Genomic DNA, 72,089 nt, shown 5'->3' on the forward strand with positions numbered 1-72,089 from the left:
ATTCTAAGACAAATTTCTTTCTGCTCCTTCAGGATAAACACTTGTTATATAAGAAGGCTATATAAAAATAGTTTTCTGATCACAGTCTTCTCTCCAGATGCTACGTAGTTCATGAAACCAAAATAGTAGCAACCACTATTGACATAAAACAAATAACACACACAACAAAATTTTAATTAACCCAAGAAATATTTATTGAACTCATATTACAATACAAACCAGGCACCACCCTAGGCACTGAAAAGTGTGCCATATGCCCTAAGAGCCTGCCTTCTATGTAGATGATTATGGATTGATTGATGACAGAGGATTTTATAAGCAGCTTTCACTGTAAAACGCAACTTCATTACTTCAACTTCCCCTAAACATATTAGAGAGGGATGTTTGACAGGATGTAAACATAGCCAACCACTAGCTCTGTGAGATGCTCCAAAGGGGGGAAAAAACAAATGTTTCATGGAACAAATTGTGTCCTGGAATGTTACAGGGTCTCAAAATTCCCATATTGACAATATCTGTTTAATTTTTTCTAATCCAATGCTTACTAAATATGAGCACAGAATCCTATTTTTCTCCACAAATTCCTGTTAATATTAATTCTAAGGAATACATTTTGGGAATTGGAGAGTTATGCTAAGGAATTTTACAAGGCATAAATAAGCAAAAACTCTGGATAACCTATGAAAGCTTTTTTCAAAGTAGCATTTGCAGCTCTTTAGAGGACATGAGTACATTCTCAGTGGTCCATAAATTTACTGGAGAATTTTTAAATGATGTGATTTTAATTACATGATAACCTTCAAATATTAATACAAGCATGTTGCGAATCATGTTGATAAACACGTTCTAGCAGAGCACTGCTACATGATTTCTCTTAAGATTGGATTCTAATTGTCTTACATTGATTAAAAAACAACAGAGATGGATTTAAATTATCATTTGCTCTAAATGAAGGCCAAATAATGGTAGAGTAGACTGTACAAATAAAGGTTTAATAAAGAGAAGTAGTGAAAGAATTGGGCCATCACGTGATAAACAGTAATAAGAGCGTGTTTTATCTCAAAATAATTCATTCTGTAGCAACTACTTCAGTCTTTATTGAAATGCTTCAGTTTCAAAAAACACCTTTCACATTACTATAATTTGAAGCTTACTTATTTTATGCTTTTGTTCATATTTATTTTGCAAATGTTTTGGTTTATAGAAGTAGGAGTTAAGTCTAAGGATCTTCTACCTAGTTTTATGTTTAGAACATTATAATTTTTGTAGGTTTGAGTAATATTATCAAAATGATTGAAGTCAAAACTAGGGTTACATACAAATTATTTATGTGTGAAAACACTGTTGTAGGATATTTCTGTTACAGTTCCGAATGCATCATATAGCATTCTTAACTATTTAGCCAATATTTAAAATTGGTTTGCATTCCATGGTTATGCATCATCTGTTAAATTTGCTGTGTGCCCAGGGAAGGTCTGGAAAGTATTAAAATCTCATCATAGATAATCATGAGTTGACTGTGTTTAATATCACTGCAGATAAAAATAGCTTTATTGAACTATTCAAATACAGCAAGGTCAGGTTTTGTGGATTTTTTTCCTCTCGATCTCTATTGTCTTTTAAAAAAAATTCCATACACAGCATACACACTATGCAAGGCATGCCTTCAACTACCACCTGGAGGTCAAGGATTCCAGATCTCTATTTCTATCCGTTTGCTCACTTGAATTCCAGATGCACATTTCCAGTACTCTATTCGACATTTTTACCTAAATGCTCAACAAGTATTTCAAACTCGTTCAACCCCAGATTCAATTCCTGTGTTCTTGTTCTAGATCAGTGGTGTTCACTTCCACTCTGTCCATCAAACTCAAAACTCTGAAGTCATCTTCCACTTCTTTCTTTTCCTCACCCTCATGTCAGCGGTCGGCAAGTCCTGCCAATTCTCTTTGAACCCTCACCATTGCCTTAGTTCAGGCTTGTACCACCTCTCAGATGATGATTGCAATAGCTGCCTACGTAGATCCCCTGATGCACCAGTTACCTTCAGTGCCAATCTAGCTTAAAATAGGAAGAACATATCTGATCTCAATGACAGTCCTCAGTTGACTTGCTTCCGCCTACATGAGCTGGCCTAGCTTCATTTACTGAGACTTCTGCCTTAAAAGGCTGTGAATTCAATGAAGGCAAGGGCTCTGTCTTGTTCATTTTTATTTCTCAGTGTTTTACAAAGTTTTTAGCATGCAACTGGTGCTACATGTCGTTGAATGTTGACAGGGCACTAGTGAGTGGCTAAAAGCACAGGTTGTAGAATCAGACAGATCTAGATTTAATTTCTCTCCTCTGCCACTTAGTTGCCAAGTGACCCTGGGCAAATTAACTTTAAGACAGTGATTCTCAACTCTGGCTTCATATTAGGATTACACAAGGGATTTATTAAAAGGTCCCAGGCCCCCTGTCAGTCCAATCAAATCAGAATATATGGAGGGTGATGCTCAGGCACTAGAAATTGTAATAGATCCACGGGTGATCTTAAAATGCAGCCAGGGTGAGAATCGCTGCTCTTAGCCTTAATTTCTCATCTACTATATAGTAACTGTTTTGAAGGGGTTTTGAGCATGTGAAATGAAATGGAATTTAGCATAGTGCCTGGCACATAGTAAGTCATGAAATTAACACACAACCTCAATATGTAACCTCCTTCTCAATGGCTACCCAGTATCTGCTTTGCCTTCCTTTCAGTTCCTGGAATGTACCAAGATTTTGCAGCTTTAGTGCCTTCACACTTGCTCTTCACCCTGCTCTTAGAAGATCTCTATCTTCAAGTCACACCTGAAGTCATACCCAGTCCCCTTTCACAGTATGGAGATGTTCATCATCTTTGTAGCACTTGTCTCAATTTGAAATTATACACTAATTTAACTATTTACTGTGTGTTTCCCCAGCTGTACTGCAAACTTCACAAGGCAGAAAAGGTTTTTTCCTCCTGAGGTCCAGGGCCAAGTGCCTGGGATGTGCATGACGTTCAGGTGATAGTTGTTGAGGGATGAATGGATTAACAAATGATCCATCCTGTAATCTCAAAAAGGCAAAAATCCTTGACTTTTTGTGTCCCACAACTATATGTATTCCTACATCAAAACACCACCAAAACTAGTACTAGAGTCTCTAGTGTTTTGGGTTCTAGGTACTGACTAGGAAAACTCCAGATGCTTTTAATTTGGGAAAGGCTTCCAAGTCCAAGGTTCTTAGAGGCTTAGTCATCAACCCTTGGACAATCATTAATGTTAGTCTAACAATATCTCACTTCAACAAGGCAAATAAACTTTTGTGGGTGTTTGTGTTAGCTAAGTAAAAAGGTTTTTGTTTTCTAGTTTACCTTTTGTCCCACTCAGTTGGGAAACCAAACAATATGTAAGGTTAACGGAAAAAACTTTTCTGAAGTCACAGAATTAGCAAATCATTGATACTTTTGCCTATGAAGAGAATCTTAGAAATAATCTAGACCAATCCTTCATTTTACAAATGGAAACAAAAAAGCCTAGAGAAATCAATTTATTGGACATGATTATGCACTTACTGTCACAGCGCCAGGTTTCAATCCTTCACCAGTGTTCTCTCAGCCATATTACACTAGCTTCAAAGTAACCCAGTTATTCTGATTTCTCAGCATTCTTCATCAATTTATACTCTGGCATCAAGTAATTTGTGATTTTCATGTTTCCATGATAATAACAAATATCTAGTCCAAATTCATGAGTGTGACATTCAGATCTCATGTCTCAATACATCTGTCTACGCTCCAGGCTCCACCATCTATTTCATGTTTTTCCATCTCTGAGCTCCCAGAGAATGCACAGCTTCATCACATCTGCCTCCTTATCATGCATGAAAACTGTTGCCAAACTTAATCAGAAGACAGTGGCTCTCTGTATTTCTCCTGAGGACTTTGTATTCTGCCTCATACTGAAGTAGGAATGACTGTGTTGGATGGAAGAACCTTAGGAACTGGGGGCCACACAGTTCTTGCTTTTTAGGTCTTGTCCCTCCTTGCAATCAGTAAATACTTAAACTAAAACAAAGGTCTCTCCAGGCTAAAATCTTCCATAAGGATTTCATTGAAGGCAATTTTTAAGTGTTTGAAAAAGCTGGGTTAGAGGAGGCAAGACCTGGATGAACAGGACTCATGTTGCTTTAAAGAGAGCAATGATGTCAGGACATTTTGAAGTTATTGTCTCTTTTCTGGGTTCTTTTCTGGGTGCTCTTCTCCTTTCTTTTTAAAATTCCTCCTCCATTCAGTATAATCCACCCACATCCCTTTTTTTCCTGGTAGTGTGAAAATCTACAGGAAACAAATTTAAAACCTTTAGGAAACATTAGAGAAAACAAGAAAGGCCATACAAATACTTGCTTTGATGCATTTTGTTGCAAATTTAATATCTCCTTCAATTTTCATTAATAAATGTACCAGTAAAACCGACGACTGCCCGGTCAGCAAACAGCGGATCTACCAGCCTTTCACCACTCGACAGCCCACGCCTACAGCCGGCCGCTACCCTCGCGGAGACCGGAAGTTCTTTTGCCCCGGCTCGCGGGCCCACTACCTGGCGCCGGTGGGAACCGGAAGTTGTTCTGCCCCGATCGTCCGAGCGTGTCCGCGTCGGCCGCACAGGCGCAGTGGAGCTCGGGAGGAGTTGTGGGAGGGGAGGAGGAAGCGGCGGAGGGGCGTGGGGGCCGGTCCCAGAAGATGGCGGAGGCGGGGGTGAGTTGGGATTCCCCGGGGAAGCGCGGTGGACTTGGTGCTGAGGGAAGGGGCCTGAGGAAGGTGGTGGCCCTCGGGAAGAGGAACCGCTTGCGTTTTTGCAGCCTGGGAACCCTGCTGGCAAGTACGAGGAGCCAGGACCACAGATGGGGCCTGAAGGGCGAGGGGCTCTGCTTAACCTGGAGAAGGGTCGGCGAGATCCGGAAGGGGACACCTGGGTCGGGGAGAGGGTCTAGGAGAGGCCGAGGCTCCCCGGACAGTGGAAGAGTGTCCGAGCGGAAAGAAGGCTGGAGGACGGCGGGAAGGGCGACCCCGGAGATCTGATGGGGTGGAGGTCGGCGGGCTGTCAAGCATAGAGCTGTCAGGACTCGGCAGGCTCGTAGCCAGGGAGACCAGACTCAGGCTTGGGAGGGGGAAGGATCCGAAAAGGTAGGTATTGTAGAATGCTTAGAATCCGCCAAAAGGTATGTTGATATTGGGTTGAGGAGTGGGGCTTCGGCATTTTGGATTGGAATTGGAAACCTCTGGAGTAGGTGTATGGTAAAGACAAAGATAACTCTTTTCAGGACCTAGAAGTCGGTTGGTGATAGTTTCTGGGATTTTAGGGTTGGTCAGTGGGGATTGGCAATCTGGTAGAGGAAAGCAGTGTGGATAAAACTTAAGTGATAGTGATCCATGTCCAGTTAGCATTGGCAGAAAGTTAGTGAAGTATGGCGTTAGCTAGGTAGTCTAGGGAAATATACCAGGGAGAGCTGACTATTTTGTAGGATTATTGAGAAAATGCTTCAAGAAGGAATGAATAGTCTTGACAGCTGGGGCACCGAGACTGGCCGGGATCACTATTGCAATGGAGCTGAGGATTGTGGGGGGTGGGGGTGGGGGGGAGGAGACAAGCTCCTGTCTTGGGTGCAGGAGGAATGAAGGCAGTCTGGCAGAGGCTAGGTTGTATCTTCCAACTTTGGGGTTTGGCCCTGATAGGGAACCATTGAGTGAAAAATGAATGAAGGGATGCCCCCACTAATAGGGGCCCCCCAGAGAATAGCCCCGTACTCTTCCTGTTTCCTCCTTTTATTCTTTCTCTGGACATTACGTTGAGTAGTGTGTTTTGTTATAGTTCTCAGTACATACCTGATATAAAGTGACGAAACTGTGAATCATGTACATTTATTTGGTAAAGAGGTTGATTCTTTTTAAACTGACAACTGTTGCTTTTACGTGTGGTGGACTGAAAACGAAAGGATAAAATGCAATTTAGAAATCTGATGACAGAGCTTGTTTTCATTGTTATCAGGAAGTTATTCTCAAACGATGGAGTAACCTTTTTAGGGACTGAGATTTGTCATTTAAAAGCAATAATGGGATGCAAATGTTGCTTGCTCAATGGTTTCTGTGTTTGGGTTTTAATGTTGACAGGAGAGATGAGTTGCAGGGTCTTCAAGGCAAACATGTTTTTCTTCCTAGAAGTTTTTAGCGTCCATAGCCTATGATTCACATTTGTGTGCTTTTATTTAAGGAGAGTTTCATTGACTTAAGTGTGTTTTTCCTAACTGTAATGCTTATTCTATTTTGAGAATGCCATTCTAATTACAAGAGCATAGGATAAAAAAGATGTGAGGTAGTAATTTAATTTTATTATTTAGTAGCCTTTCTGATCTAAGCACCTGAAGAGACAGGTAGTCTGAGGGAGTAAACATACTTCTGTGACTGCTCTTCCTTTGAAGAGAAATGATCTTGTACGGTTTTGGGGGTGTTGCAATTGTTAAAATACAATTGGTACTTAATCAGTTCTTAAGGAGATTTTGTTTGTATGCTTGTTTTCAAATGCCTGTTGCCTGGAAGTTGTTTCAGTGGCAAATGTAAACTTTGATTTTCATCCACAAAGCTGAGAATCACTTATTTTATTTACATAAAGGTAATAATAATCCATTGACAGGAAGTCATAGACTGGGAATAATGTTTTTCCAGTTTTGATGATTTGTTATTATCTATCCAAACTATTTGAACTATTTTTCTTTTTGTTCAGTAACGTACTTTATAGAAATTGTAGGTCAGGGCTCAAGGTAGAATTTTTCATGTTCTGTGGAAGTTTCTTCTTTGTCAGTTTTTGAAAAAAAAAAGTATTATTTTGGTATTAACAGTAGTTTATCGACATGGCTTTAAAAACTGTTTCTTTTGTGGCATTTAAATTGTTTCTCTATGGTATTTGTAGAAAAGGCAGTTGTGAAATGGGAAATACTCTGGACATGGAGTCAGAGTGCTTGGGCTAGTCCTGGTACTACCTGGCAACAGTTTTATAATCTCAGAAAGTTACTTAACCTATTTTATTTTTGTAAAATAAAAAGATTAAGGATTAAAAACACCTGCCTACTTACTAGGATTATTTTTGAGGATCTATTGAGATATTGTCTTTTAAATGGTATCTTTATACCAGAGACTTCTTCCCTGATCAGAAAATTATTTCTTGGGTAATCTAAATTTTTCAAATATAGGTTTTTTAAAAAATTTTGAGAATCGAATTTATTGCTGTTGTAACAGTAACATTTAAAGGTATAGATACGCTCTAGGAAGATATTATCAATACATAATCAGAAAACCAAACTTGAAAACAAACAAATTAGGGATACTTATTCCAAGAGCTTTCACTTTAAAATAACCTCCCCTAGTGTGTGACTATTATAAACAACATGCTTTATTTAGGAACTTAGTTGTTGCATAGTAGGCGGTGAATGGTCTTGTAGAATTTTTTACCCCTTTGATGAGTCTGGCCATTTCTAGGAGTTCACTCTACATGTTTGTCATAGCAAGACCCAGTAGTATACATTCTTGATCTTGTCACTTCACTTAACCACTTTGGGTCTCATTTGCTTTGCCAGGAAACAGATCACTGGTTCTTAACTTCTTTTGGATCATGAACTTTTTGAGTACTTGATATAAAAATGCCCAACTCCCTAACCGGAAAAATGCACATATCCACAACTTTTTTGGTTTTGTTTTACATCAGACTCACATAGCCCCTGGAAGAGATGAACTCCCATTCCCTTCCATTTCTTACATTTTAGGATACTGTGATTCTAAAGCATTTTAACTTTTATTTTTGTCTCCAGTAATTATATAGTATTGTATTATTATGTAGTCACAAAATTAGCTTTTTGGACTTAAAAAATAGCTTAAAAAGTCTTATTCAGGTAAACATGAAACAAGTGTTGTGTTATTTTTAAAGACAACTTTTGGGGTGAGGTAAGAAACTATAAACAAGCACTTTCAGAAAGGTTGAGTAAACAGCTGTGGCAGAATTACATAAATAAACATTGTAGAAAGTCTCTAGCAGCCTGGAAATAGAATGCGGAAAGAGTCTAGCAATCAGTGTCTCTCAGTGGGAGAACATTGCCTCTCTGTGGGAATTTGGAAACATGTAAGGCCATGTTTGGTTATCTCAGAGTGGGGAGGGGGTGTGCACTGGCATTTAGTGGGCACGAGCCAGGGCTGCTAAATGTTTTTCAATGCTTAGGGCAGTTCCAAACAACAAGAAATTGCCCTGCCCAAAATGCCAGTGCCCTTTGACAAACACTGGTGAGTGATGTGAGATGGGACCTACCACACCAGAATAGCTTTTTAAAACTGAAGCTGTTTTGTTCTTTTAAAAATATTATTCAACATAAAATTCCCTTTTGGAAAAATTCACAGACAGAAACAATTTACTAGATATACTAGAGCAATTTGGGTTACTTAAAATGTGTATTTACTCTTTGTCCTCTAGTAGCTGTTTTAATAGCAGAAAGCGGGGGGTATTGTTGTGTCTGCTGAAGTTTGGGAAATGAGGAGTCAACTCTTGGTCTAATACTGTATGTAAGTTGGCCAAATGATTTTTTTCTTTAATACATATTTTTACTCCTGGATCTAGTACTTTTAAAGAAAATTTATTTGTTTGTGCATTTATTCTTATGGTCTTTCTGGTTGGACATTAATTTACATTAGTACCTTGAGAATATTTACAGTTAAGATTGTTTTCCAGTGTCTGTCCATCTTTTCAGTAACCAAATCCCCTTCTATAGGGGATGCCAAAAAAGAAGTCTAAGGAGTTGGGCTGGAATGGGACTCAAGTTTTAGAGGAAAGAGGATGGGTTTTGGCATCAGTCAGATGTAAGGTACAATTCCAGTTCTAATACTGCATGTCATGTGACCATAGGCAAGTTGTTAAGTCTCTTTGACTTTATATCTTCATTTGTAAAATGTGGATGATAATACCTACCTTTAGCATTATTTTGAAGATTAGAGTTACTATATGCCTGGCATGGAGTAGGCCCTCCATAAATGGGTGCTGTATCATGATGATAATGATGATGATGAATTCGGTAGATACTGAACACTGTAGAACACATGACATGCTGACGTGCTGGATACCACAGCAAGGAATAGTCTGCAAGACCAGGTCAAGGGGAGATGTTTTCTATGTTTTCTAGGATTTTCAGTAGGTGTTTAGAATATATTTTCCTATGAATCAGCTATAATATGTACTGTTTTCTCAAGGCTGCTAAGCTATAGAGCTCAGTGATGTTGTACAGTAAGTAGGTTTGTGAGCTTGAGGATAAAATTCCCCCCTTGGGTGTTGGGCACAGAGCTTTGAGTGTGGTAGAGGCACAGTAAAAAAAAGTCTATTGTTTCTGTTTATAACGTGGAACTGATAGGCTGTGAAAGTTACTAGTGCTTACAGATGTTCTCATTTTCATACTGATTATTTCTAAACTCAACACCCCCACCCCTCCCTCCAGTTTACACATGGGTTTTGTTCCCAAAATTCATTTATAAGGTAGTTTGAAACTTGGAAGCTTCGAGGACATATATTTTAAAGATGATTAAGTGCTAGGTTAGGTTCACCTTCCAAAAGTCCTGCTTAGGAGAGACCTTCAAGATGGCGGAGGAGTAAGACGTGGACCACGATCACCCTCCTCCCCACAAATATATCAGAAATACATCTACATGTGGAACAACTCCTACAGAACACCTACTGAACGCTGGCAGAAGACCTCAGACTTCCTAAAAGGCAAGAAACTCCCCATGGACCTGGGTAGGGCAAAAGAAAAAAGAAAATATAGAGACAAAAGAATAGGGACAGGACCTGCACCTCTGGGAGGGAGCTGTGAAGGAGGAAATGTTTCCACACACTAGGAAGCCCCTTCACTGGCGGAGATGGGCGGTGGGCGACGGGGGAGAGCTTTGGAGCCACCGAGGAGAGCGCAGCAACAGGGGTGCGGAGGGCAAAGTGGAGAGATTCCCGCACAGAGGATCGGTGCCGACCAGCACTCACCAGCCCGAGAGGCTTGTCTGCTCAACCGCCGGGGCGGGCGGGGGCTGGGAGCTGAGGCTCCGGTTTCGGGTTTCGGAGGTCAGATCCCAGGGAGAGGACTGGGGTTGGCTGCGTGAACACAGCCTGAAGGGGGCTAGTGTGCACAGCTAGCCAGGAGGGAGTCCGGGAAAAGGTCTGGACCTGCCTAAGAGGCAAGAGACCGTTGTTTCAGGGTGCGCGAGGAGAGGGGATTCAGAGCACTGCCTAAATGAGCTCCAGAGATGGGCGTGAGCCGTGGCTGTCAGCGCAGACCCCAGAGACAGGCATGAAATGCTAAGGCTGCTGCTGCAGCCACCAAGAAGCCTGTGTGCAAGCACAGGTCACTATCCACACCTCCCCTCCTGGGAACTTGTGCAGCCCGCCACTGCCAGGGTCCCGTGATCCAGGGACAGCTTCCCCGGGAGAACACACAGCACAGCTCAGGCTGTTGCAATGTCATGCTGGCCTCTGCCGCCGCAGGCTCGGCCCACATTCCATACGCCTCTCTGCCCCACCAGCCTGAGTGAGCCAGAGCCCCCTAATCAGCTGCTATTTCAACCCCGTCCTTTCTGAGCAAAGAACAGATTCCCTGAGGAGACCTACATGCAGAGGAGGGGCCAAATCCAAAGCTGAACCCCAGGAGCTGTGCGAACAAAGAAGAGAAAGGGAAATTTCTCCGTGCAACCTCAGGAGCAGTGGATTTAATCTCCACAGTCAACTTGATGTACCCTGCATCTGTGGAGTACCTGAATAGACAACGAATCATCCCAAAATTGAGGTGGTGGATTTTGGGATCAGCTGTAGGCTTGGGGTTTGTTTTCTGCATCTGACTTGTTTCTGGTTTTATGTTTATCTTGTTTAGTATTTAGAGTTTATTGTCATTGGTAGATTTGTTTATTGATTTGGTTGCTCTGTTCCATTTTTTTTTTTTTTTACATAGAGATATATGTATATTTTTTTCCTGTTTCTCTTTTTGTGAGTGTGTATGTGTATGCTTCTGTGTGTGATTTTGTCTGTATAGCTTTGCTTTTACCATTTGTCCTAGAGTTCTGTCTGTCTGCTTTTTTTTTGGATAGTTTTGAGCGCTTGTTATCATTGGTGGATCTTTTTGGTTTGGTTGCTCTCTTCTTCCTTTCTTTTTTTTTTCTTACTTTTAAATTTTTTTTATTTTTAATAATTTAAAAAATAATTTTATTTTTATAACTTTATTTTATTTTAGTATTATTTTTTCTTTCTTTTTATTTTTCTCCCTTTTCTTCTGAGCCATGTGGCTGACAGGGTCTTGGTGCTCCGGCCAGGTGTCAGGCCTGTGCCTCTGAGGTGGGAGAGCCGAGTTCAGGACATTGGTCTATCAGAGACCTCCCAGCTCTACATAATATCAAACAGAGAAAGCTCTCCCAGAGATCTCCATCTCAATCCTAAGACCCAGCTCCACTCAACGACTAACAAGCTATAGTGCTGGACACCCTATGCCAAGAAACTAGCAAGACAGGAACACAACCCCACCCATTAGCAGAGAGGCTGCCTAAAATCATTGTAAGGTCACAGACACCCCAAAACACACTACTGGATGCGGTCCTGCCCACCAGAAAGACAAGATCCAGATCGCCTCATCCACCAGGCCACAGATACCAATCCCCTCCACCCGGAAGCCTACACAACCCACTGAACTAACCTTACCCACTGGGGGCAGACACCAAAAACAACAGGAACTATGAACCTGCAGCCTATGAAAAGGAGACCCCAAACACACTAAGTTAAGCAAAATGAGAAGACAGAGGAATATGCAGCAGATGAAGGAGCAAGGTAAAAACCCACCAGACCAAACAAATGAAGAGGAAATAGGAAGTCTAACTGAAAAGGAATTCACAGTAATGATAGTAAAGATGATCCAAAATCTTGGAAATAGAATGGAGAAGATACAAGAAACATTTAACAAGGACCTAGAAGAACTAAAGAACAAACAATGATGAACAACACAATAAATGAAATTAAATATTCTCTAGAGGGAAACAATAGCAGAATAACTGAGGTAGAAGAACAGAGAAGTGACCTGGAAGAAAAAATAGTGCAAATAACTACTGCAGAGCAGAATAAAGAAAAAAGAATGAAAAGAATTGAAGACAGTCTCAGAGACCTCTGGGACACTAAACGTACCAACATTTGAATTATAGGGTTCCCTCGCGCTTCTGCCCACCAGAAAGACAAGATCCAACCTCATCCACCAGAATACAGGCATCAGTCCCCTCCACCCGGAAGCCTACACAACCCACTGAACCAACCTTAGCCACTGGGGGCAGACATCAAAAACAACAGGAACTATGAATCTGCAGCCTATGAAAAGGAGACCCCAAACACAGTAAGTTAAGCAAAATAAGAAGACAGAGAAACACGCAGCAGATGAAGGAGCAAGGTAAAAACCCACCAGACCAAAAAAATGAGGAGGAAATAAGCATTGTATACCAGAAAAAGAATTCAGAGTAATGATAGTAAAGATGATCCAAAATCTTGGAAATAGAATGGAGAAAATACAGGAAACTTTTAACAAGGACCTAGAAGAACTAAAGAGCAAACAAACGCTGATGAGCAACACAATAAATGAAATTTAAAATTCTCTAGAAGGAATCAGTAGCAGAATAACTGAGGCTGAAGAACGGATAAGTGACCTGGAAGATAAAGTAGTGGAAATAACTACCACAGAGCAGAATAAAGAAAAAAGAATGAAAAGGATGGAGGACAGTCTCAGAGATCTCTGGGACAACATTAAATGCACCAACATTCGAGTTATAGGGGTCCCAGAAGAAGAAGAGAAAAAGAGAGGGGCTGAAAAAATATTTGAAGAGATTATAGTTTAAAACTTCCCTAATATGGGAAAGAAATAGTCAAGTCCAGAAAGCTCAGAGAGTCCCATACAGGATAAATCCAAGGGGAAACACACCAAGACACATATTAATCAAACTATCAACAATTAAATACAAAGAAAAAATATTAAAAGCAGCAAGGGAAAAGCAACAAGTAACATACAAGGGAATCCCCATAAGGTTAACAACTGATCTTTCAGCAGAATCTCTGCAAGCCACGAGGGAGTGGCAGCACATATTTAAAGTGATGAAAGGGAAAAACCTACAACCAAGATTGCTCTGCCCAGCAAGGATCTCATTCAGATTCGACAGAGAAATTAAAATCTTTACAGGCAAGCAAAAACTAAGAAAATTGAGCAACACCAAACCAGCTTTACAACAAATGCTAAAGGAACTTCTCTAGGCAGGAAACACAAGGGAAGGAAAAGACCTACAATAACAAACTCAAACAATTAAGAATATGGTAAAGGAAAATACATATTGATAACCACCTTAAATGTAAATGGATTAAATGCTCCAACCAAAAGACATAGACTAGCTGAATGGATCCAAAAACAAGACCTGTATATATGTTGTCTACAAGAGACCCACTTCAGACCTAGGGACACATACAGACTGAAAGTGAGGGGATGGAAAAAGATATTCCATGCAAATGGAAATCAAAAGAAAGCTGCAGTAGCAATTCTCATATGAGACAAAATAGACTTTAAAACAAAGACTATTACAAGAGACACAGAAGGACAGTACATAGTGATCAAGGCATCAATACAAGAAGAAGATATAACAATTGTAAATATTTATGCACCCAACATAGGAGCACCTCAATACGCAAGGCAAATGCTAACAGACATAAAAAGGGGAAATTGACAGTAACACAATCATAGTAGGGGACTTTAACACCCCAATTTCACCAGTGGACAGATCACCCAAAATGAAAATCAACAAGGAAACACAAGCTTTAAGTGATATATTAAACAAGATGGACTTAATTGATATTTATAAGACATTCTATCCAAAAACAACAGAATACACTTTCTTCTCAAGTGCTCATGGAACATTCTCCAGGATAGATCATATCTTGGGTCACAAATCAAACCTTGGTAAATTTAAGAAAATTGAAATCACATCAAGTATCTTTTCTGACCACAACGCTATGAGACTAGGTATCAATTGCAGGAAAAATTCTGTAAAAAATACCAACACATGGAGGCTAAACAATACCCTACTAAATAATCAAGAGATCACTGAAGAAATCAAAGAGGAAATTAAAAAATACCTAGAAACAAATGACAATGAAAACGCGATGAGCTAAAACCTATGGGAAGCAGCAAAAGCAGTTCTAAGAGGGAAGTTTATAGCAATACAATCCTACTTCTAGAAACAAGAAACATCTCAAATAAACAACCTAACCTTACACCTAAAGCAATTAGAGAAAGAAGAACAAAAAATCCCTAAAGTTAGCAGAAGGAAAGAAATCATAAAGACCAGATCAGAAATAAGTGAAGAAGAAATGAAGAAACAATAGCAAAGATCAGTAAAACTAAAAACTGGTTCTTTGAGAAGATAAACAAAATTAATAAACCATTAGCCAGACTCATCAAGAAAAAAAGGGAGAAGACTCAAATCAATAGAATTAGAAATGAAAAAGGAGGGGTAACAGCTGACACTGCAGAAATACAAAGGATCATGAGAGATTACTACAAGCAACTGTATGCTAATAAAATGGACAGCCTGGAAGAAATGGACAGATTCTAAGAAAAGCACAACCTTCCCAGACTGAACCAGGAAGAAATAGGAAATATACACAGACCAATCACAAGCACTGAAATTGAGACTGTGATTAAAAATCTTCCAACAAACAAAAGCCCAGGACCAGATGGCTTCACAGGTGAATTCTATCAAACATTTAGAGAAGAGCTAACACCTGTCCTCAAACTCTTCCAAAATATAGCAGAGGGAGGAACACTCTCAAACTCATTCTATGAGGCCATCATCACCCTGATACCAAAATCAAAGATGTCACAAGAAAGAAAACTACAGGCCAATAACACTGATGAACATAGATCCAAAAATTCTCAACAAGATGCTAGCAAACAGAATCCAGTAGCACATTAAAAGGATCATACAGCATGATCAAGAGGGGTTTACCCCAGGAATGCAAGAGTTCTTCAATATATGCAGACTATCAATGTGATAAACCATATTAACAAATTGAAGGAGAAAAACCATATGATCCTCTCAATAGAGGCAGAAAAACCTTTGGACAAAATTCAACACCCATTTATGATAAAACCCTCCAGAAAGTAGGCATAGAGGGAACTTACCTCAACATAATAAAGGTCATATATGACAGATCCACAGCCAACATCGTTCTCAATGGTGAAAAACTGAAACCATTTCCTCTAAGATCAGGAACAAGAGAAGGTTGTCCACTCTCACCACTCTTATTCAACATAGTTTTGGAAGTTTTAGCCACAGCAATCAGAGAAGAAAAAGAAGTAAAAGGAATCCAACTTGGAAAAGAAGAAGTAAAGCTGACACTGTTCGCAGATAACATGATACTATACATAGAGAATCCTAAAGATGCTACCAGAAAACTAGTAGAGCTAATCAATGAATTTGGTAGAGTAGCAGGCTACAAAATTAATGCACAGAAATCTCTTGCATTCCTATGCACTAATGATGAAAAATCTGAAGAGAAATTAAGGAAACACTCCCATTTACCACTGCAACAAAAAGAATAGAATACATAGGAATACACCTACCTAAGGAGACAAAGACCTGCATGCAGAAAACTATAAGACACTGATGAAAGAAATTAAAGTTGATAGAAATAGATGGAGAGATACATCATGTTCTTGGATTGGAAGAATCACACTGTGAAAATGACTGTACTACCCAACACAATCTACAGATTCAGTGCAATCCTTATCAAACTACCAATGGCATTTTTCACAGAACTAGAACGAATTTCACAATTTGTATGGAAACACAGAAGACCCTGAGTAGCCAAAGCAATCTTGAGAAAGAAAAATGGAGCTGGAAGAATCAAGCTTCTGGACTTCAGACTATAATACAAAGCTACAGTAATCAAGACAGTATGGTATTGGCACAAAAATAGAAATACAGATCAATGAAACAGTATAGGAAGCCCAGAGATAAACCCACACACATATGGTCACCTTATTTTTGATAAAGGAGGCAAGAATATACAATGGAGAAAAGACAGGCTCTTCAAGAAGTGGTGCTGGGAAAACCAGACAGGTACATGTAAAAGAATGAAATTAGAACACTCCCTAACACCATATACAAAAATAAACTCCAGATGGATTAAAGACCTAAATGTAAGGCCAGCCACTATAATACTGTTACAGGAAAACGTAGGCAGAACACTCTATGACATAAATCACAGCAAGATCTTTTTGACCCACCTCCTAGAGAAATGAAAATAAAAACAAAAATAAACAAATGGGACCTAATGAAACTTCAAAGCTTTTGCACAGCAAAGGAAAGCATAAACAAGACGAAAAGAACACCCTCAGAATGAGAGAAGGTATTTGCAAATGAAGCAACTGACAAAGGATTAATCTCCAAAATTTACAAGCAGCTCATGCAGCTCAATATCAAAAAAACAAACAACCCAATACAAAAATGGGCAGAAGACCTAAATATACATTTCTCCCAAGATATACAGATCGCCAACAAACACATGAAAGGATGCTCAGCGTCATTAATCATTAGAGAAATGCAAATCAAAACTAAAATGAGGTATCACCTCACACCAGTCAGAATGGCCATCATCAAAAAATCTACAAACAATAAATGCTGGAGAGGTTGTGGAGAAAAGGGAACCCTGTTGCACTGTTGGTGGGAATGTAAATTGATACAGCCACTATGGAGAACAGTATGGAGGTTCCTTAAAAAACTAAAAATAGATCTACCATACGACCCAGCAATCCCACTACTGGGCATATATCCTGAGAAAACCATAATTCAAAAAGAGTCCTGTACCACAATGTTCATTGCAGCTCTATTTACAATAGCAGGATGTGGAAGCAACCTAAGTGTCCATCGACAGATGAATGGTTAAAGAAGATGTGGCACATATATACAATGGAATATTACTCAGCCATAAAATGAAACGAAATTGAATTATTTGTAGTGAGGTGGATGGACCTGGAGTCTGTCGTACAGAGTGAAGTAAGTCAGAACGAGAAAAATAAAATACCATAGGCTAACCCATATATATGGAATCTAAAAAAATAAATAAATAAACGTTCTGAAGAACCTATGGGCAGGACAGGAATAAAGATACAGATGTAGGGAATGGACTTGAGGACACATGGAGGGGGAAGGGTAAGCTGGGACGAAGTGAGAGAGTGGCATGGACATATGTACACTACCAAATGTAAAATAGGTAGTGGGAAGCAGCCGCATAGCACAGGGAGATCATCTCGGTGCTTTGTGACCACCTAGAGGGGTGGGCTAGGGAGGGTGGGAGGGAGGAGATATGGGGATATATGTATATGTATAGGTGATTCACTTTGTTACAAAGCAGAAACTAACACAGCATCGTAAAGCAATTATACACCAATAAAGATGTTAAAAAAAAAAAGGCCTGCTTAACCCAATATACTTTGATTCAAAAGGAGTTAACCTAATTTAATGAAACAAATATGAATATGTAGAGCTCCTACTATGAGCTAGGCACGTACCTGTCTGGGTACGTAGGCACAGCAAAAACTTGGTAGTGAATAAGACCTACATAGAAATTTTATAATCTGTAAAGCAACTGTACATATCATCATAAGGTACCTATAAGAAGTGCCATAGTAAAGGTTTAAATAAAATGCTTAGAGATTCAAAGGAAATATCCCAAGATATACTGTTAGGTGGGATAATGGTAAGTTGTGAAAATAGTCTGTATAATACTTTCCCACTTCAAAAAAGTATTCATAGAAAAAGAATTTAGGGCAACATGTAACAATTTGGGAGGCTGAACATAATGGTATGAATGAGGGCTTTGGAGCCAGACAGACTGCATGGATTTGAATCCCAGCTTGCCCTCTTACTAAGGCTGGAAACTTGGCTGAGTGACTTAACCTTTCTTTGCTTTTATACCTCACCTGTAAAATGGACATAATTGCACTTACCTGTTAGGGTTATTGTGAGAGTTAAAAGGACAGCTCCTAGATAGCCTCAAATGTTATTTGTCTTAAACATATACAAAGGAAAGTTCACGTTGGTTTAGAGGGGTGAGTGAATACCTAGAGTGATTGTACTTGCAAAGTTCTAGGTTTTAGCCATGTGGATCAAACTTCTTAGCATCTAGCCAAGAGGTTATTCGTTATTTTCTTAGCTCGCTTTCTTCTGCTTCCTACTGCAGCTTTCTCACAATAGCTCTCATGATTGCAACAAGGGCAGACTGGGTCAAGGCAGGGGTGGGACACAACTCGGGCCCTGGTGACAGCGGGTCAGGTCTGGTTTCTGTGCTTGGTGTATGTGTGAGTGAGTGGGTGGTGGTCTGTTTTTTTGTAAGATACTTTTGTGCAGAAATTCACATATATCAGCGTTAAACATCAAAAGAGGTCATTTTATTCCCCTATGGAGATTGTCCTCACGAGCAAGTCACATTTTATTCAGAGCAGTGTAACATTTTCAGTCAGAATATGTTGATTTTCTGTAAAGTAGAAATTTATTTATTTTCTGTAAAGCGTAAAAATTTCTACCTAAATCTCCAAGCCCATCAGTTACTTGGGCTTGGAGATTTGGGTAGAAGAAACAGAAACCTGGATTTTGATCTTCCAGTTTCTAGTAGGAGTGTCTCAGATAACCTGTCCTGCTTTTTTCACTGATGTGGGGCTAGCTGTTTTTACTATTATTCTAACCTTTTAGTCTCTTAGCTCAATAATTCTGTCCTAGTAAATATAGATTTAGCACTTTATTTTTTATTACATCATTCATATAAAAATGCTTTTTAAATGTCTTCTTATTCAGTAAATAATTTAAATAAATATATAAGCTTGTCAATTCATTATTTGGCCTTTAAAATGAATTAGTATTGAAATCAGGAAAATTGTATAGTCATTTATTAGACACATTGATTTCTTTTTTCTTATCTCTTGCAGGATTTCTGGTAGGTCCTATTTTAGGACGAGATGCAATATTGTTGAAACGCCAATCTGCTTTGGTTCAGGCAGTTGGCTTTTCAGCTGAGAAGCCATTTCTTCTTCCTCTTTTTAAAATTTTTTTGCTGACTTACTGAACTTATGAAACCATGGCGGAAGGAGAGACACAGTCACCTGGGCGCAAAAAGTGTGGTCCCTATATCTCATCTGTCACTAGCCGAACTGTGAACTTGATGATTCGAGGAGTAGTGCTGTTTTTTATTGGAGTATTTCTTGCATTAGTGTTAAATTTACTTCAGATTCAGAGAAATGTGACGCTCTTTCCACCTGATGTGATTGCAAGCATCTTTTCTTCAGCATGGTGGGTACCGCCATGCTGTGGCACAGCTTCAGGTACGTGAAGGCCATGTCTGTAACGCTTAGAAAGGAATTAGGGTAAATGAGTGTCAATATTGTCTGGGCAATACTTTAAAAAAATTAGCTTTATTGAGGTGTAATTTAAATAGAGTGCAATAGACCTGTTTTAAATGAACAGTTTGATGAGTTTAGACAAATACATAGAAGTCATGTAACTACCACCACAATCCAGGTATAGAACATTTCTGTTACCCCCTAAATTCTCCTGTGCCCTTTTGCAGCCTACCCCCAGCCCCAGGCTGTCACTGGATTATTTTTGCCTGTTTTAGAATGTGATATAAATGGAATCATAGAGTTTGTACTCTTTTGTGTCTGATTTCTATCTGACTGACCCATATGACTTTTAAAAATTCAATCCTAAAAACAATCTTGATTCTCTTAGGGATGAGGCTTTTAACCTCTTAATTTTGTTCTTTCGTCAATCCATCTCATATAAACTTATTTTAAGTTATTTTGTTCATCATCATCACTGTTTGGTTTTAAGGTTTTGACATGTATGTTATCCTCTGGTTTTTGAAGTAGATAAAAACTTGAAAGCTGGAGACAGTCGACCCTTGAACAACATAAAGTGGAATTTATGTGTGGATGTTTTTCAATAAATATGTACTACACAGTGCGAGGTTGGTTGAATCTGTGGATGCGGAACTGTGGATACAGAGGGCTGACTGTAAAGTTATACTCAGCTATTTGATTGTATGGAGGGTTGGTGCCCCTAACCCTCATGTTGTTCAAAGGTTGACTATAGTTTTATTCAAGTTTAAAGCTTCATGTTGTTATTTTTTACATTTTTGCATATGCTTTTTTTCTTGGTATCTTGTTTTTAGATATACATTCAGAATAATAGATTCTTAAAGAGATCAGTAAGGTAGATTCTCTTTGCTTAAAATCATTATTATTCTATTTAGATCTTGTTTTTGGTGGACAGTGTGTATTGGATAAAGTGGAGCATTTCAGAATGCTGTATTGATGATGAGCTTCCATAATGGATAGCTCTTCAGCTTTTTCTAATGAGACCAATAGATTGATACTATTTTATATAATAAAGTAATAGAAGGAAGCCATAATGATGTGGTAGAAGATAATTCTGATTGAGAGAGAAAAGCGCTTTTATGAATGTCCATTTGGTGTCTCACACCTAATGTACATAACTACCTTGCAATATAATGTAGATCCTCCTTGATTTCCGTCCTAGAGCTAGAGGGCCAACAGTGAGGAGTTAGGTGTGAGACATTTTAAAATGACCTTGTGAAACTTATTGGACAATTACATAATCCCATTGTGTGGATTGAAGGGCATTTTCGTGGTAAGGTTTCAGCATGGTTTATATATTGATGTCTCACTATTACAATATTCCCATTAAAAGAGAACTTGTAAAGGTGATGATTCTTAGTTTCCCCAGAGCTGTTGTTATTCTCTGAGAGAACAGGCAACATAGTCCAAACAGACAAAGCATAAATTACGTTTTATTATTCTCTGTTGTGTCTACCAGTCCTCATGTATTTTCCTTTCTTTCACTTAAGTTCAGAAGAAAAAAAGTTTTCCCAATGACTTTTTCTACTTCTTTGTTTATTTTCTCCTATGGTAGAGCTGCTGTCTCGCTACTAATAGAAGCTTTTCAGGACTTGGAAGAACATGTCTTTTCAGAATAGACAAAAGGAAGGTCAAGGGAGGGAAATGATTGCTTATTGAATGTCTACTAATGTTCTGGGCATATCCCTTAACCCCAGGGATCTGTAGGGCAACGTTGGGAGTGAGATGTTTGCATTGTGCCTATTTTGGGGGGATGAGGAAACAGATAAGGAGAGGATGTCAATGAGTCCAGGGTTCCAGAGCCAAGGAATGGCATGGCTAGGTGAAACATCACATGCTGGGGAAGGGGGCAGAGGGAGCCACTCATCCTTCCCTCTATTGGGTATCTCTTTTGAACCTTCCAGACTAAGTGCCAGGCTTGGATGGAGTACAGTGGCCTGTGCTACACATTCTGGGCTAGGGCAGGAGAACTTGGCTGAGGTTTCATTCTACCTCTATCATGGAGAGGAACAGGGGTTACATCTCTGCCTGTGATATGGGCACTTTTGCCACAAACTCACATTTAGGAAGGAAAACTTGTAATGTTAATGCTACATTTTAGTCACTTTGTCCCTACTTTCCCACCTTCTCCCAGCCGCTAGGCTTGTCACATTTACAAACCTAACCTCATATCATTTCGTGTGGAGGATTTGCATTTACATTTCTTGCTTAACTGTTTCTTCTGAAAGCAGTGCATTCTATGAGGTGCCCAGCAAATGAAAGGAGAGAGGCCTTGGGGAATTGAGATTCCAGTTAATGTTGCTGTTGATGTTGGGTAGGTCATGGTGTTTAGTAGGTGGGGGTGAGGATACCAGGTTTGTGGAAGTTGCCAAAGATGGAAAATGGACTCTTGCATAATCGCTGCCCCCTCCAATTTTAGGGAAAATATTAAAGAAAAAAAGTAAATACTGTAAGAAACAGTGTGTACAGTTTGCGTGTGTATATGGTATGTATATGTTTTTGTGTATATGTGTTGTTGTGCATTATCAAAGCTCTTATCATGTTAAATCAGAAAAACTGATAATTGTCCTTTGATTTTCCTGTCTAATTAATATTCGTAGACTGAGCAGCTACCTTCTGGAGGGTCTCCAGAATCACCACTTTCTACATGTAAACCCAGTGATGGAAAATTTGCTAGTGGTGCTTCTGGAGCGACAACTAGTAGAGAACTCTGATAAACTCCTTTTGATCCCATTTTCCTTTTCCTGGTTCTCTATTTTTAGTTTAATAATGTTTGGTGTTTCAAGTTGGTTAACTTCTTTACGTGTGCAGTGCATAGGAATTGGAGTTAAGAAACTCTTGAATGTGATTGAGAGCTACAAAGGAATCTCTCTGAAGAATAAATAGGAGAAAAAAGATTGTGTGGATAAAATAACCGGAGAAGTTGACTAACAAATCATGAGTCAAATTAATATCTAATTTAAAAATGAAAACAAACAGATCTTTTCTGTTGAGTCATGCAGTCAGTCACCCAATTCCTGGAGAGTCTTAGAAGGCTCCTCCCTTTGTCTCTCACTGCCCACATCTGGTTTCCAAGTTTTACATCTCTCCCTTGTCTCTTTCTTGGTCTAGGCCCTCAACAGCTCTGCTTGGAATTTTCATTCTTTTCTTTTTCTGCCTCTGATTTTGTCCCCCCTGCACCCCAAGTCCCTTCTCTCCTGTCCTGTGTTGTACACTCACTGCTGGAAGAACGATTGGCCCTCTCTCTGGCACAAGTGTGATGGTGTTATTTTCCCAGTGACTGTGGGGCAAGTCTCTGTGATATGGCCCCCGCCAACTTGTATCCTTCTCAGACTCTTTCTGGACCCGAAACTCCCTTTCCGCCTAAAGTTTCCAGTTTCCAGATGATACCAGGTATTTTCTGTTGTCTGTGCTTTTCCTCAAATGCTTTCCTTTGATTAGAAAGCCCTTTCCAGACCACTCACCTGCTGAACACTCCTGCCTCAAGGGTCATCTCTTCTATGAAGCTTTCCTGACACGCTCGCACCCTGCTTCCCCTCGGCACACACCAGGAGAAGACTGGACCCCCGGGCCCTTCAGTGCTGCCCCTAACACATTACTCTACTTAATTGTTTCTGTGGTCACTTTGGGACGGGGGTCATGTCTTACTCATTTTCCCTTTTTAAATCCCCAGTAAATACCAAGAACTCAACACATTATGGAGGTTTAAGTATGTGTTGGATGAACACATTGCTTATCCTGTCGTAGTTTTCCATGAAAGTATATCTCATTCAGTGGTTGTGCTTTTTCAGCCCCTTTTCCTTGAAAAATGTTTGATTTAACTGTTTCTTTTAGCGCAGCACTGCATTAAAAACATGACTATGAAAAATGATGACTTAATATTGACGTTTTACAAACTCCTCTTGTTTTTGGTCTTGATACCCTTCAACTAGTCACTGGGAAATAACTGAAATATATCACAAGAAATGTGGTTTTTGCATCAGAGAACCATCTGATTAAGCAGGACTGTGTTTGCATATGATTTTACACAGGCGTGATTTTAACAGTCTCTCTTGTTAAAATAAGAAAGTGGAGGAAGAGGACAAGAAGGCCAGACACACTTCTGCTGAGCTCTGAACAGTGCAGCCTCACTGTGCTGTAGATGTTGCTCTCAGACTCTGCCAGGCCTTTATTTAAAGGAAAGAAAGAAGACGTTTAATGCGAAGTGACAAGCTCCCTCGAATTCTCCCTCTCAGTGAGCATCCAAGAACCATGCATACTCAATGGATTTGATTTTTATTGGCAAATCCCAAGGTTGGCAGCGTGGCAGTTTAAATTTCTTTTTGTGTTTTTGCTTTCTCTCCTCAGTTGTCTCTCATGTGTGAGTCTGACATCACATGCATAAAAATACAGTCAATTTTACTTATTTATATCTTTGCACACACGTCAGTGCTCTCTGTGTGATAATTCTTTACCTATGGCATCAGATGCTGAGGAAAATTGACTTGGAATACCTGATCTTAGTTGATTTCCTCAGCAACAGGCAAAGGGAAGAAAGAGAGAGAGAGTGAGGGATGACACATGAGCTGCCAGTTTCATGACCCCTTGAGAGCAAAAAAGAGGTAATATTCATTTAGATATATTTCAACTGTTAGGCATGCTTGTTGCCACTTTAATTTTGTAGAAATCTGGAAATGCTGTCAGTTAATCTCACAGGATTTTAGAGCAGAACCTTTTAAATAGGAATATAATTTGAAACTTTTAAATTTACTGGTAGCTGTTGGAGCTCTGCGTTGCTGAAGTTTGTTGTTAATGTCTTGATGGTCTGTGAACCATCTATCCTCAGCAAAAGCCTAATCAGAAGAGCACTTTCAGTTTTGCGGGTTAGAAAATGTCTGCATCATTGCAACATCTCCACTCCAGATGAAAGGGTGACGGTGCAGCCTGGTTTTCATGCTGTTCCATTGGTCTGCTAGCCTCTGATTTTTGATATTAATTGATTTCTGTTTTTCCTTTAAGATTGAATGCATTGTTTGTGAGATAGAGCTAGCCAGTACCAGGCCAGGCAGGGGCTTCTAACCCCTCAGGCGTAGGTTTGGGTGCAATAATTTCATGATACATCATAGGTAATACTGGACATTTTAAACATACTTTTCAACTGATGTGACAGTTGTGTTTTTATTACCAAATGGCAGCATAAACATTCTGTTTTTAGGAAGATGAGCAAATTAAAGCTGCCCAGCTATTTCCTGTTAAATTTAATCTGTAGAAGTATATTTTCCTTAAAACTTGTTGAAGAATGTTTTGGTTCGTGAAATACTCTTTTTTTAATGACTTTAAAATCTTCTCCCAGTGAATGAATAAAATGTTGAGGTTTGTCAAGTATTTAAGTTAAAATTGAGTTATTCATACTAATTAATTGCACCATTAGTATTCAAAATGTTCTTTCCAAAATGCAGAAATATACCAAAAAGGTTTTTTTCTGATCTTTTAACAGTGGATTTAAATTTTAACTGAAAATATATAATTCTGTAGACCATGTTTCTTCCATCTGTCCTCTGCAGAATGAGTCTTACAAGTAGATTTCTGTTGCAAGTTTTCCTGATTTGACAGTCTGACCTAGAGTCTCATTAGAGGGCCAGGTTGGAAGGGAGTTGTCCGGACAAGGCACTAGACGCAAGAGACTGAGTGAGACAAGAAGCTGGGGGGACAAGAATTGTATGTGTGGCAGGACAGCTATAGCCATCTAATACAATGTATATGATGAGATTGTACGTGTTTACACTTCGAGATTCTCTTTAGATTTGTGACATTTCATAGCATGCTTCATGGTTATATAGCTTAGAGAGAACATTGCTTAACTGCCAACTGCTTTGATGCTTTCCAAGTCTCAGAGATATTAGTAGTAGAAAAGTAGCATGAATCATCTAGTCCAGTCTGCTAAATTCTGAATCATACGCTGAAGTAGTGTTTTGCCTATTATAATTGAGAGTACTGTTGTGCTCATTTACAATGCTGTCTTCGATGGTGTTATCCTCACTTTTTTTTTCTTTTGGAAGGTAAGTTTAAAATATCAACGATTAATGCTAAGTAAGTTGAAAAGCTTTTCTAGAGAATCTTTCAAATGCTTATGATGCTTGTTGTGACTCTTAGCTTAAGTTTTGCCTGTATACCATTGGAGATGACTTAATTTTTTCCCTTTTTTTCCCCACAGCCGTGATTGGGTTATTATACCCCTGCATTGACAGGCATCTAGGAGAACCACATAAATTTAAAAGAGAGTGGTCCAGTGTAATGCGGTGTGTAGCCGTCTTTGTTGGTATAAATCATGCCAGCGCTGTATCCTTCCTGCTGTAATGAAATGCGTAATAACAAAGCAGCTTTGGACAAACCAAAGGTTAAACAGTCCCTCGCAACTTCACTGTTGTCAAATTGTGATATGCCCACTTAGTCATAAAAAGAATGCACGCCGCATTGTTGCAGCATCATGGGAGCGCCTATGCAATTACAGTGTGGCGTATAGCCTTTCATTTCAATCCCTATTTTTCTATATCACTCAGAACTTTGCACATTTAAAAAATTTACATGTTTTTTTTAAATTAGGTTACTTGATTACCTCCATCTAGTTTTGGTAACTAGCATTGAAACAGATACATTTTCAAAGGAATTTCTTTTCTCTCTTCATTTAAGATTTGTTAGTAAGGACATCTGGTGGCTTCAGGTGCTGGTTGGTTTTTTTGTTCTGTTTTTTTAATTTGAAGAATATATATATATATGTATATATATATTTTTTAAAGACTGTTATTTATTGGTTTTAATCAACACCAACAAACCACATAAATGTTCTTAAAAGTGGCAGAGGCAGAAATAGCCAACTTTGACTGTGGCCGAAAAGAACTTTTTTTCCTAAGTTACATATTTTTAAAGTTTGATCATTTTGAGGATTTTGATATTTTAATTTAGTGATTAATGAGTATTTTCATAGTGTTCTGGCTAGAAGGATAAGGTAGCCTCTATGTCCCACCTCTCCTCTGCTTCTACCCCCCAGAAAAAAAATGTCCACCCCCAGAACAAAAGTTTTTGCCCTCATAAGGATTTTATCCTGTCATCCTCCCTACTTCCTCCCTGCCCCGCTGACCTCCCAACTTCCCTTTGTAGAAGAGGATCTGGGAAATGCTAGTTCAGTCTTCCCTTTTCTGGAAGAGATGGCTTAGAGGATGGAGGTGGCAGGAGCCTTCTCTTTGGGGAAGAGAAGATGTGTGACTCAGGCTGACCAAGGTTTCCTCCTGTAACTCTGCGCTGGGCTCAGGGCTGGCAGTTAGCTGGAGAGAGTGTGGGTCACGGGGCAAGGAGATTCCAGCGTCTCTAACAGCATGTATTGAGGTGTTTTGGAGAAGCTGGAGAAGAGGAACCAAGGAAAGAAGCAGGGTCCTAGATTCTGAAGGCACGTCTACCTTTCTGTTCCTAGTCACGCTGGCTCTTGGAGACCTGTGAATTTGGAAGTCCCTCAGTGGCTCTTATTATTTTGTTTTTTACCCTTTTGTCTTAAAGAGTTTCCCAACATGTTTAGTTTGGTGAAATCTTTGAGAATTAGGATTTTATAACAAACAAATCTAGTGGTTAGGAGGACTTTAAAAAGGTAGACTCGTACAATATTATATCTAGAAGAAAACTTAGAAATCCCCTAGTTCCACATTTTCTTTATAAAGATAATAAGAGAAATGAAAGCTAGAGAGGTTTCGTACTTTGCTGAGTCATACATACTGCAAGGCTGCTCCAGAGCTGAGGCCAGACCCTGGAGATCCTGACTCGAGTCTAGGAACATTCCTTCTCCTACCGAGGAGCCCCACAAGTGTGTAAATTCATCTCTGTCTGGTGGATTAGACCTTTCTATCCTAGACAGTTCAGGTATTTTTAAGTTGAGTAATTTAGATAACCCTTTCTGGAATTAAAAAGACTTATATATCTAATTTAAATTCTTTACTTTGGTCATTCTTTTCTTCCTCTCAATGAAATCCTTAAATATAGTCATCTTAGCTATTCTGTTCATCCTTTAAGCAGAATCCAAAATGTTTACAAAATATATAACACAGACTTAATATTAGGTTACTTAGACTTTAGAGAATCACATTGTACTATTTTTAAGATTGATGTTTTACCTGTACCCTAGAAGCCTCCTTATTTTGCTTTGACTCTTAGCAAAGTTAATTTAGTCAGCAAAGATAGAACCCAGTTAATGTCAAATTCCAGTCTTTACAAGAATGTTTATTGCATAGAGAAATCAGAGTGCACAAGTGTTTCTTTGGAATTTGAGGTATAATACTCACTAAAGAATAAAAGCTTTTTCAGAAAACATGCCATAGACTATAGGTCTCTTGATAAATCAAGCCTAAACAAGGACTGACCAAGAATGGCAGTCTGGGCGTTCAGGATACCCGCTGGTTGGGCAGGAGGGGGGAATGGTGGTAAACAGCAGGGTGTTAAAGGAAGTGGAAAATGGTTTTATATGTATTTTTGGAACTTCCCCTCTCTTCTCTGTAGTTGCAGCATGGCCAGTTTGGCAAGATATATAGTATCCTCTGGGGAGCTGGATATACAGCCAAGATGTGGCCTTTGGGACATAGATAATGCTCTTTTAATGACACTTGAAATTAATTCCTTTAGTGTAATCCTCTAGCAAAGAAATGAGAAAATTGAATTTATAAAGCTTCGTTTTACCCAGAGATTTTGAAGTAGAAAAGGGCTGTACATTTGTGAATAGGTGCTTAAGTAGGTGACGGAAATAAAACATCATTTGAGCAAACTGTCCTATACCAGAAAGTCTCAGGCACCAAAATAGCTTGGCAGGTTGCAAGATAATGTTCACTTCAGGGCTTTATCCTCAACAAATTAAAACTAGAACAGTTGACATAATAGAAAGGGATAGTGTGTCCTTGGTACTCTTGTTTCTGAACTGCATTATTATAAAATGTGTCTGTCAGTAAATCACATAGAGAATGTGGTACCCTGTTAAATAGCTGTCAACTCTTTTATTTGCAAGTTCCTGTATGATTCTCAAGTAATTCTAAGCCTGTTTGAGAAGTAATATCGGTTTCCTTTTTGGCAAAAGTGTGTTCCTTTAGCAATGCTTGTGTTTCGAGGCTTCTAGTTACATTTTTTTTGCAAGGAAAGCATTTCTTAAATAATGGATCTGATCTGATAATCGGCAATGTATATACTGTGCCATTTTTTTGGAGAGGTTAACACGTCAGTGAGATCTATTAGTGAAGTATCATGCCCTCTGTGCGTCTTTAGTACATATCGGAAATAGTTTTAAGCCTCCCTAGTCTTGTACATTGTATTAAAAACCTGAATGCACTCTAGACTACGCAGTCTATTCCCTTCTCAACATTAACCTCTTTTATTTTAGAAAAATGAACAGGTGAAATTATTTGGCTACAAATTTAAAGATGACTCTTTAACACTGATCTCAGAAAGTGGATTTTGATAACAACATACAGTTGTCTCTCACACTGGCTGCACTATCCATTGGACTGTGGTGGACTTTTGATAGATCTAGAAGTGGTTTTGGCCTTGGAATAGGAATTGCTTTCTTGGCAACTTTGGTCACTCAACTGCTAGTCTATAATGGTGTTTATCAGTAAGTATTCTTTTTGGTGCTTGTTTCCTAAAATCTCAGAATTGAGATTTTAAAATTGCATTAGCCACTTTAATCTACAGAGTAACTTATTTCCATTGTAATTATCTTAATAAGTGTCATTGTACTTCCTTTGTGAGTTGTTAAAAATATTTCTATTATTCTAGGTATACATCTCCAGATTTTCTCTATGTTCGCTCTTGGTTACCATGTATATTTTTTGCTGGAGGCATAACAATGGGAAACATCGGTCGACAACTGGCAATGGTAAGCTCATGCTCATTTACTTACTTACCTTTCTGTTATTGAGATGTAAGACAAGTTTTCTCCATACAGCAATAGAATAAGTCATTTGGAAGAATTTAATCACAAGTGTATTAAAAATGGAAAGAACCACTGGATAGAAAAGCTAAAATGTGTTATGGATAGGGTGATACGATCTATCCTCCAATTTTTATTAATTAATTAATTTATTTTACTAATCTATATGTTTCTACTCCATGAAAAAGGGACAGTTTTAAAAGTGAGAAGAAGCGCTGCTTATAACTATGTTGCTGTAAATATAAATTAGGACTATCTCCAGCAAATCAAGATGTTTGATCATTTTAGTTAAGAAGGAAAAGGACATTGTTGATGAGCCCAGTCAGAGATGGCAAAGGTCAGGGACTGGCATTCAGATGCCACAGCAGTTTCATGAATAGGTGCTGTCACTTTTACCATTTCAGCCAGCTGAGAGAATTGAGTGGTTTACATTGCTGTCTTTTTGGTAGTCTAGCCACCCAGTTATACTAAATCCATTGGTTTACTTTATTTTGAATTATGGGTAGACATTTTAATAGCTGTCCTTTCAAAATATTGTTTTGACCAGAAGCTTTTGCTAATATAGTAGATTTTTTCCTTTCAATTTTAAAGTTATTTGAAAAAATATTATCTGAATTCACAATATTAGTCCTGTCCTTAAGTTCATGACCTTTCCTTTGCTAATATGCCTTAGTGAGCACACAAAGAAATTTATTTTGCTTCCTTTCATATTCTAGGATTGATCTAAATCATATACTGTTATCATTTGCTTGTAATGTAGAAATATCATTTTTTCCCTGCTTTTGGCTATGCCCCTTTCAGTTCTAGAATGCAAATTTCTTTTTTCCTTTCATAATTGTCATTTAATCCTAATAGTTGTATAACTCTCAGATTCTTTGAGGAATAAAGTGGGCATATGTTAATAAACTATTAAGTTTTAGACCTTTTTAGTTTATATGGAAATTGCTATTCAAAATAAACATTAATCTGTTAACCTTTTAACCTTTTAATTTTTACAGTATGAATGTAAAGTTATTGCAGAAAAATCTCATCAAGAATGAAGAAGGCAAAAACATATCTTTTGTACAGAAAAACAAGACGAAAAGGGCATGTAAATGATAGCTATACCAACAATACTTCGGACTATAAAATTGCCAGGATGCAGTTTTTCCCTTAATTGGTGTGTGTATACATATACACACATATACACACATACATATGTTACTGCAATCTGTGATTGCTTCATCTGTAAATCAAGTACAAACCTTTATGTATTTGACTTAAATAACTGTAAAATATATATGCACTACATTAAAAAACATGTTGATTAATAGATGAAATTTTTAATTTTTTAGACATACCATATATTGTATCACAATGTTGATGTGCCAAAATATTCAGTTATCGTCATGCAGAGTATAAGAATGCTTTGAACAATTTATAGACTTACTGAAATAAAATATGAGGAAAGCCAAAAAAAAAAAAAAAAGCAAATGGAAAGTGGTATATTCTCTTTTGCTTACTGTTGTGCCTTTTTATTTTTCTAATATATAGCAGTACGAGTTATGGGTGCCCTAATGTGTGGTTAGTTTCTATTTTAATGTTGTATCAGAGAGCTTTGGGTGTTCTAATATATGATGAAAAAGAACTTCCAGGGAACATTTTCATACCTGCATTACTGGAGAGAGCCCAAAGAGTAATTTTTCTTTTAACAGATTTTACTGGAGGTGAAAGTGATCAGCAGGAGAGTTTATCAGCATCAAATTGTTTTGAGTCTAAATCTGGAAGAATACATATAATTAAAAGTAAGGACCACTGAAAAATTTAACTAGAGTAAATATGTTTTACAAATACAAAATGACCTTCTGGAGTGCCACAAAGTGTTAAGTGATATTAACTGTCATTTGCAGTACAGTATTACACTGCTTTTGCACATGGAACACATAAGAATTCCTGAACAGGTCAAAATGAAGTTTCTAGTTGTCTTGGGTTCTGTAATCTGTTGGGTTCTGTAAAGAGAACCATTTGAGCTGGGCTGCTTCATATGATTGATTGTCAGTGGATTGCATCCGAGGAGTGGATGGGCACATAATTTCTTATGTATCCATGCGCCCATTAATGAACAGTTCAAGAATGTGTTGTTTTAGAATGTATTGGGATGGCATATTGTGCATGGTAAGGATCCTGGTAACAGTTTTGTGCATATTTTTCCAACAACTGGAGCCTTTTGAGTATGATTTAAACATAGTCTTAGTTAACCTTTTCCCCCAGTTTTTATTTTTGAAATTGATGGCAATTGTCTGATACACAAGGGTGAAATCTGCTTACTCTGGAGGGGTGTGTATGTGTGTGTGTGTAGGACTGAGTGAGGGAGAGAGAGAGAGAGAGAGTGTGTGTATGTGTGTGTGCGTGTGCTCATGCTCTCTTAATATGTCAACTAGATATTTTTCCAGTTTTGATTTTAAAACCATTTCCTGTCAGACTGAGATCTTGTATGCCAAACTTTAATCTGCTCTTATGTTTTAAGGCTGAAAGTGTGAAAATCCTAAGAGGATTTCCTATTGAATATATGTACACAATCTTAACTATAGTGGTGGTAAACATACTACTGTAATTTATTATTCTATCTTCTAGATAATGTTATTCATTTAGAACAAATAAGGTATATTTTTAGAATCAACTTTGTAAGCACTATAATTCTTTAATAAGTTATAAGGTCTATGATGTGTTTACTTTGAAATTTGCTGTTTAAAGCAAGATGTATTAAATATATAATTATCATCTTGGTTAAGAGTCTTTTTTCCATCCTTGTGGTTAATCTTAGAATTATATTACCGAGGATTAATTTATTAAACTTAACATGGGTGGTTGAATTAATTCAGAAATAATGAAGGAAACTAAGTTTAATGTTACAGGAATTGAATGATTTTCACTTTGATTTCTTAAATTATTTGTATATCACCTAGAAAACAAGAAAAGATATTTCTGACAAAAATAAAATTGTTTTGATACTTTGATAAGTGTATAAATATATTACATCATTTTTTTTGCAGTGAAAGTGGTAAACATCTTTTAATACTGCTATATTGGCAGTGCTTCCTGGCTTTTATTATTTAAAGTTTTAAAAATTGAATAGTTGAAAACTGAAACTTAAATTCTATGAAAGCACAGGCAAATAATTAAAATTAGCTAGCAAGAACCCTGGTAATACTTTTGTTATAATCTTCATTTGTTTGCACTGAACTGTTTTACCTTCATTAAGGTCTTTGGAACCTCTCAGTGGTGCCTCTACTTCACACATCTGTTTTCTAGGTGGAATCCAGACTTGGTCAATATCATTAAATACTTCTCTAATCTTTCGGCTCACTTACCTGCATAGTGACATATATTCTTTGTAAGGTAATTCTTCCAGTGATGGTCTGTGAATGGTAGAGTCTTCGCTTTGTGTGTCTGAAAAAGTCTGTTTCATTCCTGAAGAAAAATTTAGCAGGCCATAGCATTCTAGGTTCACAGTTTCCCCCTAATCCCACCACTTTGAAGAATTTTTTAACTTGTTGTCTTCTGTCATCTAATGTTGCAGACAACAAGTCTGCTATTAGTGGAATTTTCTTTCCTTTGTAGATAATCTGTTTTTTTCTCTCCAGGAGCTTTTTCATGATTTCCCCTTCATCTTCGAGGTTAGTTTCACTTTCAGTTGTTTGGCTTTAAAATTTGTTTTTATTTTTCTTGCTTAGTATTCAGTATGCACTTTCAGTCTGTGGGCTCATGTCTGGAAATTTTTAAAATCTGGCTGCATATTGGCATCCTGTGGAGTCTTGTAAAAATATGCTGATGCCTAGATCCCACTCCCAGAGACTCTAATATAATTGACCTGAGGTGTGCTCTGAGCATTAGGAGTTTCATAAGTTCCCCAGGTGATTCTAATGTGCAGCCCAGGTTGACTCTCATAGGTGTAGATACATGTAATATAAGGTGGAGGGTCCAGGTGAGAGAGATGTAATGACTTGGAAATGAAGAGTGAGGGACACACTGAGATTCATTTTGGATTAAATCATCTGAACTTGGTGACTTGGGTATAAAGGTCGAGGAAGAGGAAATGTGAAAGGTGACTTAATTTTTCTCCCTTGGAAAACTAAGTGGATGGTATTTCTGTAAACCGAAAAAGGAATGCAGAGAAGTAGGTGAATGGAAGTTTGATTTGATATGTTGAGGCTGAGGGATGTAGGAGGCCTCTGGTAAAGATGAGTATAAGCAGTGGGATATTTGAGCCTGGGTTATTGGGTGTAATGAGGGAGCCATCAGCATATGACACTAATAAATACAGCTGTGGGAGTGGATGAGGTCACCTAGGGAGCATGGTATAGTGAAAAGGAAGAGATCTGAGGCACACTGGCCTGTTGGCAGAGAAGCTGGCGAAGGAGATAAAGGGTATAGTCAGAAGTAGGAGGAAAAACAAGAGAGTGATGTGGAAGCCAAAATAGGGGGTTTCAGGCAGAGGGTAACTGGTAGAATGAAGTACAGTTGGAGGGAATCATTGACTTTAGAAGTATAGGTGATGATATCTGATTGTTTTATGTTGAAAAAATTTTTTTCTAACCTATTATATCTTAACATTTAAAGTATATCATTGCATACAAAATATATTTGAGAAAAGCCTGATCATGTACCGTCATTTATTACTAGTAAAGGGGAACTGGGGACAGCTAGAGAACTTTGAAAGAATAGTGAAGATTGGGGCCGTATCTTTGAAGAACGGACCCAGGAACTGACTAGAGGTGAATAAAGAATTTTCAGAGAGTTTTGAGACCATCCAGGACCCAGGTGAGGCTGGAGATCAGATATTTGCAGTGGAGTCAGTTAACATGGTGGTGCCATGTTTAAATGGGCTCCGTAGCCCAGGGGCTAGGCCATTTGTGATGGAGTAGATTGAGTCTAGTGGGGAGTTCGCTGGTAGACATGGCACAAGCCTTTGTGGAAAATTAAAGGAGGCTCCTAATGCAAGGTCAAGAGATTTATCGTGGGAGCCAGGCAAATTGGGGAAGGAAGTTGAATCAGCAGTGCTAACCTGACTGCATGGGAGAACGGTGTGAGGTGAAAGGACAGCACGTCTAAGGAGGCCAAAACCCTGTTTGATGGGAAGGGTGATCTGCTTGGGGTTTGTAGTCAGAGAGGGATTTAATGGCTCACTTCCAGATCTCGAGGTCCAGGGTATGATCTGAACACCTGTGTTTCCATGGTTTACAGAATTGGCTGGAGATCTGAGGCCTGGGTGACCAGCTGTTAGTACCAGTATGGACGGTACTAGAATGGTCGCAGAGGCTGGGTGGAAAGGAAGGTCCCCTCTGTGGGCTCATGACCATTAGAGTGAAACACTTATCCAGATGCCTTGATTGTATTGGAATTCTAATTAGAGTCCCTTCCCCCTTTTATGTAATTATTTTCAGTTGTTTCATCATCCTAGGTGCTTTAAAAATTCACACGATGTTTAGGAGTGTGTCTTCTACTAGTCCTGTTCAATCAGAGACATCATGTCTTTAATCCTGGGCAATTTTTTTTTCTGTGTTTGCTGTTATTATTCCTTTGTTCACCTTCTCTGTTCTTCTAAAATTCCTCTATTTGGGAGATCTTTGACCTTTTGTTCCTGTTTTCTATACATCCCTTAGCTTTCCTCTGTTGTGCTACATTCTAGAAGAACTACTTAACTGGATCTTCCAGCTAAACGAGTTGCTCATCAGCTGTACCCATTCAGCATTCATCCCATCAGTTGAACTTTTAATTTCAGTGATGACAATTTTAATTTCCAGGATCCCTCTTTTTGTGTGTGTGTATGTGTGGCAGTGTGTGGTCATTCTTGTATTTCCTGAGGATATTAATTAATCTTCTAAAGTTCTAAACTCTTCTAAAGATCCGTGGCAGGGAAGGGCAGGATGAGCCTGCACCAGCCTGTCTCTGGATGTGAGCACTCCTTGGTCTGCCTTGGGCACACTCCCAGGCCTCTCTGAACTTAGTGCTCACACCGCTTGCATCTGGGGGCAGATACTGTGCTGTCTGTCTCTGCCCGGTCCAAAGCAGCGAGTAGAAGTATGGAGGGGTTGGCTAGATGGCTGCTTCTGCAGGAGCCTGCTCTAACGCATGAGGTCTGTTGCCCTTGGTATTTCTGGCTCCAAGCATTAGCCACCTATGAGCTTTGAATGTCCCCAGTTTCATTTTTAGCAAATCCTTTCCTTGAGTGAGCTGTGGTTTCTTTCCACCTATCTGCTCTCAATTGTTTTCTTGCTTTCAGGGCTTCCTGGTAGTGGTAAAGACATGGAGGAGACTTCTCCTTATCTGGCAGTATACTTGTAGATTCCTTTACCTTTTAAAAATCTTTTGTTGTTTCTATGGATTTGGGATAGGAGGGAAAAGCTACAGCTTGACTAGTCTGCCTCCCTGATTCAATCTTCCCCACAATTTTTTATACTGTAAAATCTTGCCATTTGCCTGATCATTTGTCTTCACATTTCAAAAATTCAATTTAATTGGGAGCTGAGATAAATAGGTTAAGTCAGTGGTTTTCTGCTTGGTCTCAATAAAAATTGGGGTATGGAGATTTTTTTTTGCCTTCGAAATACATTTAGTTCATTGAGATCATTGTGCCAGGAAGTGTAAATATCCTTGTATCTGTTCCTTTATGCCTCCCTTCTTTTTATCACTGATGAAATCTGTGAAACCTGTCATCCTTCTCTGTGATTTACAAGACAGACTTTTCCAGGGTATGTCAACTGTTCTGAAGAAAATGTTGTTAAGGATCAGATTTGGCAGATCAGATAGATAATGATGTGCCTGTGAAAGACTGGGCTATTGATGAGCCTCGTGTCAACACTGATTGCCATATGTGGGCAATTTTTCCCTTTCACCGTTGCTCTGGCTGAGGTGTCTATAAGGATTTTCATGAGCAAGGGACAGTTTTGATTCTAAATCAAAATTCTGTGCTGGCACAACTGTGTTTTATTCTGCTTGGTCATGGCAGGAATTGTAACTGCTAATAGTTCTATGGCTTCCCCAAAGGTGGGCTTTAAAAGTAATGAGCACTTAGGAAACGTATTTCCATTTAAAATAATCTTTTTTTTTATTACTGTTCTGAAACTAATAAATTCACTCAGTACTACTGTGTTTCCACGAGTTTGTTCAGTTCGTGAGATTTTGTCTCTCTTAGAAACATGTTTTGAGTAACTTGTACGGAATGTGATTGTGGACCAATTCATTGTGATGAGCAATTGAGTAGACAAAAGAAAGAAAGAACCCAACTGCTGAATCTGTTTGTTTTAGAAGAAAAGTTTCTAAAATGCATTCCCTGGGAATTTCTGCCATTGAATGAAAGTCATTTCTATTTCCTTTATAGTCATCACATGGCACTCCTAGATCTTCTGGGAATGTCTGCTCAACCAAGTTATGACGGTGACAGTTCTGTTTTGAAACAGTTCCTTCTGCCTTCACAAAAGCTTGAAATTTTGCAGCAGGACATTACAGGAGGACAGACTGCTGCCCCATCATCTTAGGATCAGCTGGAGGCAGCTGCTGTGCTTGGTCTCCACACACTGGACTTGGGAAGCCTGCACACTGACAAACTGAAGATGAAGTTTAAAGATGTTTGTAAAGACAGATCTTTGCGGAATTTTCTATGCCTCAGACCTAGTGTGGGTTGATATCATGCCTGTCCAAGAGAGAAGGCGGGCCAGGATATGTTGAAGCAAGTCTTCTAGAATATATGTAAAATTCATAATAAAGTTGAGTCAGATTCAACTTTATTTTTTCCCCACAAAAAGTAAACTAGTGATTCTTAAATCTTTGTTAGGATTAGTTCTGGTCCTGTGACCCCAACTACCTGCAAGGGGGCTGGGATGTGCAATCCCTCCCCTGACAGGAGAACCAAATATAGGTGATCATTGGTAATGTCCACCTCAGTTGGTTTAAAGCATTTTGTAGCACTCTCTTCCCACTAGAATATTTTTCTTCGCAAGTGATTCGTAGTGAACAGAGTTATAAGGAAATGAAAATTCTTTTGGTGGTAAAATTATAGCCTTTAAAATACATAAAATACAAACTTTGTATCCAAGTCCTGGAAGGGTGGGGAAGAAGGAAGGAGTCCACTTTTGTCTTTTCCTATCATCTGAAAGGGAGGGGGTGAGGGGGAGGGAGTGAATCAAGTGTTTCCTTAGTGCTTCCTACAAATGTCCCTACCACACAGATAAGGATCGTTATACAGCTGCCAACATCCACGTTTTTCTGAATGGCGGAGCAGCATTTCAAACTCCGGTCTAACTTTGCTCCAACAGTCAAGGATTCTCACCACCACATGGTACTGTCCCTGCAAGTCCCTGCAAACTATCTTTCATGTACATTTCCAGCAGATTTCCAAGACCATCACTAAGTGACTTGGCACCGAGGCATCTCTGACACGAATGCGACCTTGACTTCATAGACGTGTTTCACGTGTTGCTTCACTCTGGGATCCGGCTTCTCTAGGAAGTTAACATAAGCATACTTGGAGAGCCTGACGACTTTAGCCCTCAGGGAATGCCTGGACTTGAACCTGAAGGCTCTCTTGATAGCAGACATCCCACCTCAGCCTCCACAGACACAGTCCCATGTGGAAATCTGACAGCATAGAAAGGAGATAAAATTTTTAACAGGTTTTGACTTCTGACCTATTAAAAAGTTAAGTCTGAGAGAAGTCTGTGTGAATTATTGTGCTGGCCGGTCTAGCTTTTGATGTGCCCACAATACGTAAGTACTGGCCTGGTGGGATCCATGCACGCGAGCTGTATAGACGGTAAGTTCCATTAGAGTAGGAAGAGGATGTTAACACGGTGGCCTGGGAAAGGCATCTGGAAGGCAGGGGCACAGGTACTGACGGGTCAGGCCAGCTCGAGGAGGGGAGGACAGTTCTCTTGGGCATGGGATGGACAGGAACACCACATGGACAGACAGGCGGATGTTCTCAGAAGACTCCAAAGTCCGGTCTGGAGGTGGTGAAGATTGCAGGTTGAGGAAGTGGTGGGAGGACAGACTTAAAACATGGCTTCACTTCACTCTGGGGGTTTAAGTGGCTCCGAAAGAGCCTACCAGCAGGACGTGCTCTGCTTAGACAGGGCCCCCAGCTGCCCGCGGGGTTACCTGTGGGAGCCCTGCGTGTTGAGGCTACCCCATCTAGCACAGCCCAGAGCATTCCCATCGTCATTAGACTTTTACTGAAAAAGAACATCCTGTGGCTGATCAAGGCGCAATCCTGAGGTTGAGCAGAGTCAGGAAAGAGCCTTGGGAATTGAACAAACTCAGGCTTGATTTGTGTCACCCAAGGAGTTATTTACAGACTGGGACCCTGGGCAAGTCCCCCAAGCTCTTGAAACTTCAGTTTTTCATCTACAAAATGGAGATACACTCCCACCTTTCTTGGAGGACCATTACCATTAAATGCAGTAATATGTAAACAGGTGTCCAGTGAAATATTAGTTCTTCTTTCCCTCCTGTCTATTCATTTCAAAGTACGGGTACTGTACTGTTCCAGCACGTTGGCATCCCCTCTGCATCAGGATAACTTCCCTCATTTTTTTATCAAAATGGAAGGGAGCAGAATCTACTCCGCCGAAGACCACCGTCCACAGCTTCCCTCACCAGGTTAGTCAACAGCGAGCAGGTTCCTAAGGAAGCAGGACAGAACACTGGCTGGTCGTTGTTATACTGAGTAATTGTTCAGCTGGAGGTTTGGCCAGGTTAGGCTGGGATGTCATCCAGGGAGGGAAGCTCAGGTGAGATGCTGCAGGATGGCATGAGGACACCAGAGGGAAGGAAGGGTATGGGAAATAGTAGATAGGTTTTGTCAGCATCTTATTTTTACCTAGGGATGATGGCTCTGTCCTCATACTTTATAGTGTCACCACTGTGAGAGTGCACTTTCCCATAGAAGGAGTTACATTTTAATTAGCCACACGGCACCTGATTTCTAACCTATCAGCCCTTTTCTCCAGGCTTCATCTCTTTGGGTTATTTTTGCCCATGTCCGCCACTTGCCTATGCCTTTCATGTGTATCAGAAAGGAACCACCAAGCACTCTGGAAATCCTATTACCAGACCTCAGGGTATTAATTGTCGTGTTCTCCCCCATGGTTACACACGTGCTGAAGAAGTGGCTCTCTTTCAAAAGTGTCTTGTCAAAACACCAGGCACAGTTTGTTTTTGACATTTGCTGCTACCGTTAAATAATAGTCTTGCTTCTGTCATAGCTAATGTTGACTTGAAGGCATTTGGAGGGCATTTCTCAACTCCAGCCTTAACAGTGAGACCTGGGTCTTGACAGATATTTTTCTTGCTTGCCCAGGGCAGCTGAATGTAAGGGGTTGCAACCTTTGCTTTTCTAAGCTCAAGAAAATTTCAGATGGGTACACACCACTTAAAACTTTAGAACTCATTGTGCACACGTGTGTGTACTCACAGCCATGAACACCTACACACACATACAAGTTGGAGTTCCTGAAGTTTTGCCATCCTGGGAATGACATTTACATCAATTAAATAGTATCCCATTTTAAGACCCCTTAAATCCTGGCTGCGCTGCCTTGGTAAACCTTTATCTGTTCGAATGTCAAACTTAATTACAGATCTCTTTAAAATCAGTAAGCAGGTTTATTGTTTCTGTATTGGCAGTGGAGTAAGCCCCGAGCAGCAAGCACTGTGTGCCATCTGTCAAAGAGAATCTGGGCTCTTCATACACAGCACTTAACTTTCTTCTGTCCATTTGAAATTTAATTTACGGAACTTTTTCCCACTTTTGTGCAGCAGCATCTTTTGAATTTTTCCTCCAGTGTCTTATAGAGCAATGTGTAGAGATCTCCTTCTAATGGGATCGTAATTTCTGAAATGTTCACCATTTATGAGGTAATAGGAGATTAAGAAAAAAATTGGGCAGAGCAAGGAAGAACTGTGCAAGAATTCTATGGAATTGTGTAGGAGTTGGCATCGCTTGTATGTGAAGGGGCCAAGAAATGCACAGTTGGTTTCAAAATAAATACCAAAGGAATGGTTAATTAGACAAGTCTGTTTTGCAGTTTCAGAAAAAAAGAAGCACAGCAGTCATTAGGATTTCCAGTAACTAAGGCATCTTGGGTTTAGAGCTTTGCATGTGGAACAGTAGATTGTAAATCTAATGGATAAGCGTCCACCATGTCCTGCTACATGCTTTTCTTTCGCTACACCTGTGTCACAAAATTCATCTTCAAATTTTGAGAAATACTTTTAGAGATTCCCAAAATTACAAAATCTGAGCATATGAATTATTGTAACTGTCATCTCTCTCTCTGTCTCTTTCCTTTTATCCTGATATTTGTTTGGGAGACTAGTTTTAGATGGCGGCATTTTTTTTTTTTTGAGAGGAATATGAATTCAGTTAAAATCGAGATGTGATTGTCTCATGACGATTCATATATATCACACAGCAACTTAACTGAGTTATAAGATTCACAGAAAAGAATGGCAGAGCTGGAAGAGACTCTAAAATTCATCTCAGGCAGTGCAATCTTGTCATTTTACAAACGCAAAGGCAAAACTCACATTGGTTAAGTTCTTGTTCCTGGTCACAGAGCCAATTAGTGGCAGAATGAGACATTTCAGTAGCTTTAACAGGGCATTAACATTTCAATTCATGAAAAATGTAGATTTAATTTTATAACTCTGCAAGATTTATGACAATGCTGACAACTGGTAGAAAAGGGACACTCATGAATTATGAATGTTTCTATTTGAAGGACAATTATTTGTTACCTTAAGTAAGAGCTGGTACATAATAACATTGAGGATCTATTATATGCTTTACATATACCACCTCATTTAATTACCCCATTAAAACTACGATGCAAATATTATTATCTATAATATAATATGAAGAAACAAAGGCTTACTTACAAAGATCACACATAACCTGCCAACATCACGCAAGTAGATGCTAAGCTGGGGGAGATCGCAAGCCTTCCTTCTTCCCAGGCTGAAAGATGCAGATCTTTATTGCCTGTGATGTCAGCACAGGAATATGTGGAACCTGATTTATTTCTATGAAATGTTAGATGTAGGACTAAAACGTATATGGGAAAGTCATGCCCTTACCCTTCCTAAACAATTTTAAATTTCAGTCGGAGCAATGAACAATTTCAGTGGCACCATTCTTGGCTAAGAAATGGGTTCTGAGCCTGAGATTTATTATTTTGTGATGAAATAAATTGGATATCTTGAAAGAAGAGGTATGGGGAAAGATTATTTGCATCATGACTTATTAGAGGTATTTTTAAATCAAAGAATTGGGTTAAAATATTCTCATAATGAAGAAATAGGATGTAAAGCATTTCTTACCAGATAGATTTTCATCTATGGCTTAAATTGGAACTTCTAAGTCACTCCAGTGTCTTTGATTTTAAAATTAAAGTTGGAATACTGAAAAAATTTAAAATATTGTTGGCATGTCCATAGGAGAATAACAAGGAAACGGACATTTAAAAAATTTCCATTAGACTTGCATATGAAAAAAAAAAATACAAGCATCATTTAAGAAGTTGGAAGTGATTTCTGTAGATTATCCCATATATATTTTTTTAAAAAAGGAATGCTGAATTTTATTTTATTCTATTTTTTAAAACATCTTTATTGGAGAATAATTGCTTTACACTGGTGTGTCAGTTTCTGCTTTATAACAAAGTGAATCAGCTATACATATACATATATCCCCATATCTCCTCCCTCTTGTGTCTCCCTCCCTCCCTCCCTATCCCACCCCTCTAGGTGGTCACAAAGCACAGAGCTGATCTCCCTGTGCTATGCGGCTGCTTCCCACTACCTATCTATTTTACATTTGGTAGTATTTATAAGTCCATGCCACTCTCTCACTTCATCTCAGCTTACCCTTCCCATTCCCCATGTCCTCACGTCCATTCTCTACATCTGTGTCTTTATTTCTGTCCCACCCCTAGGTTCTTCAGAACCTTTTTTTTTTTTAGATTCCATGTATATGTGTTAGCATACGGTATTTGTTTTTCTTTTTCTGACTTACTTCACTCTGTATGACAGACTCTACGTCCATCCACCTCACAACAAATAACTCAATTTCGTTTCTTTTTATGGCTGAGTAATATTCCATTGTATATATGTGGCACATCTTCTTTATCCATTCGTCTGTCGATGGACACTTAGGTTGCTTCCATGTCCTGGCTATTGTAAATAGAACTGCAATGAACATTGTGGTACATGACTCTTTTTGAATTATGGTTCTCTCAGAGTATATGCCCAGTAGTGGGATTGCTGGGTCGTATGGTAGTTCTATTTTTAGTTTTTAAGGAAACTCCATACTGTTCTCCATAGTGACTGTGTCAATTTACATTCCCACCAGCAGTGCAAGAGGGTTCCCTTTTCTCCACACCCTCTCCAGTATGTATTGTTTGTAAATTTTTTGATGATGGCCATTCTGACTGGTGTGAGCTGATACCTCATTTTAGTTTTGATTTGCATTTTTCTAATGATTAGTGATGTTGAGGATTCTTTCAAGTGTTTGTTGGCAATCTGTATATCTTCTTTGGAGAAATGTCTATTTAGGTCTTCTGCCCATTTTTGGATTGGGTTGTTTGTTTTTTTGATATGGAGCTGCATGAGCTGCTTGTAAATTTTGGAGATTAATCCTTTGTCCGATGATTCATTTGCAAATATTTTCTCCCATTCTGAGGGTTGTCTTTTCATCATATTTATGTTTTACTTTGCTATGAAAGAGCTTTTAAGTTTCATTAGGTCCCATTTGTTTACTTTTGTTTTTATTTCCATTTCTCTGGGAGGTGGGTCAAAAAGGATCTTGCTGCGATTTATGTCATTGAGTGTTCTGCCTATGTTTTCCTCTAAGAGTTTGATAGTTTCTGGCCTTACATTTAGGTATTTGATGCATTTGAAGTTTATTTTTGTGTATGGTGTTAGGGAGTGTTCTAATTTCATTCCTTTACATGTAGCTGTCCAGTTTTCCCAGCACCACTTCTTTAAGAGGCTGTCTTTTCTCCATTGTTTATTCTTGCCTCCTTTATCAAAAAATAAGGTGACCATATGTGTGTCGGTTTATCCCTGGTTTATCCTGTTCCATCGATCTATATTTCTGTTTTTGTGACAGTACCATACTGTCTTGTTTACTGTAGCTTTATATTATAGTCTTAAGTCTGGGAGCCTGATGATACCTCCAGCTCCGTTTTTCTTTCTCAAGTTTGCTTTGGCTATTTGGGGTCTTTTGTGTTTCCATACAAATAGTGAAATATTTTGTTCTAGTTCTGTGAAAAATGCCATTGGTAGTTTGATAGGGATTGCACAGAATCTGTAGATTGCTTTGGGTACTAGAGTCATTTTCACAATGTTGATTCTTCCAATCCAAGAACATGGTATATCTCTCCATCTGTTTGTATCATCTTTAATTTCTTTCATCACTGTCATATAGTTTTCTGCATATAAGTCTTTTGTCTCCTTAGGTACATTTATTCCTAGGTACTTTATTCTTTTTGTTGCAATGTTAAATTGGGAGTGTTTCCTTAATTTCTGTTTCAAATTTTTCATCATTAGTGTATAAGAATGCAAAAGATTTCTGTGCATTAATTTTTTATCCTGCTACTTTACCAAATTTTTTGATTAGCTCTAGTAGTTTTCTGGTAGCACCTTTAAGATTCTCTATGTATAGTATCATGTCACCTGCAAACAGTGACAGCTTTACTTCTTCTTTTCTGATTTGGATTCCTATTATTTCTTTTTCTTCTCTTGTTGCTGTGGCTAAAACTTTCAAAACTATATTGAATAATAGTGGTTAGAGTGGACAACCTTGTCTTGTTCCTGATCTTAGAGAAAATGGTTTCAGCTTTTCATCATTGGAAACAACGTTCACTGTAGGTTTGTCATATATGGCCTTTACTCTGTTAAGTTTCCTTTATGACTACTTTCTGGAGGGTTTTTATCATAAATCGGTGTTGAATTTTGTCACAAGCTTTTTCTGCATCTATTGAGAGGATCATATGGTTTTTCTCCTTCAATTTGTAAATATGGTTTATCACATTGGCTGATTTGTGTATATTGAAGACTCCTTGCATTCCTGGGATAAACTCCACTTGATCATGGTGTATGATCCTTTAAATGTGCTGTTGGATTCTGTTGCTAGTATTTTGTTGAGAATTTTTGCATCTATGTTCATCAGTGTTATTGGCCTGTACATTTCTTTCTTTGTGACATCTTTGTCTGGTTTTGGTATCAGGGTGATTGTGGCCTCGTAGAATGAGTTTGGGAGTGTTCCTCCCTCTGCTTTATTTTGGAAGAGTTTGAGAAGGACAGGTGTTAGCTCTTCTCTAAATGTTTGATAGAATCCTCCTGTGAAGCCATCTGTCCTGGGCTTTTGTTTGTTGGAAGGTTTTTAATCACAGTCTCAATTTCAGTGCTTGTGATTGGTCTGTTTATATTTTCTATTTCTTCCTGGTTCAGTCTCAGAAGGTTGTGCTCTTCTAAGAATTTGTCTGCTTCTTCCAGTTTGTCCATTTTATTGGCATATAGTTGCTTGTAGTAATCTCTCATGCTCCTTTGTATTTCTGCAGTGTCAATTGTTACTTCTCCTTTTTCATTTCTAATTCTATTGATTTGAGTCTTCTCCCTTGTTTTCTTGATGAGTCTGGCTAATGGTTTATTAATTTTGTTTACCTTCTCAAAGAACCAGCTTTTAGTTTTATTGATCTTTGCCATTGTTTCCTTCATTTCTTTTTCATTTATTTCTTATCTGATCTTTATGATTTCTTTCCTTCTGCTAACTTTGGGGGTGTTTTTGTTCTTCTTTCTCTAATTGCTTTAGGTGTAAGGTTAGGTTGTTTATTTGAGGTGTTTCTTGTTTCTTGAGTTAGGATTGTATTGCTATAAACTTCCCTCTTTTGCTGCTTCCCATAGGTTTTGGGTCGTCATGTTTTCATTGTCATTTGTTTCTAGGTATTTTTTTATTTCTTCTTTGATTTCTTCAGTGATCTCCTGGTTATTAAATAGTGTATTGTTTAGCCTCCATGTGTTTTATTTTTTACAGATTTCTTCCTGTAATTGATATCTAGTCTCATAGTGTTGTGGTCAGAAAAGATATTTGATATGATTTCAATATTCTTAAATTTACCAAGGTTTGATTTGTGACCCAAGATAGAACTATACTGGAGAATGTTCCATGAGCACTTGAGAAGAAATTGTATTCTGTTGTTTTTGGATGGAATGTCCTATAAATATCAATTAAGTCCATCTTGTTTAATGTGTAATTTGAAGCTTGTGTTTCCTTATTTATTTTCATTTTGGATGATCTGTCCCTTGGTGAAAGTGGGCTGTTAAAGTCCCCTACTATGATTTTGTTACTGTCAATTTCCCCTTTTATATTTTTTTACAGCTTTATTGGAGTATAATTGCTTTACAATGGTGTGTTAGTTTCTGCTTTATAACAAAGTGAATCAGTTATACATATACATATGTTCCCATATCTCTTCCCTCTTGCATCTCCCTCCCTCCCACCCTCCCTATCCCACCTCTCCAGGCGGTCATAAAGCACCGAGCAGATCTCCCTGTGCTATGCGGCTGCTTTCCACTAGCTATCTACCTTACGTTTGGTAGTGTATATATGTCCATGCCTCTCTCTCACTTTGTCACAGCTACCCTTCCCCCTCCCCATATCCTCAAGTCCATTCTCTAGTAGGTCTGTGTCTTTATTCCTGTCTTACCCCTAGGTTCTTCATGACATTTTTTTTTCTTAAATTCCATATATATGTGTTAGCACATTTTATGGCTGTTGGCATTTGCCTTATGTATTGGAGTGCTCCTATGTTGGGTGCCTAAATAATTACCAGTGTTATATCTTCTTCTTGGATCAATCCCTTGATCATTATGTAGTGTCCTTCTTTGTCTATTGTAATAGTCTTTATTGTAAAGCCTATTTTGTCTGATATGAGAATTGCTACTGCAGCTTTCTTCTGATTTCCATTTGCAATGAATATCCTTTTCCATCTGCTGACTTTCAGTCTGTATGTGTCCCTAGGTCTGAAGTGGGTCTCTTGTAGAGAGCATATGTATGGGTCTTGTTTTTGTATCCATTCAGCCAGTCTATGTCTTTTGGTTGGAGCATTTAATCCATTTACATTTAAGGTAATTATCGATATGTATGCTCCTATTACCATTTTCTTAATTGTTTTGGGTTTGTTATTGTAGGTCTTTTCCTTCTGTTGTGTTTCCTGCCTAGAAAAGTTCCTTTAGCATTTGTTGTAAAGCTGGTTTGGTGTTACTGAATTCTCTTAGCTTTTGCTTGTCTGTAAAAGTTTTAATTTCTCTGTCAAATCTGAATGAGATCCTTGCTGGGTAGAGCAATCTTGTTGTAGGTTTTTTCCTTTGATCACTTTAAATATGTCCTGCCACTCCCTTCTGGCCTGCAGAGTTTCTGCTGAAAGATCAGCTGTTAACTTTATGGGGATTCCCTTGTATGTTATTTTTCCCTTGCTGCTTTCAATATTTGTTCTTTGGATTTAATTTTTGATAGTTTGATTAATATGTGTCTTTGTGTGTTTCCCCTTGGATTTATCCTGTATGGGACTCTGTGCTTCCTGGACTTGATTGACTATTTCCTTTCGCATATTAGGGAAGTTTTCTACTATAATCTCTTCAAATATTTTTTCAGTCCCTTTATTTTTCTCTTCTTCTTCTGGGACCCTTATAATTCAAATGTTGTTGCATTTAATGTTGTCCCACTGGTCTCTGACACTGTCCTCAATTCTTTTCATTCTTTTTTCTTTATTCTCCTCTGAGGTAGTTATTTCCATTCTTTTATTTTCCAGGTCACTTATCCATTATTCAGCCTCAGTTATTCTGCTATTGATTCCCTCTAGAGAATTTTTAATTTCATTTATTGTGTTGTTCAACATTGTTTATTTAGTTGCTCTTTAGTTCTTCAGGGCCTTGTTAAACGTTTCTTGTATTCTATTTCCAAGATTTTGGATCATCTTTACTATCATTATTCTGTATTCTTTTTCAGGTAGACTGCCTATTTCCTTTTCATTTGTTTGGTCTGGTGGGTTTTTCCCTTGCTCCTTCATCTGCTGTGTGTTTCTCTGTCTTCTCATTTTGCTTAACCTACTGTGTTTGGGGATTCCTTTTTGCAGGATGCAGGTTCATAGTTCCCATTGTCTTTGGTGACAGCCCCCAGTGGCTAAGGTTTGTTCAGTGGGTTGTTTAGGCTTCCTGATGGAGGGGACTGGTTCCTCTGTTCTGGTGGATGAGGCTGGATCTTGTCTTTCTTGTGGGCAGGACTGCATCCAGTGGTGTGTTTTGGGGTGTCTGTGGACTTATGATTTTAGGCTGCCTCTGTGCTAATGGGTGGTGTTGTGTTCCTGTCTTGCTAGTTGCTTGGCATAGGGTGTCCAGCACTGTAGCTTTCTGGTCGTTGAGTGGATCTGGGTTTTAGCATTGAGATGGAGATCTCTGAGAGAGCTTTTGCCATTTGATATTACATGGAGTTGGGAGGTCTCTCGTGGAACAATGTCCTGAAGTTGGCTCTCCCACCTCAGAGGTACAGGCCTGACACCCGGCTGGAGCACCAGACCCTGTCAGCCACACAGCTCAGAAGATAAGGGACAAAAAAAGAAAGAAAGAAAGAAAAGAAAAGAAACAAGTTATTAAAATAAGAAATAGAAAATAATGATTACAAATAAAAAAATTAAAAAGTAATAAAAAAAAGAAAGAAAGAAAGGAGAAACCAAACTAAAAAACAAATCTACCCATGAAAATAAACTCTAAATATTAAACTAGGATAAACATAAAGCTAGGAATAAATTAAAGGTGGAAAGCAAACCCCAAGTCTACAGTTGCTCCCAAAGTCCACTGCTTCAATTTTGGGATGATTCGTTGTCTATTCAGGTATTCCACATATCCAGGTACATCAAGTTGATTGTGGAGCTTTAATCTGCTCCTCCTGAGGCTGCTGAGAGAGATTTCCCTTTCTCTTCTTTGTTTGCACAGATCCTGGGGTTCAGCTTTGGGTTTGGCCCTGCCTCTGCATGTAGGTCGCTGGAGGGCGTCTCTTCTTCGCTCAGACAGGATGGGGTTAAAGGAGCAGCTGATTCGGGCGCTCTGGCTCACTCAGGCCGGGGGGGTGGTGGGGGGAGGGAGGGGCACGGAGTGCGGGGTGAGCCTGTGGCGGCAGAGGCCGGCATGACGTTGCACCAGCCTGAGGTGCACCATGTACTCTCCCGGGGAAGTTGTCCCTGTATCACAGGACCCTGGCAATGATGGGCTGCACAGGCTCCTGGGATGGGAGGTGTGGACAGTGACCTGTGCTTGCACACAGGTTTCTTGGTGGCAGCAGCAGCAGCCTTAGCATCTCATGCCCGTCTCTGGGGTCCGCGCTGATAGCCTCGGCTCGCGCCCATCTCTGGAGCTCGTTTAGGCGGTCCTCTGAATCCCCTTTCCTCGTGCACCCTGAAACAATGGCCTCTTGCCTCTTAGGCAGGTCAAGGCTTTTCCCCAGACTCCTTCCCGGCTAGCTGTGCACACTAGCCCCCTTCAGGCTGTGTTCACACCGCCAACCCCAGTCCTCTCCCTGGGATCTGACCTCCGAAGCCCAAGCCTCAGCTCCCAGCCCCGCCCGCCCCAGTGGGTGAGCAGACAAGCCTCTCGGGCTGGTGAGTGCTGGTCGGCACTGATCCTCTGTGCGGAATCTCTCCGCTTTGCCCTCCGCACCCCTGATCCTGTGCTCTCCTCTGTGGCTCTGAAGCTTCCCCCTCCGCCACCCGCAGTCTCTGCCCGCAAAGGGGCTTCCTAGTGTGTGGAAACCTTTCCTCCTTCACAGCTCCCTCCCAGGGATGCAGGTCCCATCCCTATTCTTTTGTCTCTGTTTTTCTTTTTTCTTTTGCCCTACCCAGGTATGTGTTGAGTTTCTTGTCTTTTGGGAGGTCAGAGGCCTTCTGCCAGCCTTCAGTAGGTGTTCTGTAGGAGTTGTTTTCTTCCACATGTAGATGTATTTCTGATGTATTTATGGGGAGGAAGGTGATCTCCATGTCTTACTCCTTCGCCATCTTGAAGGTCTCTGGAATGCTGTTAAATCGAAGGCAACATGGGAGTGCCTCTAAGTCTGGTATTTTTTCCATCTATCCCTTATGTTTTGACATTCATGACTTTAATGAAGATAGGGAAGAAAAAATAAGATTAGGCTAATTATGAGATCAAGGCCCTTAATTAATAAATATAAATGCAAGAGGTTAATAATTTCCTCTCCCTTTGTCTCACCGTTAACTCTGAAAAGGGTTGTCCCACACACCACAGTAAACTCCACTCCTTCCTGAGCATGCTTCCGCCCTTCCTAGTGAGTCCAATCAGGAAACTAGAGCCATAAGGTCAGGTCAGGAATGGGGTTGGCTCAGTGGAATCTGGGGCTGATGGCTACAGCAGTTGGGACCTTTGGGGATATGCATGGCAGAATACCTGGTTCAAAATGACATAAGCAAGAAAGCAAGTTATTAAAACTAACAGGCAGGACTGGCTTCATGTATAGCCAGGATTTAGGTTTCAAAAACTGCCATCAGGGCTCAACTTCTTTCCGTCCTTCTCTGTATCTGCTGTGTTGGCCATAGGCTGGGGTTTTACAAGGCTGGATGGTGTTGGCAGCTCCAACCTCAAGTCCTTCCCCTTGCATGTCCTGTCTCTCAGGAACCTCTGCTACAGTCTCATAGAAGCTTACTGGCTCTGGTCAGGTCAGGTGTCCCTTGCCACACCAATCCCCATGGATTTGTTCTGCACAGACACAATGCGATATTCATATCGCCAAGGGTTCTTGGCCTTTGTCAATCCATAGAAATTAATAAGAGGCCAGAAAAGAAATTGAGGCAAGGCTTTATTGGGGTTCCCTGAGGGGCAGTGAGCTGGTTCCTTATATGGGGTGAGGGTAGGGGTGTGTCCAGAAGTCAGGTGGAGGGGTGGCCCTGGTGGTCTGCCCACCCCTTTGGTGGTGGTGAGTGCAGGGGGCATGCGCAGTACCCTGCTTTTTCTCCCAACACCCTGTTTTTTGCTCCTGGATCTTTAGAAGTGGCAGTTGGACTTTTTTGGTCTTTTTGTGTCTTGTCCAGAATTTGCCCCTACTACACATGCACACAGTTATTTTTAGTCCTTTATAGTTTTGTTGTTTTTTTGTTTGTTGTTTTTGTTGTTGCCTGAGTAGACATGTTTCCAGGTGCAAGCATTGCAGCGCTGCAGCAAAGGATCCCAGGTCCCAGCCTGTATCAATATGATGACAAAAAAAAGGGTAACTAAAAAGACAAGTGTCGTGTATCAGAGCCCAAAAGTCATAATGAACTGGAAGTTGCTAATGCAAGACAAAGTTGCTAACTGTAGACAGAAACAGACAGTAGGTGATGGAGATAAAGAAGGGAGAGAGAAAAACCATCTCATGTCTTTCTACTTCCCATGAAACCTATACTTTCCTTCAAATAAACTCTTTAAGAAAGGATTTAAATTGAGTGGTTTTCTGTTCTTTGTACCTGTCCAACCATGACTAAAATAACATGCTGGTGTTCCCTTTACTGATTAATATTCTGGTTCATATGTAATTTATACACACCCTATAGATAATGTGTGTCCCTCAATGGGAAGAGAAGCTTGCCCACCAAACAGATCATCCAAAGATTATTTGGAGCAATTAGATGCATGGCTTGAATTAAATGATCTTGGAAGTGGCCATGAAACTTGAGTATCAGAGGTTACCTCGTTCTCTGAAAATACCAACACTCAGTTTCATGAAAAACAACTTTTTTTAACTCTTTTCCCACTTTTGCCAGATACATTTTCATTTATAACTTAAATTTGAACCACATGTGCAGCAAGTTCCCTGCTCAACTATCTCACCTGGTGTCATGGAAGGGGCTCCTGATAATCTATGTGGTTAAGCATGAGGTGGCCATACTTTCTTTTAAATAAAATCTTTTGTAAATAAGAACATTTTGGTCAATGGGGCTGGAGATATCATTGAAGCAATTCCCTCAAATCTGAGCTAGGCCACAACTAAATCATTTCAGTTCTTGTTTGAAATGAAAACTAGGAGAGTCTAGAACCTCTCCAAGAAATCCACCCAAATCTTTAAGCGCTCTCACCTTCATTTGACATTCACCAAAAGCTAGGTTAGAAGGTTTGGAAGATGGATTTGCTCTTTAAGATGATGGGAACACATTTTATTCAGTTTCTGCTGCAGTGCCCAGAGGAGGCAGGTTGTGGGGCCAGCTTTGGACAGATCTCTTCATGATGTCGTGATTTAAGAAAGTGCTTAGTTTCCATTCTCATACTTCATAGAGATTTGGTACAACTAGCGGACAGGCTTCCAGGGCTTATATTTGACCCTATCTTGCTGCCTGATTAAGAATGAATCCAACTGGAACACACCAGCCCCAGCCACAGAAGCAGGTTCCTTAACCTGAGCTTTTGAAAGCCTCTGTGTGTGGAGTTATACATGATATCACCTCTAGTCATTTGGCTTAGGGCCCTGTCCTGGCTAGCTTAACAACTCTGATTTTGGTAAGCCAAATAATTCCACTGGGGCAAGATATTGTTACAATTTCAGAATGAAATTCTCTTATCTTGCCAAAACCATTATGTTCTTTCTTAGTAAAGTAGATACAGTGGACCGTTTCTTCCCAAATGTCATAAACTCCATTCTCTTTTCATAATTTTTGGAATAAGTATGGAATGGAAAAGAAAAAATCCTGCCATCTGAAGCCAAGCTATGTAGGGAGATGTTAGATCACTTTTGGCAAGAGAGAAAGGCTATGAGAGCTGGACTTGGATACAAGAAATACAAGAAACTCACCCCTTTATGTGCTGTTTTTAATGATTATGCTCTCCCCTGAGGATTGATTAATATTCTTTTCGATTAGCTATCTTTTGTTCCTACTTGTCCAGATGAAGTGCCTGTTTTTAAGCCTGACACCCACAATAAATAAACAAAGAACGAAGGTCATGTGCATGGGAATTGGAGAATACAGGAGATGCCTATTGAAAATACATTCCCATCTAGAAGAATTTCTCTTTCATAGAATTTTAGTTTTTTGTAACTTTGTGTATCTTAATCATATTAAAAGTGAATTTATTCCATAGCTGACCAATCTGTTCAGGAACCGGAAAGTATTTAGGTAGCCCATAGACTAAAACATCTTTCCATCTACTATGGTGTTACCCTATGGCCCTGTGACGTGAGACAGGCAGGGGGTGCCATAAATGATTAACCTATGTCATCCAGCAAATTACAACTTCTTTCTATTGCAAAACATTACTTCTATGCATAGTGAGAGGTCATGCAGTATAGTGGGAAGTTTCTGGATGAAGGTCCAAATATTAGGGGTCTAGTTTTAGCTCCGCTAGGAGCTTACTGGCTGACTCAACAACTTTAGGTCTATTCTTTCACCTATAAAATGAAGGCCCTGGAAGAGCTGGTCTCTAAAAGAGGCAACAGAGCATAGCGACTAAGGTTAGGGTCCTGGCTCTGCTACTCACTAGCAGTTTGAACTTGGACAAGTTACTATACCTACACTTGTCTTGTTGTTGTTGTTTTCTAATTTGTAAAATGGGATATTATGAGTTAATGTGAGGATTAAATAACCTAAGACATACAAAGTACCTAGAAGAGATTTTGGCCCATACTCAGTGCTCAAATGTTATTATTAGCAACATCACCATCTAAAATCTCTCCAAGTTATGAAAAGGCCTTGTCGTACCCACTATGGAAATATAACAGGAGAACTGGATTTTCCAACTTGGTTTGGTAAGCAAAATCTATGTATGAAGTAGATAGAAAACCATACATAATCATCAGATTAAATGAAAGGTTAATTCTTCCTCCTTTCAAGAATACCAATAGAAATTAAACAATACAGACCTTGGTCAATTTGGTGGGCGGGAGGGGGCTTTCCTTTATGACAAGAGTGTTTTTGTTTGGAGATGATCTGACAGGTGACTCCAACAAACCTATGATTTCTTCACACACCCCTACCCCCTGCCCCTTTTCACATCTCAGGAAATAGTAACACATCCTCTCTGATCAATTGGACCCAAAATGAATAAGGATACAAAAGACCTAAGCCACATAATCATAAAGGTAGATGTGAAAAGCTTCATCCAGAGCCAAAACATTAGGTTTTGTTTATGAAACGAAGTTGGAAAATCCAGTTCTCCTTCTATATTTCCCTGGTGAGTAGGAAAAGGCCCTTTCATGACTTGGAGGGATTTTAGATGCTACTTCAATAACATTTGAGCATTTACTATGAACAAACTCCCTTTCTCTCTGAAGGTAGGAATATATTATTGCTTCAAGTGCCCACGGAACAGCCACAATAATTGACCATACCATTGACCACCACAAAGGAAGTCACAATAAATTTCAAAAAGTAGAGATAATATAGACACTATTTTTTGTTCACAATACAGTAAAAATAAAAATTAATAAAAATGAAGGTATTTTAAGAAAATCTTCATTTAAACAAGTCCTGAGTTAAAGTACAAATCGAAATTGCAGAATTTCTAGAAACCAATGATAGTGAAAATACTACATATTAGATTCTGAATCTAGAATATAGAACAAAAGCAGTGCTCATAGGAAATGTCGTAACCTAAAATGTAAAAGAAATATTGGTGTAAAATATAAAATAGATGAAATTGAAAGAATTAAGAATCAAAAAGTTAGAAAAAAGAACAACAAAATAAACCAGAGGAAAGCAGAAGGAGTAAAATAAAAATAAAAGGAATTAATGAGTTAGATAACAGTGGTGAGGGGGAACAAAGTAAGTAAGTGAATACCTGGATCATTCGGGCAAAATCAATAAAACAAATAAGCCTTCTCAGAAATCAAGGAAGAATGAACAAATGAAAAAAAAAATACATGACAAGAAGAAAATGATGAAGAAAGGAAGGAAAATTTAAGAATAATTTTGCACAACTTTATGTATCTAAATTTGCAAATCTGAAAGAAATGGAGTTTTCTAGAAGAATATAATTTACTGAAACCAGCTCTAAACAGACCAATTTTCATAGAAAACATTAGAGAAAATTTTAAAGGAGTTAATTTTTTTAAAAGTACAAGGGCTACGTGTTTCCCAGGCAAATTTAACCAAACCTTTAAAGGAAGGATGATTCCAAAACTATTTAAATTGTTCTGGAGCATATACCAAAAAGAACAGCTTTCAAATTATTTTCACCCAGCAAAGATAACATTGAATACAAAGGCTATACAGAAAAGAAATGATAAATGAATCTCACATATGAATATTGATGCATAAATCATAAGTAAAATATTAGCAACCAGAATTCAGCAGCATACTAAAAGAATAATACTTCATAACAAGTACAGCTTATTCTAAGAATGCAAAGACATTTCATCAAAATAGATCTAAAAAGAAAAACCATATGATCGTCTCTACAGATACTGAAGATGTATTTGACAAAATTCCATACCTGCTTGTATTTGCATAAAGAATCACTGGAAGGACAGGTAAGAAACTAATGAAACTGGTGAGTCATGGGGGCAGAGAGCAGGGTTATCAAACAGGGCAAAGAACAGCATGGGTGGGGACAATGTTCTCAATGTCCATCATTTTATATCACTTTCATTTTTAAGCCATGAGATCATTTTACCTGTTCAAAAATTACAGTTCTCCATAAATAATATTATTTTAGTTACCACTGTATTCTATGCCAGGCGCTTCAACTCTGTTTTTGTTGAAAAATTAAGCTTCAGGTGAATCACAGACAAGAGCAACACTTTGTCACAGAATTGTAAGTCAAAGGGAACTAAAGGAAAAACCAAATGTGATGTTACTTCCTTTCTAGACAATCTCTCTCTGCTCCATCTTGACTACAGGATGTAGGCTGATCTTGGACTTACTGTAGCACAAACAACCCTACTCATGGGCTTTGGTAAGTCCTATCTTGTCCCAAGTCCACCATGCTGGTCTCACTCTGTCCTTTGATGAGGGAGGAAAACAAATCCATAAGCAGTGTGTTCAATCAGTCCTGCAGAGCCCGGGCCTCCAACCTTTCTATTATCTCCAACTCCCTGCCTCGAAAAGGAACTCTGAAGTGACTAAATGTGCAGTGTGGCCCAGGACTACCCAAAGGGTCCTGATTTGTGTTGGAAACCTCCTCAGCATGCCGTGGGTATTCCACTGTGTTTACTGAGCATCCGCTCTGTGCTGGCATCAAGGTCCTGGAGCTGAAAGACTCCTCCCTTCTGGCAGAGGACTCAGACCAGAGAGGCCCAGGCTGGGCTGTCTGCTCCTACTTGCTCCTATAGAAGTGTGCAAAGGGTGCAGAAGAATCCCACAGGATAGCTTTGAGACCCAGCCAGGGAGGTCAGGCCAGGCAAACCTGCCCAAGTTTTAAGGGATGATTTGGAACTTGCAAGACCCTGAGGTCAGGAAGAGTGTTGAAAACACAGCTTTAGAGCAAGAGGCCTTTGTCAAGTGGCCCCTCTGCCCAAAAGGCCCTCCACCTTCCCTCGACCACTCTCATCCTTCAAGTCCCCTCCAAAAAGGCTATTCAAGAAGGGCAACTTCAGTTCTCTCTCTCATGCTGGTGTGTTTGATATGTTCACCATTGTCTCCCTAGGACCTAGACCAATGCTTGGCCTCAAGTAGGTGCTTGGTAAGTATTTGTTAAATGAACAAATGATTTGTAAGTTGTGTTCTTCAAAACTGGCCAGGAATTTTTACATCAGGGTGTTCTGTTTCTTTGGATAAATCTCTATGGCAAATATAAAAAAATCATTCAGGTGCTTATTTGTTTCTGAAAGAGGCTGTGCAGGATGGAGTGTTTGAGTTTGAACACATAGCCAACAACTTACAATATTGGGCTTGGGAACAGTGATACCCTGACCTGATTACACTTAATTCTGTTTCCTTTGCTCTGCTCCCTCTCCCCGCCCAAAACTCCTCCTCTTCCCTCAAATCATAAGAAGGAAATAAAGGAAGTCAGTCATGTAGGTACACAAACATTTTAAAGGGCTCTACCCTTGGTGGATAGTACACATATATCCCATTACTTTTTATTATTTATTGTGTGATCTTCAGCCACTCACTTAACTTCTTCAAGCCTTAGTTTTTCCCGCTATAAAAGAGAAATGTTATTTCTACTCTGTTTATTGGCCATGTTTATAAAACTCACAATTGAACACCTCGTACATAATAGATGCTCAATAAACAGATGAGACTCCCATTTAGTAATAGGGGTTGCTATTATTATTGGTGATGGTGACGGTGTGTGTATTGGTCCATTCATCAGTCTCAGCACATTACAAATACCAGTCAGCAGAACCTCCTCCTTCATCCTATTACGTCTATGTGTGCAGAGAGCAGTAAAGAGCTCACAAAGATATTGAGAAATTAATTAAACGTACTAAATGATTGGGGCAGTGAAATGTGAAATCGTGGAACATGAAGACTGGGAAAAATAAGACTGAAAAGAAGGACTTTTTGAATCACAAGGAAAAGTTCTGTGTTTTAGACATCCAGGTCTGGATTTAAGTACTCAGGACTCTGTTGGAAGCAAATTCTTGGTGTCTAATCTGGATCCTTCACCCTTCCCCTTTCTTTGGATTCTTGGGCAGGTACTGACTTGTTTTCCTCCATTCCCTCTGCTCATTCTTCGGTTTTCTCCAGGCTCTGCTTCCTACGCCCTTTCTTAAATGTGCTTCCCAGATCTTGCTCGTCAGGTCCTGGTGCATGCCACTCTGACCCTCCAATCACCTGGGCGAGGATCCAGGAGTCACGCTTGATTCTTCTTCCTCTTTCTCTTTCATCAATGTCTATAGCTTAATAGTTTTCAAGCTTTCCATCCCCACTGGCACAGTCTACTTTCAGACACTAGTAATAGCAGCTAGACTTCTGTGGTAGCCCCTGACCTTGACTATCACCCATGCTTCCTTCTCCCAAATTGTTCTTCACACTGCAGTCAGAGGGAGACTTCCAATGCAAATCCCTGGTGCCCTCAGAAGACAGTCAGGGCTCCTTAGCATGGTGCCCAATGCCCTTCAGGACCTGACTCCTGGCAGGAGCCCACCTCTCCAACCATATCCTACTCCCTCCCATTTTTCTCTCTCAGTCCCTCCCACATGAAAGGAGAAGCTTCACAGTTCAGGGTCTTTGTTGATATGCTCCTTTTGCTGGGCATGCCTTTTCCCAACTCCTAGCCAGATCTCAGCTTGGGGGCCACCTCCTCTAAGAAGGCTTTGCTGACAACTCCTCCCACCCCTCACTCGACTTATACTCACAATATTTATGTCATCATTATGGTTGCCTCTTAACTGTCCTTCTCCCTGTATGGGATAGTGGTGAAATGTGGGTACTCAAGAGCCATCTTACCCATCAACCAGCTATGGCATCTTGCACAAGTTACTTAACTCCTCTGTGCTTCAGTTTACTCATCTGAAAAATGAGAGTAATCATTGCAGGATGATTGTGAGGATGAAATGAGCTAATACATGTAGAGTGCTGGGCACAGAGCATGGAACATAATAAGCCCTGCATGAGCATGAATTATTATTATTAGATTGTGATCACTTTGAGGGCAAGGCTGAGTTTTATTCACTTCTGAATACTCAGTTTCCAGCTGAGTCCCTGGCACTGAATTAATGATTAATAATAATAATAGTGACAATGATGATCAGAGCAATAAGTGTCTATAGAGATAGCACTTTACATAGCCTATGACATGTGTTCACCTGCTGTAAGATACCTATGATTATCCCCATTTCACTGGGGAAGATATGAGGCCTCAGAGAGGACTGGATTAATCCAGTTTGTTGGAGGAGTAAACAGTAGAGATGGTACGCAAACTAGCCATTCTGATTTCAATACTCATGCTTTTGGAATTTGGGGATTTTAATATCTGAGACTTGGAGATTGGTTCAAGATGGCAGAGTAGAAGGACATGTGCTTACTCCCTCTTGCGAGAGCACCAGAATCACAACTAACTGCTGAACAGTCATCAAAAGGAAGACACTGGAACTCACCAAAAAAGATACCCCATATCCAAAGACAAAGGCGAAGCCACAATAAGATGGTAGGAGGGATGAAATCACGAAAAATCAAATCCCCTAACCGCTGGGTGGGTGACTCACAGCTGGAGAACAATTATATCACATAAACCATCCACTGGAGTGAAGGTCCTTAGCCCCACATCAGACTTCCAAACCTGGGGGTCTGGCAATGGGAGGAGGAACCCCAGAGAATCGGAATTTGAAGGCCAGCAGGATTTGATTGAAGGATTTTGACAGGACTGGGGGAAACAGAGACTCCACTCTTGCAGGGCACAAACAAAGTTGTGTGCACACCAGGAACCAGGGGGAAGAAGGATTGACCCCATAGGAAACTGAACCAGACCTACCTGCTAGTGTTGGAGGGTCTCCTGCAGAGGCAGGTGTCAACTGAGGCTCACTACTGGGACAAAGACACTGGCAGCAGAAGTTCTGGGAAGTACTCATTGGTGTGAGCCCTCCCGGAGTCTGCCATTAGCCCCACAAAAAGCCTGTAGGCTCCAGTGCAGGTTAACCTCAGGCCAACAACCAGCAGGGAGGGAACACATCCCCACCTATCAGGAGACAATCGGATTAAAGTTTTACTGAGCTCTGCCGACCAGAGCAACACAGAGTTCTACCCACAACCAGTCCCTCCCATCAGGAAGCTTGCAAAGTCTCTTAAATAGCCTCATCCATCAGAGGGCAGATGGCAGAAGCAAGACAAACTACAGTCCTGCAGCCTGCAGAATGAAAACCACAATCACAGAAAGATACACAAAATGAAAATACAGAGGACTTTTCTGTCTTTCATTCATCATCTGTCGAAGATGAATGAATAAGATAAAACCCCAGATAAACAATTAAATGAAGTGGAGATAGACAACCTTCCAGGAAAAGAATTCAGAATAATGATAGTGAAGATGATCCAGGATATCAGAAAAAGAATGGAGGCAAGGATGGAGAAGATGCAAGAAATGTTTAACAAAGACATAGTAGAATTAGAGAACAAACAAATGGAGATGAACAATACAATAACTGAAATGAAAAATACACTAGAAGGAATCAATAGCAGAATAACTGGGGCAAAAGAATAGATAACTGACCTGGAAGACAGAATGGTGGAAATCACTGCCATGGAACAGAATAAAGAAAAAAGAATGAAAATAAATGAAGACAGTCTAAGACACCTCTGGGTGTCTTATTATATGCACCAACATTCACATTATAGGGGTCCCAGAAGGAGAAGAGAGAGAGAAAGGACCCCAGAAAATATTCAAAGAGATTATAGTTAAAAATTTCCCTCACATGGGAAAGAAAATAGTCACCCAAGTCCAGGAATCACAGAGAGCCCCAGGCAGGGTAAACCCAAGAAGAAACATGCTGAGACACATGGTAATCAAATTGACAAAAGTTAAAGAAAAAGAAAAATTATTAAAAGCAACAAGGGAAAGATGACAAATAATATACAAGAGAACTCCCATAAGGTTAACAGCTGATTTCTCAGCCAAAATTCTGCAAGCCAGAAGAGAGTGGAATGATATAGTTAAAGTGATGAAAGGGAAGAACCTACAAGCAAGAATACTCTAACCAAGAAGGATCTCATTCAGATTTGATGGAGAAATCAAAAGCTTTACAGACAAGCAAAAGATAAGAGGATTCAGCACCAGCAAACCAGCTCTACAACAAATGCTAAAGGAACTTCTCTAAACGGGAAACACAAGAGAAGAAAAGGACCTACAAAAACAAACACAAAACAATTAATAAAACAGGAAAATACATATCAATAATTACCTTAAATGTGAATGGATTAAATGCTCCAATCAAAAGACACAGACTGGCTGAATGGATATAAAAACAAGACCTTTATATAAGCTGCCTACAAGAGACCAACTTCAGACCTAGGGACACACAGAGACTGAAAGTGAGGAGATGGAAAAAGATAATCCATGCAAATGGAAATCAGAAGAAAGCTGGAGTAGCAATACTCATATCAGATCAAATATACTTTAAAATAAAGAATGTTACAAGACACAAGAAAGGACACTACATAATGATCAAGGGATCAATCCAAGAAGAAGATATAACAATTATAAAAATATACACATCCAACATACGAGCACCTCAATACATAAAGAAAGTGCTAACAGCTCTAAGAGGGGAAACAATAAGAGTGGGGGAATTTAACACTTCACCTACACCAATGGACAGATCATCCACAGAGAAAATTCATAAGGAAACACAAGCTTTAAATGACACAATAGACCAGATACATATTACTGCTATGTATAGGATATTCCATCTAAAAATAGCAGCTTACATTTTCTTCTCAAGGGCACCCAGAACATTCTCCAGGATAGATAAGATCTTGGGTCACAAATCAAGCCTCTGTAAATTTAAGAAAATTGAAATCATAGCAAGCATCTTTTCTGACAACAATACTATGAGATTAGAAATCAATTACAGGGAAAGAAAAAACTGTAAAAACACAAACACATGGAGGCTAAACAATACATTACTAAATAACCAAGAGATCTCTGAAGACATCAGAGGAAATCAAAAAATACCTAGAGACAAATCACAATGAAAACACGATGATTCAAAACCTATGGGATGCAGCAAAAGCAGTTCTAAGAAGGAAGTTTATAGCAGTCAATCTTACCTCAAGAAAAAAGAAAAATCTCAAACAAACAATCTAAGCTTACACCTAAAGGAACTAGAGAAAGAAGAACAAAAAGCCCACTAATTTAGTAGAAAGAAAGAAATCATAAAGATCACAGCAGAAATAAATGAAATGGAAACAATAGCAAAGAGAAATAAAACTAAAAGCTCGTTCTATAAGAAGATTAAAAAAATTGATAGACCTTTATCCAGACTCATCAAGAAAAAGAGGGAGAGGACTCAAATCAATACAATTAGAAAAGAAAAAGAAGTTACAACAGACACTGCAGAAATACAAAGCATCATAAGAGACCCCTACAAGCAACTCTATGCCAATAAAATGGACAACCTGGATGAAATGGACAAATTCTTAGAAAGGTATAACCTTCCAAGACTGAACCCGGAAGAAACAGAAAATATGAACACACCAATCACAAGTAATGAAATTGAAACTGTGATTAAAAGTCTTCCAACAAACAAAAGTCCGGGATCAGATGGCTTCACAAGTGAATTCTATCAAACATTTAGAGAAGACCTAACACTCATCCTTCTAAAAATCTTCCAAAAAATTTCAGAGGAAGGAAAACTCCCAAAGTCATTCTACTAGGCCACCCTCACCCTGATACCAAAACCAGACAAAGATATTACAAAAAAATAAAATTACAGACCAACATCACTGATGAATATAGATGCAAAAATCCTCAACAAAATACTAGCAAACAGAATCCAACAGCACATTAAAAGGATCATACATCATGATCAAGTGGGATTTATCCCAGGGATGCAAGGATTCTTCAATATATGCAAATCAATCAATGTGATACACCATATTAACAAATTGAACAATAAAAACCATATGATCATCTCAATAGATGCAGAAACAACTTTTGAAAAAATTCAACATTGATTTATGATAAAAACTCTTCAGAAAGTGGGCATAGAAGGAACCTACCTCAACATAATAAAGGCAATATATGACAAACCCACAGCAAACATCATTCTCAATGGTGAAAAACTGAAAGCATTTCCTCTAAGATCAGGAACAAGACAAGGATGTCCACTTTCACCACTATTATTCAACATAAACTTGGAAGTCCTAGCCACAGTAATTACAGATGAAAAAGAAATAAAAAGAATCCAGATTGCAAAAGAAGAAGTAAAACTGTCACTGTTTGCAGATGACATGATTCTATACATAGAGAATCCTAAAGATGCCACCAGAAAACTACTAGAGCCAATTAATGAATTTGGTAAAGTTGCAGGATACTAAATTAATGCACAGAACTCTTGCATTCCTATACACTAACAATGAAAGATCAGAAAGAGAAACTAAGGAAACACTCCCATTCGCCACTGCAACAAAAAGATTAAAATACCTAGGAATAAAAATACCTAAGGAGGTAAAGGACCTGTACTCAGAAAACTATAAGACACTAATGAAGGAAATCCAAGATGACACAAACAGATGGAGAGATATACCATGTCCTTGGATTAGAGAATCAGTATTGTGAAAATGACTATACTACCCAAAGCAATCTACAGATTCAATGCAATCCATATCAAATTGCCGATGGCATTTTTTACAGAACTAGAACAAAAAATATTAAAATTTGTATGAAGACACAAAAGACCCTGAATAGCCAAAGCAATCTTGAGGGAAAAAAAAAAAAAACAAAAAACAGAGATGGAGGAATCAGACTCCCTGATTTCAGACTATACTACAAAGCTACAGTAATCATGACACTATGGTACTGGCACAAAAACATAAATATAGATCAATGGAACAGGGGAGAAAACCCAGAGATAAACTCATGCACATATTGTCAACTAATCTATGACAAAAGAGGCAAGGATATAAAATGGAGAAAAGAAAGTCTTTTCAGTAAATGATGCTGGGAAAACGGGACAGCTACATGTAAAAGAATGAAATTAGAACACTCCCTAAAACCATACACAAAAATAAACTCAAAATGGATTAAAGACCTAAATGTTACACCGAATACTATAAAATTCTTAGAAGAAAACATAGGAAGAACAGTCTTTGACATATATCACAGCAAGATCTTTTTTGACCTGCCTCCTAGAGTAATGGAAGTAAAAACAAAAATAAACAAATGAGACCTAATGAAACTTAAAATCTTTTGCACAGCAAAAGAAACTATAAACAAGACCAAAAGACAACCCTCAGAATGGGAGAGAATATTTGCAAATGAATCAATGGACAAAGGATTAATCTCCAAAATATATAAACAGCTCATGCCGCTCAATATTAAAGAAACAAACAATGCAATCCAAAAACGGGCAGAAGACCTAAATAGACATTTCTCCAAAGAAGACATACAGATGGACAAGAGGCACATGAAAAGTTGCTAACATTACTAATTATTAGAGAGATGCAAATCAAAACTACAATGAGGTATTACCTCACAGTGGCCAGAATCGCCATCATCAAAAAATCTACAAACAATAAATTCCGGAGAGGATGTGGAGAAAAGGGAACCCTCTTGCGCTGCTGGTGGGAATGTAAATTGATACAGCCACTATGGAGAACAGTATGGAGGTTCCTTAAAAAACTAAAAATAGAACTACCATACGACCCAGCAATCCCACTACTGGGCATATACCCTGAGAAAACCAAAATTCAGAGTCATGTACCACACTGTTCACTGCGGCGCTATTTACTATAGCCAGGACATGGAAGCAACCCAAGGGTCCATCAACAAATGAATGGATAAAGAAGATATGACACATATATACAATGGAATATTACTCAGCCATAAAAAGAAAAGAAATTGAATTATTTGTAGTGAGGTGGATGGACCTAGAGCCTGTCATACAGAGTGAAGTAAGTCAGAAAGAGAAAAACAAATATCGTATATTAGCGCATATATTGGGAATCTAGAAAATGGTACAGATGAACTGGTTTGCAAGGCAGAAATAGAAACACAGATGTAGAGAACAAACGTATATACACCAAGGGGGGGAAAGTGGAGGGTGGTGGTGATGGTCGGATGAATTGGGAGATTGGGATTGATATATTTACACTAATACGTATAAAATAGATAACTAATGAGAACTTGCTATATAGCACACGGAACTCTACTTCACTTCGCTGTACAGTAGAAACTAACAGAACATTGTAAAACAGCTATACCCCAATTAAAAAAAAAATAGCCAAGACTTGGTCAGAATCTTCTCTTTGTCTGGAAGTCTCTTTTCCAGATTTTGTCTGGCCAAGTCCCACTTGTACTACAACTCCCTGCTTCAAAGTCACTGCTCCCAGGCAGCCTCGCTGACCCTTATGTGCTTACGTGCTGCATGTCCCCATTGTTCTGTGAGTTCTTTTTTTTTTTTTTTACATCTTTATTGGAGTATAATTGCTTTACAATGGTGGGTTACTTTCTTCTTTATAACAAAGTGAATCAGTTATACATATACATATGTTCCCAGATTTCTTCCCACTTGCGTCTCCCTCCCTCGTACCCTCCCTATCCCACCTCTCCAGGCTGATCCCCCTGTGCTATGCGGCTGCTTCCCACTAGCTATCTATTTTACGTTTGGTAATGTATATATGTCCATGCCTCTCTCTCACTTTGTCACAGCTACCCTTCCCCCTCCCCATATCCTCAAGTCCATTCTCTAGTAGGTCTGTGTCTTTATTCCTGTCTTACCCCAAGGTTCTTCATGACATTTTTTTTCTTAAATTCCATATATATGTGTTAGCATACGGTATTTGACCTTCTCTTTCTGACTTACTTCACTCTGTATGACACACTCTAGGTCCATCCACCTCAATACAAATAGCTCATTTTTTGTTTCTTTTTATGGCTGAGTAATATTCCATTGTATATATGTGCCACAACTTATTTATTCATTCATCTGATGATGGACACTTAGGTTGTTTCCAACTCCGGGCTATTGTAAATAGAGCTGCAATGAACATCTTGTTACATGACACTTTTTGAATTATGGTTTTCTCAGGGTATATGCCCAGTAGTGGGATTGCTGGGTCATATGGTAGTTCTATTTGTAGTTTTTTAAGGAACCTCCATACTGTTCTCCATAGTGGCTGTACCAATTCACATTCCCACCAACAGTGCAAGAGTGTTTCCGTTTCTCCACACCCTCTCCAGCATTTATTGTTTCTAGACTTTTTGATGATGGCCATTCTGACGGGTGTGAGATGATATCTCATTGTAGTTTTGATTTGCATTTCTCTAATGATTAATGATGTTGAGCATTCTTTCATGTGTTTGTTGGCATTCTGTATATCTTCTTTGGAGAAATGTCTATTTAGGTCTTCTGCCCATTTTTGGATCGGGTTGTTTGTTTTTTTGTTATTGAGCTGCATGAGCAGCTTATAAATTTTGGAGATTAATCTTTTGTCAGTTGCTTCATTTGAAAATATTTTCTCCCATTCTGAGGGTTGTCTTTTGGTCTTGTTTATGGTTTCCTTTGCTGTGCAAAAGCTTTGAAGTTTCATTAGGTCCCATTTGTTTATTTTTGTTTCTATTTCTGTTTCTCTAGGAGGTGGGTCAAAAAGGATCTTGCTGTGATTTATGTCATAGAGTGTTCTGCCTGTATTTTCCTCTAAGAGTTTGATAGTTTCTGGCCATACATTTAGGTCTTTAATCCATTTTGAGCTCATTTTTGTGTATGGTGTTAGGGAGTGATCTAATCTCATACTTTTACATGTACCTGTCCAGGTTTCCCAGCACCACTTATTGAAGAGGCTGTCCTTTCTCCACTGTATATTCCTGCCACCTTTATCAAAGATAAGGTGACCATATGTGCGTGGGTTTATCTCTGGGCTTTCTATCCTGTTCCATTGATATATATTTCTGTTTCTGTGCCAGTACCATACTGTCTTGATTACTGTAGCTTTGTAGTATAGTCTGAAGTCAGGGAGCCTGATTCCTCCAGCTACATTTTTTGTTCTCAAGATTGCTTTGGCTATTCGTGGTCTTTTGTGTTTCCATACAAATTGTAAAATATTTTGTTCTAGTTCTTTGAAAAATGCCAGTGGTAGTTTGATAGGGATTGCATTGAATCTGTAGATTGCTTTGGGTAGTAGAGTCATTTTCACAGTGTTGATTCTTCCAATCCAAGAACATGGTATATCTCTCCATCTACTTGTATCATCTTTAATTTCTTTCATCAGTGTCTTATAATTTTCTGCATACAGGTCTTTTGTCTCCTTAGGTAGGTTTATTCCCAGATATTTTATTCTTTTTGTTGCAATCGTAAATGGGAGTGTTTTCTTGATTTCACTTTCAGATTTTTCATCATTAGTGTATAGGTATGCCAGAGATTTCTGTGCGTTAATTTTGTATCCTTGTACTTTACCAAATTCATTGATTAGCTCTAGTAGTTTTCTGGTAGCATCTTTAGGATTCTCTGTGTATAGTATCATGTCATCTGCAAACCGTGACGGCTTTACTTCTTCTTTTCCACTTTGGATTCCTTTTATTTCCTTTTCTTTGATTGCTGTGGCTAAAACTTCCAAAACTATGTTGAATAAGAGCAGAGAGAGTGGGCAGCCTTGTATTGTTCCTGATCTTCGTAGAAATGCTTTCAGTTTTTCACCATTGAGGACGATGTTGCCTGTGGGTTTGTCATATATGGCCTTTATTATGTTGAGGAAAGTTCCCTCTATGCCTACCTTCTGGAGGGTTTTTATCATAAATTGGTGTTGAATTTTGTCAAAAGCTTTCTCTGCATCTATTGAGATGACCATATAGTTCTTCGTCAATTTGTTAATATGGTGTATCACATTGATTGATTTGCATATATTGAAGAATCCTTGCATTCCTGGAATAAACCCCACTTGATCATGGTGTATGATCCTTTTAATGTGCTGTTGGATTCTGTTAGCTAGTATTTTGTTGAGGATTTTTGCATCTATGTTATCAGTGATATTGGCCTGTGGTTTTCTTTGTGATATCCTTGTCTGGTTTTGGTATCAGGGTGATGGTGGCCTCATAGAATGAGTTTGGGAGTGTTCCTCCCTCTGCTATATTTTGGAAGAGTGAGGAGGATATGTGTTAGCTCTTCTCTAAATGTTTGATAGAATTCGCCTGTGAAGCCATCTGGTCCTGGGCTTTTGTTTCTTGGAAGGTTTTTAATCACAGTTTCAATTTCAGTGCTTGTGATTGGTCTGTTCATAATTTCTATTCCTTCCTGATTCAGTCTTGGCAGGTTGTGTATTTCTAAGAATTTGTCCATTTTTCCAGGTTGTCCATTTTATTGGCATAGGGTTGCTTGTAGTAATGTCTCATGATCTTTTTTATTTCTGCAGTGTCAGTTGTTACTTTTCCTTTTTCATTTCTAATTCTATTGATTTGAGTCTTCTCCCTTTTTTCTTGATGAGTCTGGCTAATGGTTTATCAATTTTGTTTATCTTCTCAGAGAACCAGCTTTTAGTTTTATTGATCTTTGCTATCGTTTCCTTCATTTCTTTTTCATTTATTTCTGGTCTGATTTTTAGGATTTCTTTCTTTCTGCTACCTTTGGGGTTTTTTTGTTCTTCTTTCTCTAATTGCTTTAGGTGCAAGGTTAGGTTGTTTATTCGAGATGTTTCCTGTTTCAAAAGGTAGGATTGTATTGCTATAAACTTCCCTCTTAGAACTGCTTTTGCTGCATCCCATAGGTTTTGGGTCATCATGTCTCCATTGTCATTTGTTTCTAGGTAATTTTTTAATTTCCTCTTTGGTTTCTTCAGTGATCACTTCGTTATTAAGTAGTGTATTGTTTAGCCTCCATGTGTTTGTATTTTTTACAGATCTTTTCCTGTAATTGATATCTAGTCTCATTGCATTGTGGTCAGAAAAGATACTCGATACAATTTCAATTTTCTTAAATTTACCAATGCTTGATTTGTGATCCAAGATATGATCTATCCTGGAGAATGTTCCATGAGCACTTGAGAAAAATGTGTATTCTGTTGTTTTTGGATAGAATGTCCTATAAATATCAATTAAGTCCATCTTGTTTAATGTATCATTTAAAGCTTGTGTTTCCTTATTTATCTTCATTTTGGATGATCTGTCCCTTGGTGAAAGTGGGGTGTTAAAGTCCCCTACTATGAATGTGTTACTGTCAATTTCCCCTTTTATGGCTGTTAGTATTTGCCTTATGTATTGAGGTGCTCCTATGTTGGGTGCATAAATATTTACAATTGTTATATCTTCTTCTTGGATCGATCCCTTGATCATTATGTAGTGTCCTTCTTTGTCTCTTCTAATAGTCTTTAAAGTCGATTTTGTCTGATGTGAGAATTGCTACTCCAGCTTTCTTTTGGTTTCCATTTGCATGGAATATCTTTTTCCATGCCCTTACTTTCAGTCTGTATGTGTCTCTAGGTCTGAAGTGGATCTCTTGTAGACAGCATATATATGGGTCTTGTTTTTTAAACCATTCAGCCAATCTTTATCTTTAGGTGGGAGCATTTAGTCCATTTACATTTAAGTTACTTATCGATATGTATGCTTCTATTCCCATTTTCTTAATTGTTTTGGGTTCGTTATTGTAGGTCTTTTCATTCTCTTGTGTTTCTTGCCTAGAGAAGTTCCTTTAGCATTTGTTGGAAAGCTGGTTTGGTGGTGCTGCACTCTCTCAACTTTTGCTTGCCTGTAAAGGTTTTAATTTCTCCATCAAATCTGAATGAGATCCTTGCTGAGTAGAGTAATCTTGGTTGCAGCATTTTCTCCTTCATCACTTTAAATATGTCCTGCCTGTCCCTTATGGCTTGCAGAGTTTCTGCTGAGAGATCAGCTGTTAACCTTATGGGGATTCCCTTGTGTGTTATTTGCTGTTTTTCCCTTGCTGCTTTTGATATGTTTTCTTTGTATTTAATTTTTGACAGTTTGATTAATATGTGTCTTGGCATATTTATTCTTGGATTTATCCTGTATGGGACTCTCTGTGCTTCCTGGACTTGATTAATTATTTCCTTTCCCATATTAGGGAAGTTTTCAACTATAATCTCTTCAAATATGTTCTCAGTCCCTTTCTTTTTCTCTTCTTCTTCTGGAACCCCTATAATTCGAATGTTGGTGTGTTTAATGTTGTCCCAGATGTCTCTGAGATTGTCCTCAGTTCTTTTCATTCCTTTTTGTTTATTCTGCTCTGCAGTAGTTATTTCCACTATTTTGTCTTCCAGGTCACTTATCCGTTCTTCTGCCTCAGTTATTCTGCTATTGATCCCATCTAGAGTATTTTTAATTTCATTTATTGTGTTGTTCATCGTTGCTTGTTTCCTCTTTAGTTCTTCTAGGTCCTTGTTAAATGTTTCTTGCATTTTCTCTATTGTATTTCCAAGATTTTGGATCATCTTTACTGTCATTATTCTGAATTCTTTTTCAGGTAGACTGCCTATTTCCTCTTCATTTGTTAGGTCTGGTGGGTTTTTATCTTGCTCCCTCATGTGCTGTGTGTTTTTCTGTCTTCTCATTTTGCTTATCTTACTGTGTTTGGGGTCTCCTTTTTGTAGGCTGCAGGTTCGTAGTTCCCATTGTTTTTGGTGTCTGTCCCCAGTGGCTAAAGTTGGTTCAGTGCGTTGTGTAGGCTTCCTTGTGGAGGGGACCAGTGCCTGTGTTCTTGTAGATGAGGCTGTATCTTGTCTTTCTGGTGGGCATGTCCACGTCTGGTGGTGTGTTGTGGGGTGTCTGTGGACTTATTATGATTTTAAGCAGCCTCTCTGCTAATGGGTGAGGTTGTGTTCCTGTCTTTCTAGTTGTTTGGCATAGGGTGTCCAGCACTGTAGCTTGCTGGTCGTTGAGTGAAGCTGGGTGCTGGTGTTGAGATGGAGATCTCTGGGAGATTTTCACCGTTCGATATTATGTGGAGCTGGGAGGTCTCTTGTGGACCAGTGTCCTGAAGTTGGCTCTCCCACCTCAGAGACACAGCACTGAGTCCTGGCTGCAGCACCAAGAGCCTTTCATCCACACGGCTTATAATAAAAGGGAGAAAAAGAAGAAAGAAAGAAAGAAAGAAAGAGAAAAAGAAAGAAAGAAAGAAGGAAAGAAAGAAAGGGAGGAGGGAGGGAGGAAAGAAAGAGAGAAGATAAAATAAAATAAAGATAAAATAAAATAAAGTTATTAAAATAAAAAATATTAAGGAAAAAAATTTTTTAAAGAAAAACAAACGAAAAAACGGATGGATGGAACCCTAGGACAAATGGTGGAAGCAAATGTATACAGACAAAATCTCACACAGAAGCATATACATACACACTCACAAAAAGAGGAAAAGGGGAAAAAATCATAAATCTTGCTCTCAAAGTCCACCTCCTCAATTTGGGATGATTCATTGTCTATTCAGGTATTCCACAGATGCAAGGTATATCAAGTTGACTGTGGAGCTTTAATCCACTGCTTCTGAGGCTGCTGGCAGAGATTTCCCTTTCTCTTCTTTGTTCTCACAGCTTCTGGAATTCAGCTTTGGGTTCGGCCCCGGAGAGCGTCTGTTCTTTGCTCAGACAGGATGGGGTTAAAGGAGCAGATGGCTCAGGGACTCTGGCTCACTCAGGCCGGGGGAGGGAGGGGTATGGAGTGCAGAGTGAGCCTGCGGTGGCAGAGGCCGGCATGACGTTGCACCAGGCGGAGGCGCGCCATGCGTTCTCCCAGGGAAGTTGTCCCTGGATCCCGGGACCCTGGCAGTGGTGGGCTGCACAGGCTCCCCGGAAGTGGGGTGTGGATAGTGACCTGTGCTCTTACATAGGCTTCTTGTTGGCGGCAGCAGCAGACTTAGCATCTCATGCCCGTCTCTGGGGTCCGTGCTTTTAGCCGTGGCTCGCGCCCGTCTCTGGAGCTCCTTTAAGTAGCACTCTTAATCCCCTCTCCTCGTGCACCAGGAAGCAGAGGGAAGAAAATGTCTCTTGCCTCTTTGGCAGGTCCAGACTTTTCCTCGGACTCCCTCCCGGCTAGCCGTCATGCACTAACCCCTTCAGGCTGTGTTCACGACGCCAACCCCAGTCCTCTCCCTGCGCTCCGACCGAAGCCTGAGCCTCAGCTCCCAGCCCCACCCGCCCCGGCGGGTGAGCAGACAAGCCTCTCGGGCTGGTGAGTGCTGGGCGACACCGATCCTCTGTGCGAGAATGTCTCTGTTTTGCCCTCTGCACCCCTGTTGCTGCGCTCTCCTCGGTGGCTCCAAAGCTTCCCCGCTCCGCCACCCGCAGTCTCTGGGGCTTCCTAGTGTGTGGAAACCTTTCCTTCTTCACAGCTCCCTCCCAGGGGTGCAGGTCCCATCCCTATTCTTTTGTGTCTGTTTATTCTTTTTTATTTTGCCCTACCCAGGTACGTGGGGAGTTTCTTGCCTTTTGGGAGGTCTGAGGTCTTCTGCCAGCGTTCAGTAGGTGTTCTGTATCAGTTGTTCCCCGTGTAGATGTATTTCTGGTGTATCTGTGGGGAGGAAGGTGATCTCCGTGTCTTACGCTTCCTCCATCTTCCCCTCGTCCCTGTTCTGTGAGTTCTTTAAAGGTAAGAATCATTCATGATTCATTTTGATATTTTTTCATGCATAGGATGGGGCTGGCAGGTGAAGGTGCTGGGACGAAAACTAACTGAGGATTGGCTCCTTCAGCATGTTATGTGCTCAGAGGGTGGCAGACAGTGTGGATTGCAGGCAGAGGGGCACTGTGTGTTTGGGGGTTCTGGCCAGGACTTTTGCCTCCTGCCCAATCCTACCACTGATGTTCCTGGGCTTTGTACCTCCACTCTTCCCATCATTTCTCAACCCTTCCCTGTGGCGGGCACGATAGCACCTCTGCTGAAGAGTTAGACACAGCTCCCAAATCCCACCTTCCTGATCTCCATAGAATGATCCTCAAGATCTGAGGTAGTTTCACTGTACAGATTCAAGAGTGGCTGCCAATGCAAGTACTCAACCCCCCAGCTTTCTAAAAGAAAAAGCAAGGAA

The 72,089-nt window shown here is 39.3% G+C and overlaps 1 protein-coding gene across 2 annotated transcripts; it reads left to right on the forward strand.

The window, feature by feature from the left end:
• Window positions 1-4,692: 4,692 nt before the first annotated feature.
• INSIG2 (insulin induced gene 2) lies at window positions 4,693-34,694 on the forward strand. 2 transcript variants are annotated; one of them, XM_029225554.1, is made up of 6 exons: window positions 4,693-4,762; window positions 19,075-19,467; window positions 25,715-25,839; window positions 28,974-29,140; window positions 29,305-29,404; window positions 30,457-34,694. In XM_029225554.1, exons 2-6 carry the CDS (start codon window positions 19,224-19,226, stop codon window positions 30,496-30,498), a joined length of 678 nt encoding a protein of 225 aa, XP_029081387.1. In that variant the 5' UTR covers window positions 4,693-4,762; window positions 19,075-19,223; the 3' UTR covers window positions 30,499-34,694. The 2 variants fall into 2 exon arrangements, with proteins under 2 accessions (XP_029081387.1, XP_029081388.1); XM_029225555.1 differs by lacking the exon at window positions 4,693-4,762 and adding an exon at window positions 4,867-4,886.
• Window positions 34,695-72,089: the final 37,395 nt, after the last annotated feature.

Source organism: Monodon monoceros, unplaced genomic scaffold (genome assembly GCF_005190385.1).
Source record: "Monodon monoceros isolate NGI ecotype Baffin Bay Population unplaced genomic scaffold, NGI_Narwhal_1 Super_Scaffold_16, whole genome shotgun sequence".
Lineage (NCBI taxonomy): Eukaryota > Metazoa > Chordata > Mammalia > Artiodactyla > Monodontidae > Monodon > Monodon monoceros.

Bases quoted from the DNA above. Each gene is read 5' to 3' on its own strand.
- INSIG2 (XM_029225554.1), top strand. From the start codon at position 19,224: ATGGCGGAAGGAGAGACACAGTCACCTGGGCGCAAAAAGTGTGGTCCC. The intron at 29,141-29,304 runs GTAAGTATTCTT...CTATTATTCTAG, and splicing joins GTCTATAATGGTGTTTATCA to GTATACATCTCCAGATTTTC. The intron at 29,405-30,456 runs GTAAGCTCATGC...TAATTTTTACAG, and splicing joins TCGGTCGACAACTGGCAATG to TATGAATGTAAAGTTATTGC.